Source organism: Macrotis lagotis, chromosome X, assembly GCF_037893015.1.
Source record: "Macrotis lagotis isolate mMagLag1 chromosome X, bilby.v1.9.chrom.fasta, whole genome shotgun sequence".
NCBI classification, from domain to species: Eukaryota; Metazoa; Chordata; class Mammalia; order Peramelemorphia; family Peramelidae; genus Macrotis; species Macrotis lagotis.
Window position 1 is genome coordinate 485,354,219 of NC_133666.1, and position 72,089 is coordinate 485,426,307.

The 72,089-nt window shown below is 35.0% G+C and overlaps 1 protein-coding gene and 2 pseudogenes across 1 annotated transcript in view; all 3 read right to left on the reverse strand.

The window, feature by feature from the left end:
- Window positions 1-15,870: 15,870 nt before the first annotated feature.
- LOC141502649 (very long chain fatty acid elongase 1 pseudogene) lies at window positions 15,871-16,432 on the reverse strand (annotated as a pseudogene).
- A 38,804-nt stretch (window positions 16,433-55,236) lies between these two features.
- On the reverse strand, window positions 55,237-55,991 carry LOC141500405 (ARL14 effector protein pseudogene; annotated as a pseudogene).
- A 9,532-nt stretch (window positions 55,992-65,523) lies between these two features.
- RTTN (rotatin) overlaps window positions 65,524-72,089 on the reverse strand; it is a 290,369-nt gene continuing 283,803 nt past the window's right edge. Inside the window, exons 58-59 of the mRNA XM_074202085.1 lie at window positions 66,911-66,980; window positions 65,524-65,944 (exon numbers count right to left, since the gene is read on the reverse strand). Coding sequence (XP_074058186.1) covers window positions 65,859-65,944; window positions 66,911-66,980 — 156 coding nt within the window. The 3' untranslated portion in view covers window positions 65,524-65,858. The remainder of the gene's footprint in view (window positions 65,945-66,910; window positions 66,981-72,089) is intronic.

The window sequence follows — 72,089 nt, forward strand, 5'->3', positions numbered from 1 at the left end:
TTTATACCAGGCACGCAGGGACAGTTCAACATTAGGGAAAGAATCAACATAATTAAACATAACAATAGTAAAGCTGTAAGAAACCATATGATTACCTCAATAGATGCTGAAAAAGCCTTTGGTAAAAAACATCCATTCCTATTAAAAACCACTAGAAAGTTTAGAGATAAATGGAGTTTTCCTTAAAATAATAAATAGTTTCTATCTAAAATCATCAACAAATATTATTTTTAATGGGAATAAATTCAGAGCATTTCCAGTAAATTCAGGGGTGAAACAAGGATGCCCATTCTCACCATTACTAATCATTATAGTATTGGAAATGCCAGCAGTAGCAATAAAAGAAGAAAAAGAAATTAAAGGAATCAGAATTGGCAATAAGGAAGCAAAACTTTCACTCTTTGCAGATGATATGATGGTGTACCTAGAGATCTCTAGAAAATCATCTAAAAACTCCTTGAAAAATTAACAAATTCAGCAAAGTAGCAGGATATTAAATAAACCCACATAAATCATTAGCATTTCTATATATGAACAATAAAGTCCAAGAACAAAATATAGGAAGAAAAATTCCATTTAAAATAATTGTAGACAACATTAAATACTTGGAAATCTACCTTCCCAAGACAAATGCAGAAATTGTAGGAATACGATTATAAAACTCTCCTCACCCAAATAAAGTGAGATCTAAATAATTGGAAAAATATTAAATGCTCATGATTAGGTTGAGCTAATATAATAAAAATGTCTGTTCTATCCAAATTAAATTACTTATTCAGTGCCATACCATTCAAACTACCAAATGACTACTTTATTGAAGTAGAAGAAATAGTAACAAAATTCATTATGGAGCAACAAAAGGGCAAGAATAGCAAGGGAGCTAATAAAAAAAATGTAAAAGAAAGTGGCCTAGCTCTACTATACTATAAAGCAGCAGTCATCAAAACTTCCTGGTACTGGTTAAGAAATAGAGTAATGGATCAATGGATTAGGATAGGTTGAAAAGAAACTGCAGTGAATGACTACAGCAATCTACTATTTGATAAACTCAAAGACATCAGCCTCTGGGATAAGAACTCACTATTTGACAAAAATTGTTGGGAAAACTGGAGAATAGTATGGAAAAAACTAGGCATAGATCCACATCTTACAATCTATACCAAAATAAGGTCAGAATGGGTACAGGATTTAGACCTAAAGAGCAATACCATAGATAAATTAATAGACCAAAAAATACTCTATCTATCTGATCTATGGAAAGGGGATAAATTCATGGCCAAACAAGAATTAAAAGAAAAGCAGAAAGTTGGGAAACAATCTTCACAACCAGAAGTTCTGATAAAGGTCTCATTTGTAAAAAATATAGAAAATTGCATCAAATTTATAATGTCAGAACTCATTTTCCTAATTGATAAATGGTCAAAGGATATGAACAGAGAGTTTTCACATGAAGAAATTAAAGCTATATATATGAAATTATATGAAAAAATGTTCCAAATTACTATTGATTTGAGAAATGACAATTAAAGTAATAAAGAGGTATTATCTCACACCTATTAGATTAGCCCAGATGAGAAAAAGGGAAGATCATCAATGTTGGAGAGGTTGTTGTGGGAGGATTAGGACATTGATGCATTACTGATAGAGTTATGAACAGATCGAACCTTTCTGGAAAACAATATGGAACTCTGCCCAAAGAGCAATAAAACTGTTCATACCCTTTGACTCAACAATTGCAATTCTAGAACAATATCCAGAAGAAAGTGCAAAAAATGGGAAAAGTTCTACATGTTCCAAAATATTCATAACAACTCTTTTTGTACTACTTTGCTGAATTTGTAGTTGGATTTGAACTCCTGACTCCAGAGCTAGTGCTCTATCCACTGTGCCACCTAGCTGCTCCAGCTTGAATTTTTTTCAAGTTAAATAGTTTACATCCAACATTGCTGCTGTTTCATCATTGTTGAAGATGTCTGACAACACCATGGTAAAATCATGTTAAAAGGTATGGAAGCAAGCAGAGTCCTACTTCACTCTACTGGTGAATGGGAAAGCACAAGGATATTAATCTGCATCCAGAATCCATGCAAACATAGTTGGAAATTAAGGGGATGCCCATCAATTGGGGAATGGCTAAACAAGTTATGGTACATGAATACTATGGAGTATGTTCTATAAGAAATCATAAATGTTGGACTCAAGAGAAGGATGGAATGACTTATGGGATCTGATGCTGAGCGAAGGGAATAGAGTCAAGAGAACAATGTACACATCAACATTATGAGATGAATAACCTTGATGGACACAACTCCTCTTGACAATCCAGAGAGCTTGGACAATTGTATTAGACTGGTTATGGACTATATTATTCCCAACTAGAAGAAACAAAACAAAACAAAACAAAACACACAGAAAAAAATAACACCCCTACCAAATCTGATTAACACCTTATAAAAAATATCTCTTATGTCACTCTTTCCCTTAATCCTTTAACAAAATATGTATGTAAAATGCTAATTTGACCATTCTCTACTGAGGGGGAGGGAGTGGGAAGGAAGGTTGAAGGAAAATTTTGTAACTTGGAAACATGCATGTACAAATGGATGAAAAGGGGAAAAAAAAGAAAAAAAAGAAAGAAAATTGTTAATTGCCCAAAATTCAGTTTGGCTTCAAAAAGGACCAAGAAATGGTCAAAATGGTGCTGCCCAACAACTCAAGAAGGAGTGCCAGGAGCAGAACTCTTAATACTGTCAATTTTGAGGGTTTGTGGAAGATCATGGTGAAATTTGGTTCCTTGGAGAATTTCATCAGTATTGTATCCCATTTTCATGTAGATACGTTTGCATGGATTCTGGGTGCAGATTAATATCCTTATGCTTTCCCATTCACCAGTAGAGTGAAGTAGGACTCTGCTTGCTTCCATACCTTTTAACATGATTTTACCATGGTGTTGTCAGACACCTTCAACAATGATTAAAAGCAACAATGTTGGATGTAAACTATTTAACTTGAAAATAATACAAGCTGGGGCAGCCAGGTGGCACAGTAGATAGAGCACCAACCTTGGAGTCATGAGGACCTAAGTTCAAATCCAACCTTAGACACATAATAATTACCAAGTTGTGTGATCTTGGGCAAATCACTTAACTCCATTGCCTTGCAAAAACAAAAACAAACAAACAAAAAAGATATAAGCCAAGGTGAAAAATAGAAAGAGCATTGATACATAACTTTTATTAGAGATCACTGTGGGGGCGGCTAGGTGGCACAGTGGATAGAGCATGGGCCCTGGAGTCAGGAGTCTATGAGTTCAAATCCAGCCTCAGACATTTAATAATTACCTAGATGTGTGGCCATGGGCAAGCCACTTAACCCCATTGCCTTGCAAAAAAAAAAACCTAAAAAAAAATAGATCACTGTGCATTCAAGCCTCTGAGACTGAGATGCAAGAAAATATGCATCAATTTACCTACTGCTTCTGCTAGTTTTTTCTGACAATCAACACCAAGAAAACAGAGGTCCTTCACCAACCAGCATTACACCACCATGGAACCATTGGCTACAGTAAATGAACAAAGTTTGAATGCTAAGTGAACTCATGCTTGGTAGTATAATTTCTAAGAATGTCCATGTACATAATAAGTTGATGTATGCATTGCCAGAATTAATACTAAAGGAAAAATGAGAGAAGAGGTATTAGACTGCATATCAAATTGTAAGTTTACAATGCTGTTGTGTTGACTTCACTTGTATACGCCTGGGAAATCTGGGCAATCTATAAGTGTGGGGTGGCTAGGTGGAATAGTGGAGAAAGCACCAACCTTGGAGTCATGAGGACCTGAGTTCAAATCAGACCTCAGACACTTAATAATTATCTAGCTGTGTGGCCTTGGGCAAGCCACTTAACCCCATCTGCCTTGCAAAAACAAACAAAAAAAATCTATAAGTGTGCCATATAAGAAAACTAAACTGCTTCAATTTGAATTGTCTTAGGCAGATTCTGAAGATTACCTAGGAAGATAAGGTTTTAGAAACTAAGGTCCTTTCTTAAACTGAACTGCTAAGCATTCAAACTCTACTGCAGAGAGCACAGCTCTGCTAGGCTGGACACTCAGTTCAAATGTAAAACCTACACTTACCAAAAAATAAAGCCCTATTTTACAAAGAATTCCCACAAGGCAAGAACTAACATGGGTGGTCAGAATAAGCAGTGCAACAATATACTCAAGTTCATTCTGGAGAATAGCATCAACTGTGAGACAGAGGAGATGCTGTCATAGAACTGCAAATTATGGCATGCCCACATCAAAGATGGTACTGTGCTCTATGAGCTAAATAGAGTTGCAATACCACAAAGGAAATGTGAGCTATGCAAATCCAAAGATACCTCCATCTGAATTGTTCTAATGGACTATTTGTGCCCAATCTGTGGTAGAACTTTTTTGTAGTTTTTGCAAGACAATAGGGTTAAGTGACTTGCCCAAGGCCACACAGCTAGGTAATTATTAAATGTCAGAGGCCAGATTTGAACTTTGGTACTCCTGACTCCAGGACTGGTGTTCTATCCACTGGGCCACCTAGCCACCCCTATACCTGTGGTGGAACTTTTTAAATTCATTTTAGACTGATCAGCCACAGTTAAATATGCATAAACCCAGCATCATGATGTTTTCTTCAAAAACAAAAGACAACTTCAATCATTGTATAAAATGTTCCCCTATTTCTGATCACGGAAATAAAAACAGATAGAAGGTTGTTTCAGTAAGATGCAGTTCCTCTCACCTTCATTTAGAAGCATGCTGGTTCAGGTGAGTGTACTGACTCTCAAAGCAATGAAAAAACTGAAGCCTGGGTAATACCAACCACTTCTGCCATTGGTTTTTAACACTTAGATGAAAAAAAAGATGCTAAAATTTTTTTAAGATACCACAAAATATCAACATAAAAATGATACCACTGAAATAATGGCCTACTTCTTCACCTCATAAGAGAATGACTATATACCAATTAAGAGCAGTGTGGCATAGAGAATTAAACAAGTGAATTTGAAATCAGGAAGTGCTTGGTTCAAATCTCATCTGTTACATTCACTGGTTTGTGTTACCTTGTGTGTTAGCTCATTTTTTGAGGTCCTATTTCTTCTGTTATAAAATGAGTATAATAGCACTTGAAGTGCCTATGTCACAGAATTGTTTTAAAGAGCAAGTAGTATATAGTTTGTTAGGGGATAGTTGCTGAACCTGTGATTTGATTGATATTGGGAACTCCCAGGGGAAGAAATTTTCCCTACCAAGGTTCTCTGCAACTTAGAACTGCTTAGAATATTGAACTATCAATACATGCCCAGTGTTTCACAACCAGTACATACAGAACCCTGCTCATTTCAACATTAGGATCTGTGCTTCCTGAAATTTTTCTTTGAGTATTTGAAAGTCTGATATAAGGAAGAAAGATTAGATTTATTTTATTTGGTCCCAGAGGATGAAAACAGAAATAATGGAAGATGAAAAGGGTAAAATTTAGGTTTATTATTGGAAAAATATATTCTAATCATTAGAGGTGTCCAAAAGTGGAATGAGCTGCTTTAAAAGATGGTCCATTCCCACTTCTGGGAAATCTTCAAGTCAAAGCTAGATGATGAACAAAATATTTAAGTTATAATGAAAATCACATTCACATACATATTGTAGTAAATGACACCCGAGATTTTTCTCAATTCTCAAATTCAGTGATTTTGTATATAAGGTACAAACTAAGTCAATTGTAAGTTTGGAAGAGCAACTGTAATGGTCTTTCATAAATCCCCCATAAAAGATAAACCCAATATACCGGAAGCCTTTCCTGGTCCTTTTGCCAGATTTAGACAACAACAACAACTTAATTACAACTATCTACTACTTGAAAGTTTGCAAAATGTTTTTCTTTATATTGATTCAGTGATACCCATTTTACAGTTGTGGAAATTGAGACATAAAGATGTTAAATGATTTTATATGTTTATATCCCTAGTTAGATTCTGAATAGGAACTGAACTCAAGTTTTCTGACTAAAAATCCCTAGTTTTTTCTACTGTGACAAACTCACTACCATCTGGTCTGTCTAGCCTTTGTCATTTGGAAAAGTAGGATCTTCCAATTACCATGCCATATTCACAGATCATTTGATATAATTTAAAAATTAAGCACTATATAAATGGAATAAAGAATCACAGAATATAGAACAGAAACTTTCCTCATCTCCCATTTCCATTAGGTTTACTTTGAAGCTCTCCAAGAAAGATTGGCAATAACCAAGGAAGACCAGATGTTAAATCAAAGGAAAGCTAGTCTAACTAAAAACCAGACAATATCCAGGCATATATCTTTATGACTGTTGTGTTTACTTGCTGTACTCTTAGTCGCAACCCCCAGCAGTGAAATTAACCATTTTTATCATTTGCCATTCTAGTAAGTAGGATGAAATACTTGGATTATTTTAGCGAGCATACTTCACTCACTAATACAATAGACTCAGATCCATATTATGTATACATTAACCTCTAAAGAAGGGATATATTATTTCTGTTCAGGAAGGAAAAATGAAGAAAGAGGGAGAACCATATTATGTATACATTAACCTCTGAAGAAGGGATATATTATTTCTGTTCAGGAAGGAAAAATGAAGAAAGAGGGAGAAATTTAGCATCAAATAGAATGGCATCTTAAGGAGTATTTTTCTTCAAAGAAGAAAGATAATGGAGGCAGGAAACAAAATCCATAACTTTGTAAAAAAACATGAAAAGTAGGAATAGGGTACCAAATGCACATAACTGCATTTAAAAAAATTAATTCTATAATCTCTAAAAACAAAATACATTTATTTTTTATTGAAAAAACGGACATACAAAAACAATTGTTATTTCTACCTGTTTCAAGTACCTCCCCTATCCAATTCACTTAGGAGAAAAAAAATCAGTGACTCAGAACAAGAAAGTGATCCTAAAAAATGAAAAATAAGTGAAGGCAGTAGTCTTAATCTTACTTTTAGTGAAGGTAGCATAAGAGAGAGCACTCCCAGTGTTGAAATCCCCAATGCTCTCATGGAAGGAGATTCTCCTTCCAAGCAATAACCCTTCTTCCTCTTCCCTCTCATCTCCCTTATGCCAGCTATGACTCTTGCCAAAGGTAAAGTGCAGGTTAATGTATTTTTGGTTTATATTGAATTAAACATTGCTATTGTATTTCAGGTACATTAGGGACAAAAAACTTACTTAAAATTATAAATAATCATATTATATGAATATTTTTGAGAATGTGATACTTGTCATCCTACTTTTACATTATTTCCTGTCAGAAAATTCTCTTTGCAATATAAACAAATCACATGATGAACAGAATCTTTAAATGAATTAAATTTGTAAACTGAGGTCCTACTTTTCACCTAAAGTCCACAGTTCTTTATGCCCATAAGTCATACCTACTATGGTTAAAAAATGAACCCCAAGCCTATAAAGGGGTCTGAAATGAAAGAGTCCAATTACTAATTGAATGCATTTATTCTGAGAAGAAGGTTTATGGGGAGAGAAGATCCTGTAAGTAAGCAGGGAGAGAAAGAGTTCTTCAGCTGCTAAAAAAAAAAAATGTGTAAGATAGTATAGTTTTTAGAGGTTTGGGGGCAGAGGGAAGAGGGAGAGGATATATATAGACAAAAGTCAGGTGGTAGGATATTTAGAAAGTAATGAGCAAGGTCTTGAGTCTGCAGCTTCTGTTCAAGGCTGCCCTTAGATTGATCAAGGCTAGTCTTGTGCTTTCTGACAGCTAAAGGCATTTCCAAATTGGGCAGTTTCACTCATCACTGGTATGTCAAGCAGCTTTGGGCTTGATTGTTGTGTAAATCCATTGTCCTGTTCCCCAGTGAAGAAGAGAAATTATTCATCATAGTATAGTCATTATAAAGAGACTATGTAAACATTACTTTTGCATTTTTTCTATATTTAATTCTAAGAAATGGAAAAGTGCCTGTTTTCTGACAAATGTTGATAAATACTATTTCAAAGAAACTTTTGTCAACAAACTCATGAAAACTCCTTTTCTTCCTAAAATGTTTTCATCTGAATAAAAACAATACCATTTTATCAGTATTCCATTAAACTTATAGAAAAATGAATAATGCTAGTGCCTTCCCTATGTATTTATCGACACTTTATTGAGAGAAATGATTATTAACTAACTGATAGTTAATATTGGAGAGATTCAATTTTTTTCCCATTCTCATTTAAAGATTAGATCTCTAAAAGGCAGGATAGATGATGTGATGAAATCTCAGGATAGATGATGCTATGAAATCTTGAAATTGTTACCCCACCCAGCTAGTTGGTAGACTTGTTCTTCATTCTCAAAGAGAATCAAAACATCACCATGCTAGTGTCCAATGATAGCTAATCAAACCAATGAAAGCTCTGAATGCTTTGCCACAGGTTGGGGACAAATGGTGAACATTTGGGTTATACTCTTTAAATCTGCATGTCTCAGATTTTCTTTGAACTACTTCAATTCTGCCTTTGCTTATAAGAACATAAAACTTTCTCTGATGAGGACACTCCAAGCTGAGCAGTCCTTTGCCAGTGTCTTCCATATCATACAATCAATTCCAGAGCTCTTAAAAGAGAATTTGAGAGTGTTCTTGCATTTTTTCCCTATCACCTTGTGAATGCTTGGAAGTAGGAGCTTAGGGTATGTGACAGGTGTATGTGCTCAACCCTTCACAAACAGAGATGAGGCTCTGTTCTGCCTCACCTATCACCCCTCACCGCAGGTTCCAGCTGCTTGCCTTGTGTGTGAGTTCTCTGCAAAATAGTCTTTTGGAAAGCCTTGGCATTCAAGTAATGTGGTTATTCCATCAGAGCTGTGCACTCTGCAATAAAGTTTGAATGCTTGAAATTTAGTTCCAGAAAGGTCTTCAATGTCTGGTGTCTTATCCTGTGAGGTGATCCACAGAATCTTCCTAAGACAATTCAAATGAAAGTGATTCAGTTTCATGGCATGATGCTGGTGTACTTACCAAGTTTTATAAACAATGAGGTCAGCATAATGGCTCTGTAGACCTTCAGTTTGGTTTTCAAATACCTCTTCTCTCTTTCACTTTCCTTCAGAGTCTTCCAAATATTGAGTTAGCTCTGGCAATATGTGTGTCAAATTCATTATCTATGTTTACATTCCTGGAAAATTATGCTGCCAAGACAAGTGAACTTAATCCATAATATTCAAAACTTCTCCATTTGCTGTAACTGGTGGTTCCACTGATGGTGTGGTGGTGTTAGCTAGTAGAGTAATTGTGTTTTCTTAGGGTTAACTGTTAGACCAAAATTAGCATAAGTAGCAGAAAATCAAACCATATTTTATTGTACCTCAGATTCAGAGTCTACATTGCCTGCACTATCATCTACAAATAAAAAAAATACATGCACCAATACTCTCTCCACTTTAGTCTTGGCTTGTAGCCTTTTCAAGTTGAATAATTTATCATCAGTATAGTATAGAACTTGATGTATATTAGTCCCTCATTGAAGACATTTGATAACGTAGTTGAAAACATGCCAAAAACCTCACCTAACTAGAGAAATTACAAAGAATTTAATCTAAGGTAAATTGTAGTCCATTGTGGTAGAACTTTGGTCTAGATTGTATAAAGGTTGGGGGAAGTTTGGGAGCAAGAATTATCAGTCACATCCCCCAACTGCTCATTAAAATAGGTTCACATCTTATTTTAATATTCATTCTTTTCACTATTAACCAATCAAAGCTAATTGCCATTCTTAGGAATATTCGCTCTTCCAAGGGCATATGAGCATTGAGTGGAGTCTTTGGCCTTTGAGAGTGCTGCTGACCCCTTTTATTAATTATTTTCTAGTATGATTAATAAAATGACTGAATTATCCAAAAACTATGGTTCTTGAACTTTTTATACATCACATTACTCTGTATATGTGGGTTTTTGTACATAATATGTTGTCTTCTTTACTGTATTGGGAGCTCCTTGAGACCAGAGATTTTTTTTCTGTCATTTATTTCATCAGTATTTAGCAAAGTGCTTCACATATAATAGGTGATTAATAAAAGCTTATTAACTAGACTTAGATAAAAACAAAAAAGATATTTTGAAGCCATAAAATAAAAATAGACCAAAAGCAATTATTTGGGAACAATTATCCATCAGTTGTTCTATTCAACTTTGACTCCAGGGAACAACATGCCCTCCCAACTGCCCCAAGCTCCCAGATAAACAGATAATGGAAAATTTCATCACTAAAAAAAAAAAAAGTTTTGATACCTTACTCTTATTTTTAAGTTTTTTTGCAAGGCAAATGGGGTTAAGTGGCTTGCCCAAGGCCACACAGCTAGGTAATTATTAAGTGTCTGAGACCAGATTTGAACCCAGGTATTCCTGATTCCAGGGCCGGTGCTTTATCCACTGTGCCACCTAGCTGCCCCGATGATTTACTCTTTCTCACCTTTACCTCAGTTGCCTCACCATTGTGATTGAAGGACTGGAGGATGAAATACTAAACTCCTCCCAGAACCTTTCTTTAAAGAGGTCTCACAATCTTTCTAGTTATACCATTTTCCATCACTTGCTCTGCTTGATTTCTGCTGCTAGAAACAAAATATCTATGTGGGTTCCCACTGGTAACCTCTCCCATACAATCTAACCCACACCCTTTTCAACTTCCTTTAGTACTTTGTCTTCCTCTTAGATTGCAAACTTCTTGAAGACAGTAATGACTTCTTTTTTGTTATTTATATCAACTTTTCTCAGCACATAAGTAGATGATAAATGTTTATTGAATTGAACTTAACCAACAATATAACAAAAAAAATCAGGTGTTAAACAAATGAACTACATGTGGCAGATTTGTTTCAGAAATGGAGGGATGAATGAGGGAAATTCATGTCTAGGCTACTGCCACCAAAAATCATAGAAAGATTAACCTTAATGACTCTCAATTTAGTGATATAGATTATGTAATAAAATCGGAGCAACAGTGTAATACATCATTAAAAAAATTAACATTTACTAAATATCTAGTAAGACATGATCCAGTGACAAAATTCATAATTCAGAGCCTCACTAATTTTTATGGACTTTTGTTCAATGGTTTGATATTTTTTCTCCAGTTCATTTTACAGATGAGGAATTGAGGTAAAGAGGGTTAAGTGATTGGCCCAGGATAATGTAGCTAGTAAATGTCTTAAGTTCAGATTTAAACTCAGCAATATGAGTCTTCCTGACTTTAGGCCTGGCACTCTATCCACTGTGCCACTTAACTGCCCTTTTATATATATTCACAGACAGTGAATTCAAATATTACAACATAGACCTCAAAATGTCCTATTGAATTCAGTTAAAAATATGGTGTCTAACCATTATCACAGTTTATATCTCTTGGATATAGTATTGATCCATAAAAACTGAAGAACCTAGTTTTTAGTCAATTGTACCATAATAAATGCTGATAATCTTCAAACTACATGGAACAAAAAGGTTTCAAAATGCTGTGACTCAGTTGAGGAATCAAAAGTACATTAGAACAGAACAAAAAAAAAGGTGAATATCATTCTATTTCTCTTTCATTGCTACTGGAATTATACCAAGAATGCTGAATGGAGCCTATAGATGATGAACTTCATTCTATTACTTTCAAAGAAGTTATTTTATCCATTTTACTTTTCCCAAAATCTAGAATAGTGCTTTGATCACAATAGAAAGTTTGTTAAAGTATTATAAAATATTTCAATCAATCAACATAAATTTAGTAAACACTCACTATAAGCCATGAACTGTTCTAGGTGATCTAGACACAAAAACAAAAATGAAATAATTTTTGCTTTCAAGGAGATTACATTCTATTGGGAGAATAACATGGGGATATAGGCAAATAGAGTTAAAGTAATAATCAGGGTCACACAACTAGTAAGTGAGGTCACTTTTGAATTCAGTTCCTCCTGACTCCAGGGCCAATACTCTATCCACTGTACCCCCTAATTGCACTTCACCCTCAACCAAAAATGAAAATAATAACAATTCATTTACCATGGGTTTCCTTCTTTTCCCTCCCTTCTTATCTCATATTGTTTTAATATTATTACCACTATCTTCTTCTTCACCTCAGTCTGTCATGATGAGGTAGTCATTCTGCTTGCCAAGGCCAACCTTTGATTGTATGTCTTCCCATGTTCTCCAACATCATCCCCATACTCTCTACTATTCAATTGTTCTTTCTCTGTTGCTAAGAAAAATATCCAAGTCTCCTTATACTTCAATATACACTCACTAGATACTACCATGAAGTTAACCACCATATTTTTCAATCCCCCTTCAGTTGAACTTGAAAAAAAATCTATCTATAATCCACTTCACTCTTTTCTAAACCCCTTAAAATATGATTTCTGACATCATCCAATAATATTCATCTTTACAATTACCAATAGTTTCTTAATTACTAAATCTAGTAATCATAGTCTTAGTCACTTCCTTCCTGACCTTTATCTTCAGCATTGGACACTGTTAACCAGCTTGTTTTCATAATATCTCCTCTACTGAGCTCTCAATTTTAGTCATTTTTCCTGGATTTTCATCCATCTACATCCATGGGTGTTTCTCAAGTCTGCTTCTCTTTCTTCTAAATACTTTCTTTCCATGGATTTATTACCTCTATACAAATGATTTTCAGAACTAGTTCTCATCTTTTCTGAGCAACAGTCATGCTAATTAGATGTCGAAAACTAGATGTTCTATAATCATCTCAAACTTATCATGCCCAAAACAGAATTCAATGCTTTTTTTAACCCCAAATCCTTTTCAAATCAAAACTTCCTTAATATTATGGTGTGGGCACTACCTTATTTTTAGATATTCAGGTTCACAACCTTGGTTCTGTTCTCAACTCCTCTCTCTCCCTTATCCCATACATCCAATTAGTTGTCTAATCTTGTAATATATCTCTCTACAAATCTCTTGCAAATGATCCCTTCTCTTCACTCACTTTACCATCACACTAATTGGGTCCTTTATCAAGTCTCATTTAGCCTATTTCAATAGCTTTCTGAATGATCTCCCTGCCTTTCCCTATTCCAATCAATTCTCCACATAATTGCCAAAATCTTCCTAAAAGGTAAGTCTAAGCCTGGCAATAGTTATAATAAAAATAATAGTAATAATTAATGTTTATATAATATATGCTATGTGCCATGCACTGTGCTAAATGTTTTGCAATTATTATCTCATTTGAGCTTTACAATAATCCTGCAAGTTATGTGTTTATTCTATTTATTCATTCATTTATTTTTATTTCATTTTTAATTTAATTTATTTATTCTTATAGTTTTATTTTATATTATTTATTTTATGCCTATTTAATAGAAGAAGGAATTGAAACAAATGAAGTTGCCCAGGGTCATACAGATAGTAAAAGCCTGAGGTTAGATTTGAATTCAAATATTCCTAACCACACACCCAGCACTCTTTCCACTATGTCACTTGGCAAGCTATGACATAGTACTAATCAATGAATTCCAATTTTTCCCTATTATTCCTCATATCAAATATGTAAACCTTATATGGCAGATAAAAATATTTACAATCTCTGATCTTTCCAATCTTCCATTCTTCTCTTTTCCATTCCTTCCATAATCTAGCTCTACTGGCCCACTTACTGTTCTTTGCATGTTAAACTTCATTTCCATGGTTTTTCATTCAACCTTCCCTATCCTTGAAATGCTCTGCCTCTTAAAATTCTTGGTTTCCTCTAAGACTTAGTTCAAGTACCAACACTTCAGTAGGCCATTTCTGGTCTCTCAAGCTACTACTTCCACTCCTTCTAAACTGATCTTCTATTTATACTATTTACTATATTTATTCTGATTTATATATGATATCTCTCTTTGTCTTCATGAAGCAAGGAACATTTTTGCTTTTTCTTTGTATCTCTAGTGCTTAGCAAATCCCTTCAAAATAGTAATAATAACTAAAAATAATAACAAAGTTCTGAGCACTTACAAATATTATTTCCTCTGATCCTCACAACAACCCAGGGAGATAGGTGTTATTATTGTTCCCATTTTACAGTTGAAGAAAATGAGGCATAGAAGTGACTTTCTCAGGATGATGAATCTACTAAGTATTTGAAGTTGGATTTGACCAGGATATTTTTCAAAAGAGATCATGGAAATGTCTTACTATGCTAACAGGACAATTTTGGGATTACGGTTAATTAATAACAGAATTTTGTAAAATGTAGCTAATTAAATTTTTTCCCTTACCAAAATCACAAACAAAAAAAAATCACTCTATTGCTTTTAGACATGCTATCACCTGATTATGGAATCATTTAGCCATCGTCCAAAAAAAGGATGATATCTGAAAGATACTAAGATGAGAAGTTAAAAAAGTTTACTAAGAAATATTGTTCCAAGTTCCAATTTAAAGTTAAGTGATTGTGCATGCAATGCAAAGTTAAACTTTGTTCATTTGACTTTTGGCAGATTTTTAAAGGCAAACCATCTCAATTAGTTTCTTTTTCTCTTAAATCTTCCCCAATATTTAAACCACATTTTACTTTGCTTTCCCTGCTCTTTAATTTATGTAGATTGATTTCTCTGGAGACCTTTTCAACTTCTCCTTTTTTATATTGTTTCTCTTTTTTAATTCTAAGCACCAGTATACTTTCTTATTCCTAACTTCCTCTCTGAGGGGCTATTCCACCAACTTCAGTGTCCTAAATAAAAAGCTGAGATGTCCTCAAAGTTCAGAGTTGCAACATGAGTATAATTTCCCTTACAGTGCAAGTATGTAATCACATACATTTTTTCCTTTATAAAGATTGGACTTCAGTCTGACATGAGAAATCTGCAAACTATTTTCTTCAATTCTCAAAATAATTTTTGGGGAGTTTTGTTTTATATTTTGATGGGAGGGAGATGAAGTCTAATATGGGGAACTTTTGATATAGAAACTCTTGATATCTAGATATATATATATATATATATTATATATATATGTATGTATACACACACACACACACACACACACACACACACACACTAAACACATACTAGACTTTTTTGGGCTTAATTCTTTATAGACTGAGCCCTTTCTTATTCATGAATGTTCAACTTTAGACTCTTACCACTAAAGTATATATAAATCAAATTCCCTTGCAACAAATATTACTATGACCTAAAATTTTCCAATCTTTGGTTGACCCAATGAAAGAATTTGGGTGTTACTTTGGAAATCATTATAATAAGGTGTGAAAGAATCTGATCTTGAAAATATGAGAGAACAAAACAATCAGTGAAAGTAAATCAATTCTAATAAAAACAATTTTATGTTTCCTGTCATTTTAATTAAGGCATGTGAGTGAGCAGCTTCTGTGGGTCATGTTCTCCTTGCCCCATGCCCCTCCAACAGCAGGATAGATATAGGGTGAGAACCAAGTTCCCAGTGGCTAGGGTAGGATTATTGCTTACCTCTTCAGTGTCAGAAAAGTTAAGAGGTTGCAGGCCTGTAGTTGGGGCCAGCCCTGAGTATTCCCATTTCCTAGACAGCCTGGTCCAGGGTGGGAGGGAAGGGGGCATGTCTTGCTCAAGTGCATCCTCATCTACAGGGCTGTGCTGTGGTAAAAGGTAAGACATGGGGGTTGGGTCTCTGTATACCAGCTTATAGAAAGAAGTGAAGAATTTGGTTCTCTCCCTCTGCTCTAGCCAGGTCCCGTGACCCAGCAGCAGAGACTGAGATGTGATCCACAGACCTTCATCCAAAAGTATGGGTGTCCTCAGTGAAGCTCTGAGGCACTTAGGTGGTGGGTGAGGGACAGGGTAAGGCCAGTCTGGCTCAGTTCACTTTGACTTTGGGGATCCCATTCTGCTTGGCAGCCCTCAGCAGCCATTTACCCTTCATATAGGATTGTACCAGAATTTGGAGAATAGCACACAGAAGATGGTGCCATACATCTAGATGAGGTGGATGATCACAAGGTACTGGAAGTCACAGCTAGGTAGGAAGCAATACTGAGAGATGTGCAATGAGACCAGCACAAACTGGATCAGCTGGATGGCTGTCATGTGTCCTTCCACCAGAGATAGCGCTGGGCCATTGATAGCCCATAATAAAGGTATATGATCACATGGACGGAGGAGTTCACCATTGCAGGGAAGGAACCCATTCCTCCTGGGGGCCACCCCAATGCCCTACCACCAGCTCCAGGGCAGCACAGAGTGATGGAAGATATGCAAGAAAGTCACCTGACCATCCTTCTTTCAAAGAATAAAGATTACCCTGTCCATCAACTCAATGAACTTTGAAAAGAGAAAGAGCCAAGCCACAGGAACCATCTGAAAGGCCTCAGGGTTCTGGAAATAGTCCACCATGTGTAGGTGCTCAGCCAACCAGACATCAGGAACTCATAGACTGTGAAAAGGCATAGTGGCTAGTGGTAGGCAGAGTGGCCGGGACCAAGGCCCAAAAAAATTAAATGCCATAAAGTAGACAGTGGAATCCAAGAGATACAGTAAATAGAACATTGAACCTGAAGTCAGGAAGACTCCATATCTAACTATATGAACCTGGAAAAATCATTTAACCTCTGTTATCTCAGTTTCCTCAACTGTAAAATGAGAATTATAAACTTATTTCCTGGGATGGTTGTGAGGATAAAATAAAATAATATTTGTAAAGTATTTTATAAACCTTAAAGTACTTCATAAATATTAATTATTATTATTAAAGACAAAGATGAAGAAGTCATGCCCTCAAGTATATTCTACTATAAAAAACTGGAATCTTTATTCCCCTTCCCAGCAATAGGTATATATTAGAATTGACTTTGTAACAGCTGAAAATTGTGATAATTTCCTTGCCAGGTGTTAGATCAAGAAGGAATTGATAACAACATTTCCAGAACTGTTGAAAGGTTAATAATATATTGGAGGTTGACAATGAAATTCCATTCACCTAAGTCAGAATGAAGTTAAAAAAAGGGAAGTCCCTTTATTTAATTCCCTATTAAGATTTCCCCAAGAAAAAAATATCTAAATTTTTAAAAACAGATTAAGTAGCACAATCTAACCAGTAATCATATATGAGAGTCTATGAATTGCCTATGGGAGGCAACCCACAACACTGGAATATCAGGGACTTGATTTCTTTGCTTCTTTCAGTGAAGTCTTCACAAATTTCACTGTGGGGAATAGAAAAGTAAATCACTGTTCTGATGATGAGTTGTTGCTTAGCTAAGTTGATTCATCACAAGAACAATATCTCCACTAAACAGGTGGCTAAGCTGGGTTCACTCTTCATCAATCATGGCATCTCAGATGGACAGATCAAGTCAAGAAGATCACTTGACTAATGAGATAGTTTCTCATAGCTAATGGAAAAAGCACTAAACCTGTAGTTGGGAAAGCTTGAATTGAAATCCAGTATCAGACACTTGCTAGTTATTTTACTCTGGCAAATCACTTAACCTCTCTGTTCTTTAGTTTTTACAATTGCAAAATGGAGATGGTAATAGCACTTTTCTCCCAAGGATGTTGTAAGGATCACATGAGATAATATTTGTAAAATTAGTACAGTGTGTGGCATAGAGTAGGTATTAAATAAATACCTGTTTCCTTCCATTTCTCACTAAGCTTGACTGCTACTAGTCTGGATCAGGAAAGTTACTCTAACACTGGTTTGCTTCTTCTAACATGGTTTAAGAAAACCAACCAGCTGCAAGATTCTTCACAGGCAATGTCATGTCTTCTAGACAGGTCAATCTATCAGACTCTCTGAGCCTGTCCTTCAATAAGCAATTGCATTCTTTAATCCCTTTCAGTGATTGACTCAGTTTTCTCTTTAATTAGACTGCTAATTGATAAAAGATAGAAATCTTCTTTGACTCCTGAGAGCAATGACCCTGAGTTTTGTCAATTCTAGGAAGGGAATAGGAGAGAAACTCTCCAGGTCTACAGTCTTTCCAGTTCTTGAGCAAGTACCCTCAATAAAGAACTCCTCCTTTGCTTAGAATGACAAGTCCCTTCCAACTAGTTGTTCTTCTTAAACTTCTATTAGAGCTTTCTGGTTTGAGTGACTATATAAAAAGACAAGAATTCAATCTGTTATAGAAAGGCAAATTCATTGTCTTATAGACTTCTTCATATACAATTCAACTGTTGTTCAACTCAGGTCCATTTCTAAGTTATCTAAATTCTAAGTTACCTCAAAATGGACTTTCCTTTCACATATTAACACCTACTTTATAGGAAAGTCAAAATAAATATTTACATGTGGATGTATTTATAATCTTCCAGTGAACTTAGCTGACAATTTCTTTGGATTGAAATAGACTAAAATGGCATAATGACTCTTAATATACTCTTCAGGTTAGAAGTTGAAGTTCTCATCAGAAGCTACTTTACTTTTAGTAGGACTTAGACATATTGTCCAGACAGATGCAGTCCTTGGGTATCCTGTCTCTAATGAGAGGAAACTGAGTTCCCTTTTTCATAGTCATTGGATCATTAAACCCTCACTTTGGAGTCCTGGGGACAGATTATTTAAAGCTTAAGTTTAGGTTCATATATTAAGTTACCCAAAAGGGAGGAATAAAAAGATATTTATATAAATAATTGGTCAGGTATGGTATGGGTATTTGGTATATGATATATACAAATGTATACAAAGACATATATGGTATATACATTTATGTATATGGTATACACAAAAGAAATAATAAACACAAGTACAGATCTGACCAACATAAATTTTGCATGGATTGAGTAATTAAATTATATCTCTTGCTACAATCTGTTCAGAAATTGACAGACTTCATAAGAAGATAAAAAATTTTGCAGGACTACTACTGAGGCATTTTATATTTCTCCTTGGCTCTGTACTATCCCAAACAATTCCTGGTACTTGTCTCCTACTAAAATAGTCAAACTCTGATCAATGTCTCTTTCTGTACTATCTCTGTCTTTCTGCTGCTCTCTGTCTTTGTCTCTCTTTCCTCACAAAGTTTTTCACTTTAACAAGAGCTTATAAGCTGAATCAGTGAACTAGACAAAGAATTTCAAAAACTTCTGGCAGGTCATCTGTAGAATGGATAAATCAGTTAACATGTATATTATCTTTTCTCACAAACCAAGAAAAGAAACATCAAAACTGGTGAACTTTCTTTAACTGCTTCAGAACAAAATTTTTACAAGCGTTGATTGAAAATAAATCCATTGTCAATTTACTTTTTGTCTATTTATCAAATTAACTGTGATCTTACTTAGTCTAAGTAGATTTGGGTAGGAGTTGTAGCAGATACCACAAAGAGAGCAAAAGATTATTGTCAACACAGGAAGTGGTTGTATTAGTGATTCAATAGTTAACACCCAGTTACCAAGTCAATTTGATTTTATAAGTCACTGTTGCATCCCCAACTATAAGAAACAATTTTTGAGAGGGAAGAAGTTTTGAAAGGTTAAGTTAAAACAAAAGAAAGTCAAATTTTCAATATATATTTATATTTTTGTCAAGAACTAACATCAAAAGTAAAGCACCATTCTGTAAAAAATATATTCATGCATATATATGTTAATAAATATTTACATGTGGATGCATTTATAATCTTCCAGTGAACTTAGCTGACAATTTCTTTGGATTGAAATAGACTAAAATGACATAATGACTCTTAATATACTCTTCAGGTTAGAAGTTGAAGTTCTCATCAGAAGCTACTTTACTTTTAGTAGACAAGGGTAATGTAAATTTTTAAAGTGTGTAATAGTGAATAGTTAGATGGAAAAGGCCTGATGGATTTTTGAGAATGCTATTTTTTTAAGCCTGGTTGGACAAAGAATGAGGCTAAGCAATGGGAAGATGCCATTATTAGAGAAAAAAATGACACCAAAAAGAGTGGTGTCTGCCCTCTGGCAGTAATCTCTACTAATCTCTAAAGAATGTGCAGAACATTTACAGAATGTATATGAATCAAAGTGAGAGATACCTATAGGCTGAAAAAGCTCAAAGAAGTGATAGAATTTAGTGACAGATTTAATAAAGGACAAAAGGAAAAATACCTAAAGTTAATGTTATGGTGACATGGCAAGAAAATAGTGTTTATGACCAGAAATGCCAAATATCACAGTACTCAACTATGTTTCAGGATTGAAAGGAGTCTCAGACACTATCTAGTTCATCTCATACCTAAAAAAGAATTTCTCTTATTTTTCGTGATAATATGCCATTCAACTTTTTCCTTAAGGTCTCTAATGAAAAGGAAAAATTACCTCAAGTGTAAATATGCCTCACTGCAACTCCTACATGACCCTAGACTACATTGCCTCAGTAAGATAAATGTTTGTTTTCTCACTTTTGTGCTATAGATTTGTAGATACATATATATAGTAAGAAGAAACAGGGCATCTAATCCTACTGAAGCTTTAAATTTCAATAATTCAAAATTGCTATTAGACTGGGGACTCATTGAATATATGGATAGAGCTTACTAATGAGGTATGAATAGCAAAGTAGATATGTATGTGTACATGTGTATATGTACATATAAACATAATCTTACATAGCTATACATAGCAGATATGGCACAAATATAATCTAGCATTTCTGACATTTACTAAGCACTTATATATAATACAATATATAACGCAAATAATTCAAACATGATAACTATCATTATCCATGTAAGTGATATATCACACAGTGTAATAAGTCATTTGCTACATATGGGTGTCATATAAAATGTGGTCCATTGTGGTATTCATATATATGTATGTATATATGAATATATAAATCTATATGAGAGAGAGAGAGAGAGAGAGAGAGAGAGGAGAGCAAAAAAGGAGAGATAACTGGCTTTGGAACCCTATTAAAATGAAGTCTTGTTGAAGAGTTCCTTATTCCATACTTTAATATTCCAGTCTTTCAATCAGAGGGATAAAAGTAAATAAGGATACTACTGAGGTATGAGTAGAAAATCTTATATATACATGCATCATATAGTCTCAAGAATATATGTGTAGGTGTCACATATATCTTACATGTTACAAATATATAGTGTATATATAGCTAATATGTTGTATTACTGAAATTTACAATGATAATATATTCATGTTATTTATATAATATATATTATATATCATATGTTTATATGTATATAAACTCATGTTTAATCATATATAATTCATATTTGATCATATGTAAAGATATAATAGACTAAATTATATAAGTATAATAAATGACACTACATATATGAAAAATTGCTGTCACATATCTAGTATAATATTAATTACACTTGCAATATATATCATATGATTAGTCCATGATATATGAAATGAAGATAGCTAGATAGCTAGCTAGCTAGCTAGCTAGATAGATAGATAGATAGATAGATAGATAGATAGATAGATAGATAGATAGAAAGACTGGATGGGCAGGTGAATGGGAAGATGGGCGGGTGAGTGGATGCATGGACAGACAGACAGATAGATGGGTAGATAGATGACTGCCATGGGAACTTGCTTTAAATGGATACATAGTAACACCTAATAAATGTTACCTGACTTGACTTCTGGGCTGATTCCTGCTAATAGTTTAAAGACTTTTTAATCTCTTGTTTATATGGCTCCTTTATTTTTTTCCAGACACCACAACAGGGTCAAACACTTTTACTGAGCTTCAATATATTCCAAAATTTGGCCCTACTCTACCCATCTAAACTTATTCCTTACTACCATCTCGTATAACTCTAGACAGATTATTCTCAATAAATAACAAATAACTTTACTCATTTTCTTCACTACTTCTATTTACCCAGAATGCCCTATTTTTCTCTTGACTCCTCAGCAATAGTCAAATACTGGAAAAAAATAACCTTGAACAAAAACTTGATAACAGGTAACAATCATTGGAAAATATATGCTATCATTCAGCTCTATCATTGAGTAGAGAATAGAGGGGAAATCAGCAGTGGGCACGTCAGAACCTGCTTTAATGAAATATATATTTGTTTAGTAATACAATAAATATACACTATTGAGTGTCACAAATATGAATCCGGTTAAGGTACAATTAATGTGCTAAGTGAGTTCTGATGTAGAAAAGGACACTGCTAATTGAGGGGATGAAGAGGGACCATGTACAAGGTCGATCAGTTAAGGATTTATGAACTAGATTTTATGGTGTGAAGAACAGTGCTAAGTGCTATGGATAAAAAGAAGTCAAACAAAAACAAAAACAAAACCCAGATCTTGAGCTGAAGGAGGTCACAGTCAAAAATTTACCAATAACCATGTACTTACAAAACAGGTAGGTAAACAAGGTAGGTAATCTCAGAAGGAAGACACTAGAAGTGTGTTTTGAAAGTGACAGACTTAGAAAAGCTCCTGCAGAAGTTGAGATCTGAAAGAAGCCAGAGAACCAAGAAAGTAGAAGTTAGGAGAGACCATTCCAAAGAAATGGCATGTTTACAGCCTTTGAAAAAACAATGCATCTGAGCTATGATTTGATTGGTAGGGAGTACAGATGAAGAGCTGCACAAGTTGTGACAAATAAGTCAGAGGACCTTAGTTTCAGTCTAAGCTTTGTTATTTCCAATAAATATACCCTATGTAAATCATTTCAGTTCTTCAGGCTCCAATTGAAAGATAAAGGAGGAGGGCAAAAGGATCTTTAAGTCTCTTAAAGCTCTAAATAATATGGTAAGTTTAAAGAGAAGGGTCCTTTTTTATTCATCTTCTAATACCTGATCTTCCTTCCATCTTCTGTTCATATGTTGTTAGAATCCAATTTGTCTAGCAAACTTAGACTGATTACTTTCAATGATGTCTTTATTCTTCCTCATTTTAATTATTTTTCTTTTATTAAAACTTTTATTGATGCTTTTGTCTTTATTCACAGTTTTGTGGGGCTTGGGTTTTTTTTTTTGGATTTTGTGTGTGAATGTGTATGTGTTTATGTGTATCTCTAATGCAAAAATCACTTAATAAATACTTGTTGACTGACTGACCAGTTCTTCCAAGACTAAACCAAATTGTGATAATGAAAAAATAACTGAGCAAAAGCATTGAAGGTCAAAGCCCTGACAATATATATACAATATTCTGCCTTAATAATTCCTAACCTCAGTTGCCCTAGGGTAGAAGTATATCTTGTTAATTTTCCTTTTGCCTTCAGAGATTTTTTTCAATTACTCAGTTTATTTAACTTCCTTTTAGTGATTATTTCATCTCCTGTTTGTAGTCTTTCTATATTGTTCTCTTGATTCTATTCATTTTCTGTATCAGTACATACAAATCTTCCTGTGTTTCTCGGAATTCCTCATCTTTAGCACTTAATACTAGACAATAATATTCCATTACATTCGTATAATGTAAATTTTCAACAATTTTCAAGTAAACAGGCATCCACTTTGTTTCCACATCTTTGCAACCACAAAGAGCATTGCTATGTATATTTCAGTGTAAACTGAGTCAAAGGGTATGGATAGTTCAGCGACTTCTCATACATAATTCCAATTTGAATGCTAGAATATTAGGACCATTTCACAACTCTATCAATATTGCATTAGGCTGCTTCTCTTCTCAGTCTCTCACAGTCCTGTTCCCACCTTTATTTCCATATTTGAAATTTTTCATGGAGTAGCATAAAAGTTGATTTATTTTAATTTATATCTTACTATTTATAATTTGTTTTAAGTTAGTATGCACTAACGTGTTTTATAATTTTTAAATAAAAATCATGCATATTCTTTGATCATTTGTTTATTGAGGAATTGTTCTTAATGTTATATATTTATGTTGGCTTCCATATTTTTAATATCAATTTTTATTGGTAATATTCAATGTAAATATTTTTATTTTACTGTTTCTCTTCTATTCTGTCTTTATTTTCTCATTGCAAAAGTTTTCAAATTTCATTTAAAATGATCTAATTTGCTTTTATGACCTCCTCTATTCTTTATTTGATTACAAATTCTTCCTCATTTTAACCGTCCTTTGAAAGATGCTTAATCCTGTTCTCTTCTAATTTTTTAAGGATAAGACCTGTTTTAATTAGGTATTTTATTATCTCTTTTTGCATTATTTTGGTATATAGTGTAAGATGTTGTTCTAATCCTAATTGCCAAAGTGCTTTCCAGTTCACCCAATAGCTTTTAGAAATTTATGTTCTTGGCTTTGTAAAACATTGAACTACTGTTTCACTTGCTTTTGTTTCATGCTCATTTATTTAGTTCATGCTACTATTCTGTTTTTCTGGTTTTTTTTAAATCCAAATAGTTTTAATGTGTATTACTTCATAACAGTTATAGGTTTGACAATTGCTCCTACTTTTGCTACAACTACATATATTGAAGACCCAGAAAATAAAGTTCTTCTCATCAATGTCCTTGAAACTCTCACATGGTTCAACTTCAGAAAGTGATGTGATTTTACAAGTGGAAAGAATATTAAATATTACTCACTTTCTCCTGCTCTGCAGACTAATGATCATGGGCCTTTCCATCTCACTTGCAGCTGAACCTTCCATTTGTGTTGACTCCATTAAAATGTGAGATCTGAAAATTTTTCTATTTGTATCCTTCCATACTTAGTCCAGTACTTTGCACACAGTAAATGCTTAACAAATGTTCATTCATTCATTTATTTGTTCATATAGTTTAAAGACCGGTAATTGTTCCTATTTGTGTCTTCAGAAGTTAATACTTAGAACTTCTTATCCTTGGAATGTTTTTACTTCTCCAGTAGTATTTTAGTCCTTGGATTTTTAATTAGCCTTATTCTAAACTCTATGGAAACTGGGCTTCTTACTATTTCCCAAACTCACTACTTCATCTTCTGACTTAAGGCTGCTCTCCATGTCTGGAATATTTCTTTTAAGGTACAACTTTCTTTCTAGTTTTCTTCAATAATCAGCTCAGATGTCATCATTTTTGAGAAGCTTTTTCTGAGTCCCTAAGTTGACACTGCTTTCTCCCTTTTTAAATATTATATATCCTCCCTCAAAAATGTAAATTCTTTGAGGATAGGCATAGTCTTGTTTTTTGTTCCTATATCCACAAAACCTAGCACATAAATGTTTAGCTAATGAAATTGGTTTTGAAGTTCATTAACTTCTATAATTTAGAATACTAGAAATATATATTAAATGCCTACTATATGAAGGACACTGTTAGGAACAAAAGTTGGAAACAAAAGAAAGATAAACAGAATCTGCTTTCAAGCAGCAAACACTTTATTTTGAGGAAGTGAATATAAATCACTACAGAAATAACTACAATAAAAGGGATATTATGATGAGTGTAAAAAGAACTTAAAGCCATATTTAAAATCTACAATCTGTAAAAAGCTGGAAACAAAGAATACTCCCATAGATTAGAAAATGTTTGACTAAATTGCTATATTTAAATAAAATGGAATATTTTGCCATAAAGGATGATAATATGAAGAATTTAGAGAAATGTGGGAAAGTGCATTTGAACTTATATAGAGAAAACAAACCTGGAGAGCAATATGCACTGCTACAATAATTTAAGTGAAGACAACACTCAAAGATAAAATTCAAAGCAAATGCCATGGATGACCAGTATTGGCTCTTGATAAATGATAATGTAATATATTATATTTCCTTCCTTTCTCTTGTGTGATAGTGATCTTCAGTTGAAGAATCTGATATACTCAGTTGTGACTATTATTGATCAGTTTTGCTTAAATTGATTTTATTTCCTCTGGAGGAAGATACCACATGCTATGGTTATTGGAATGTGATGGCTGTGAAAAACAAAGAAACAAATATATATCATCGTCAAACAACTTTTTTTTTAAATAAAGCAAACCTGATAACTCTCAAATCTACTTATTCAACCCTAACCTATTTTCTGACCTTCAGTCTCACATCTCCAAGTGACTATTAAGCATGGTGATTAATCATAACCCTTCAATTTTATTTTTTGTTAAAGATTAAAAAATATCAAAGGGTTTGGGGAATTAGGATTTGTCAATTGAAGAGGATTTTATTTCTGATAGTTAAGAAGTGCTCCTCAAATAAAAGTTTCCTTTTAAAAATGAAGCAATAGGAAGTCATCAGAAGCTCCATGGGGGTGATGCTAAGCCTTGAAGTCTAGAATGTGCACATGGCTAAGCCAGGAGTCTGAGAATTCCGACATTTGGCAGTCAAGCTCCTCAGCAACACTCAGTATGATTCTATTACAGATTTTTCTCAACAGTAGTCAAAATTTTTAAATGTTAGTTGATCTGACCTTTAAGAAACCTAAATTAGGAGAGTATGCTTCTCCCAGTGTTTTAAAGATTTTTCTCAAAAGAACCATACAGTTCCAATTATGTTAATAAATATCCCAGGAGATGATTTTTATATGAAAGCCCTGAGAAAATGAAATTGAGATTCAGAAGCGAAAAAAAAAAGTTTGTTACCCTCTTTTAGGGAAATATGTGTAATTGTGTGTGATTTTTGGTCCACAGGACTTTATATTTTTAGAAATATATGCATTTTGTTATGCTTTATATATATATATATATATATATATATATATATATATATATATATATCTGTAATACTGTCAAATATGATCCTATTTTAATAATGTTAATACCGTACCTTTGGATACCAACTAATAGTGGGTAAAGTTCTTTCACTCTCATCATCTCCCTTGAGCCATACAATCACCCTATGAAACAGACAAGGAAGGTATTGCCAAATCTATTTTTACCAACTGTTTCTTAGTAATGGGGAATAAATTGGCAAAGTACAGCCCCTTCAGATATTTTATTAAGATAATCTTGTTTTGGAACATAAACTGAGTAGTTTTAATACAGGAAGAGGGTAGACTATAAAATGTTAAGATGTTACTTTTAATTGCTTTCTGACCCTACTCATGAAGAGTAAATTGCAAGGAAACATTTTTATGTGTGAAATTCCAGGTTTTAAATTAGTTAAAAGATTTATGAGTTTCTTAAAGAGAAAAATGGATGATTTAATTAGATGGAAGCATATTTTTCTTCCTTAGGAAAAAAAGTGATGGATTTTATATGCTTTAGTCTCTCACCCTGCCATTTGTACATTAGTAGTAATAGAAACAAGATGGTAAAATAAGCATTAACTACATGTTTAATTCCATCAATCTGAAGTCTCAAACTAGAAGGATCCATAAGTTTCAGTACACAGGATATCTTCATAAAATAGCCTATCACCATTAGGTCCACCCATTATAGAACATTCACCATGAAATAATCCTCTTCAAGTCTGTCCTTCCCCTTTTGTTGAGTTTCTCTTGGCACTTTCATTTTGTGGTGGACCCAGGCCCATTAGCCTTTATTCTCTTCCTGCCCCTGTTCCTAACTCCCTCTGGATTTCAAAAAACTATACTTCTGCATAGGTTACCTTAACAGATTACCTGCCACTTTTCGGCTCCTTTTTTCTGTATTGCCTTTCCCCATTTGAAACTAAACTCTTTGAGAGCAGGGATTGTCTGACTTTCTTTTGAAAGACAGAGTCTGGAATGTATTAAATGCTTAATAAATGCCTATTCACTTCCTTCCTTATTTTCTTCTTTCCTTCCTTCTTCTCTCTTCCTTCTTTCCTTCCCTCTTTTCCTTGACATTTTTCTCCCTAGGTTTTTAAAACACTACTTCTTATGGATTTTCCTCCTAATTTTCTGATTTCTTCTTCTTAACCTCCATCCCTGGGTATTTATCCAGGTCATACTCACTATAATGACAGGTATAAGACAAAACTATATCCTAGGCTCTTTCCTTCTTCACCTATACTATTTCACTTGATGATCTCATCATCTATTATGAATTCAGTTATCATCTCTATGCTGATAACTCTCAGATCTACTTATTCAGCCCTAACCTATCTTCTAACCTTCAGTCTCACATCTCCAACTGACTATTAAGCATCTTGAACTAGATGTTCAGTAAACATCTTAAACTCAAATATCCAAAATGGATCACCTTTAGTCTTCAAATTCTATCCCTTAACAAACTTCCTATTAATTTTAAGAGCACCACCACCATATTCCTAATCCTCCAGACTTACAGCCTAGTTATTATCTTCAATTGTCTCTCACCCCATATCCAAACTGTTGACAAAGCCTCTTGATTTCACCTTTACATCTCTTAAATATGCCCCCTTCTCTCCTCTGAAGCTGCCACCAAACTGGTGGAAGTCCTGAGTTCCATATAAATGTACATTTGCAATAGCAATAACCTCCTGATGGACCTGCCTACCACAAGTCTCTCTACAATTCAATAAACCCTCCACTCAGTTGTCAAAGTGATTTTCCTAAAATTTAGGTCTGCTATGTTAGTTTTCCTATTCAATAAATTTCAGTGGCTTCTTATCACCCCCAGGATCAAATATAAAGTCCTTGGAATGTATTCAAAAACCTTCATCATCTGACCTTCAACCTTTCTAATTTTCTTCTATTCTTAATTGTCTATTAACTCTTTGATCCATTGGCCATCTTATTGTTTCTCAGACAAGTCACTTAAACTCAGACATCTTCACTGGATGTCCCCAATGCCTGGAATACTCTGACTCCTCATCTCCATCTTCTGCCTTCCTGACTTCCTTCAAGTTCCTGCTTAAATCCCACCTTCTAATAGAAAGCCTTTCTCAATCTCTTCTTAATGCTAGTGCCTTCCATATTTTATTTTATTTCCTATTTATACTGCATACAGTTTTGTATATAGATTGTGAACTTCTTAAGGGCAGGAACTGACTTACAATCTAGCACATATTATAAATACATACTGCCTTATTGATTTTCTCCCTTCCTTCCTTATTCCTTTCTTCCTTCCAAATCTCATCTAGTAGCAACTGTCCAATCTAGCACTGCCTTTTTTAATTCTTGATTTCAGTTTTATTCTTCATTCACTCATTTAGCCAATATTTATCAGTCATATTTTGTTTGGGTGAAAGGATAAATAAAAGATAGGAACCCTAACTATAAGGAATTAACTATCTCTTTGAGAAGGTAAGATACAAATGTAGAAAACCTTCATAGAATTAACATGAAAGGCAGCTTGAAACAGTGGTTAGAGTATTGACTTTAGAATTAAGAAAATATTTTAACTTCACCTCAGATACTTACCAGCTTGGTGAAAGTCTCTTCTAGCCTTAGTTTCTCATCTTTAAAATGGTAATGATATCACCCATGTTTTATGGATTTTGTGAGGATTAAATGAGATATATATATATATATATATATATATACATAAATTATATATATAGCATTTTGTAAATCTTAAAGTCATATATATATATATATATATATATTAGCTATTATTAATTTTTACTTTAGACAATGGACCACAGATTTTAATCCCAGCTCTGCTACTTATTTGAAGCATGACTTTAGTGACTTTTGATGTTCAGAGAGGCCTCAGTTTAGTATTCAATTTAAAGACATTTTGGGCTACCGTTATTCTAATTCTGCTGCATGTAAGTCACAAGATGGAGGCATGCCCATTTTCTTTGATGTTCACAAGCTCTCAAACCTCTCTAAAACAGAAATCGTGCACAAGGGATAAAGCAATTTCAACTGTCTTGATGGTTTGAAAAGCCAAGAAACCCAATGAAGGAATAATAACTCAATGAAATAACAGCAGAGAAGGAAAATTCCTAATCACTAACATGCTCACTCATCATTCCCTCCTCTAACATCACTACACAGTCTTGGCAGAGATGTACAAACAGAACTATGGGCTTAAAATAAAATTCAGTTCTTCCACTTTTACTTTAATAATTCAAAAGCCAGAAACTTGCACTGGCTGAGACAATAATATTCAATATAGATTGGCATCTGGTTATGACCAGTTAGCTTTTTTTACCACAAAAGTCACTTAAGGAAGAAACCAAGGCTGGTAAAATGGGAATTTCAAAGCATGGGAGGAATCTGAGACAGCATTGAGGTTGGAGAAACTGCCATCAGAAAGTGAATTTTTAAAAAAAAATGAATGGAAAAGATTGAAAACACCAAAGATCTCAGGAGTGAGTAAACTTAGCAAAAGGCCTTGAGCATGAACAGACAAGCCATCACGGAAATAACTAAAATAAGAGAATATGGCCTCCAGATCATCTTTAAAAGTCCAGGCATCTATGAATAAAAGTTGCAAGAAAAGGGAAAATATATCATCACTTGATGAGGCAGAGGAGCTGTGGATTTCCAAGACTGCATAAAACAACAGCAGGATATTGCCAAACAGTTTAAGAGAAAATAAGAATTGTTGTGAACAAGATATATGATCTGTGCTGTAGAAATAATTGGCAGATTAGAAAAATGTTATTATATTGTGTCAAATCTCACTAAAGGAAAAAAATAGAACAAGTGATTGGAAATGGAAATCCATAGAAATGAAAGCCAAGCTGGAAGAATGGAAGTAAAAAAGAACAATGTTAAAAGGAAACACCATCTTAATACAATTCAAATCTTGAAGACATGGTGCACAGAAATTAAGCTGCCCATAAGAATAGGTAAAAAACATTAACACCATAATATAAGAAATAATACAGAAACATTGTTTAGAACTTAGGAACACAGAAAATAAAGTGATAAAGAACTTAAACTGCCTTTAAGAAAAAAACATCAATCAGTATACTCATTAATACATAGAAGAGTTAAATGTAATAATTTTTTTTAGTTTTTGCAAGGCAATGGGGTTGTGGCTTGCCCAAGGCCACATGGCTAGGTAATTATTAAGTGTCTGAGGCCAGATTTGAACTCAGGTACTCCTGACTCCAAGGCCAGTGCTCTATCCACTGCACCACCTAGCCGCCCAAATGTAATAATTTCAATGAGGGATAAGCTGTCTTCTATAAGTGAAGAAAGATCTTAAAATACCAACAAAATGTGGGCAGTTAGGTACACAATGGATAGAACACCCTCCCTGGAGTCAGGAGAACCTGAGTTCAAATCCAGCCTCAGACTTAATAATTTACCTACCTGTGTGACATTGGCAAGTCACTAAACCCATTGCCTTGCACAAACAAAAAAAAATAAAAATAATAAAATAAACAAAAATGAATTTGAATAAGAGGTGAGTGTTCTGAACCAACCAGAAATAAAGGAGGGAATGAAACAATGGGTTGTAAAAAAGCAAAGGAAATTAAGATAAATCTGAAGTGATAAATCCATCATATCTTCTAATCATTAATGAAAAAGATAGTTTCAATAAAAAAGAAGCATTTGAAACATTCCTACAAAGAAAACCATACTCATTTCATTTGCTTTGCAAATACCCATACAAAAGAAGTGAAAGAAAAGGCAATCATGGAAGGAACAGGTAAAGAAATAAAGTACTCCAGGAAAAAAAACTGGGAAAATACAGAGAGAAGATATTTTTAGGGTTAACACCATTTCTATACCACAATAAAATAATGGAAAAATCTTTAAGATTTCTTTCTCAAAGGAGACAATAGTGAAAGTGGAAGGAAGTCAAATAAAAGCCCCTTCTATTTAGGATTTCTATGTGGTTTCTACTTTCCCTAAACTTCACAAAAACCCACCTACAGGTATAGTGAAGGAATGAGCCTAAAACATCATGTACCAAATCTCACACCAACCCATTTACAGGTGAATCAAAAATTTTTGGTAGGATTATAATGAGAGAGCATATAGAAGGGGAGAGGGGAATATAAGATGTACTCTAATTAAATCAAAGATTAACTGTGCAAAAGAAATAATTCTTCTCTTAAGAATAAAGGCCTCTAGGAGAATGAACAAAACAGCAAAAGAAGGGATTAAAACAAGGGGAAAGAAAGGAGAGGATCCTTATTTTAGTGAAGAAAGGGCATCTTGCTGAAAATCTATCCCATGGGAGAGGAGATTCATTGTGTAATGAGTATTTCAATGGGAAATATTCTCTAGGGACTTAGTACTTAGAAAGACCACTCATCCTGTCTCAGGAAAAGGAGGATCCATAGTTTCTAGGGATAACTGATATCTAGATAATTGGAAGGGCATGGATAGAGTACAGGCAGATATGCAAATAGGGAAAAGCAACCATGAACTACACAATCAAGAACATAAGGAAAATATTTTTTTTAAGGGACAAGAAAGTTTATTCAGGTATTACTGTGGTTTGCAAGAACGGGTAATTGGGACATTTGGAAATCACCGATCCACTAAGGAGATAGCAGCAGTAATAGGAGATAGGCACATGAGAAATTTTTTTGGGGGGAGGGGGAATCAAAAGATTGGGCTGGCTTCCCAAGGGAAAATGTGTCATCAGGGTGTTAGCAGTAAGGGGGGGGGGGTGTAGGGGTGGTAAAGTTTATTTGGGGAAGTAGACTAGCTTCCCAAAGGAAAACAAACCCATAAGGAAAATTTCTAATATGTAATACTTCTACCTTCTCTATCACCTATAGGAATTACTGCATCTAATAGCAGGACACAAAAGGCCAAGGTCAATAAGGTATTAGCATAGAAATGTTTAGAAGAGGGATCTCAAGGTAGGTACCTTAGATGCTTTAATTTCATTAGGAATAAAGAGGAATGAAGAACAAATAACTAAGTGTAAGGGATATAAATCAAAGAATAAAATTCTATAAGAGAAATAATAGAGAGAACAAGGGAAAGAAAATCTTTCTAGAAAAAAGTATAGAAATTAAAAATTTAAAAATACCAAACAAAATAAATTGAGAGATAGGAAGGGGGCTTTTATTTGAATACTTAACTGACAGAAAAATGGGGAAAAAAACCAAAAGGATTTGTTAGGTAAAACTCCAAAACCACGAAAAGTAATAATGAATGAAAGAAAGTTTTGAGGGTGAATGGAACATTGCTAGTGGACATAAGTTTGTGTTAAAGTTGATTAAACTAAAGTAAATAAAAAGAAGTAGTTTTCATAGAGGAAAGGGAAGGGATCCATATTTGAAAGAAAACCAATATTAGAGATAAGTGAAGAAAAATTTAATCTTATGTCATCTAAAAACAATTATAAATGTTGTCTGTTTTTCTCTCTCTAATAGCAAATATAAATCTACCCATTGTATCAAAAGTCATTGGAAGGCTCTGACATCCTGGAGGGGAAAAGTTCAAGTGCTTTTATGGAGGTCTTTAGTATAACTCATAAAGCACAAAGCTGGGAGAGGGCTCTCTTCCTAATATAATGGAATTCCTGATTGTGAACTCTTCCGCACTAGGAACATGAAGTATATCCTAGGCTGAAGACCATTACCCTGATGGATAAATTCAGAAGCAGCTTTTCAGATCTTGCCTTCTGATTGGGTAATTATATAAACATCATTTCCCAAATCCCACAGTGGGTCCAGTTTTTTAACCAAGCCCCTGCATGTGTTGCACAAACTTAGAGAATCTAATAAATGTGTATATTATCCTAATTCTATTTGTTCTTTCTTAAAACCAAACTCTGGGGACTAACACATGTTAGCCTAATTCCATTTATTACTTACAAGGACAAACACTGAAGATTAACATATATTAGTTTAATTCTATATTAAAGCCAAACTCGTGAAGGTCAACAAAACTTCACTCACAATTTTAAATGTGAATTGATTAAACAGTTCACTCTAATTATGCTTTTATTAAGAGATCATCAAATGATGTAGGAACATTAGCAATCAAGGATATATGATTAAAGTTGACATGACCCTCCATTCCTACCTATTTTCCACATGGTGGCATATCCTTGATCCTGATGGCCACAACTTATGAAAAAAATGAAGGTCTTGCAAGGCAGAAAGGTTCTGACCCCACTCTTTACAATTTCTTTTACATCTCCTCAATATCTGTGCCCTACATTAACCTTGAAATTACTCAGAAAATTGTTCAGAGGGGAGTCTCATGGACAGTTGTTTAAATTTAGGTATAAAAGCAAACATAGGGTTTATGTCACAAGCATCTTTCTAGCCTTGTAATGTTCTAAGATGTTGTTACCTTCTTATCATTTTCATGACCTTCTTTCCTATGATAGTGTGAGTACTGAATGATGCCAAGTTTGACCACTAATTGATTCATCTATGTTCTAGGAAATTCCTATGTATCCAATAGCAGTTTAATCAGCTTCATTTAAGAAAGGAATGCAAAATTCTGATTAAAATCTCTTTGCAAACTTCATTTAATCCAGGTATAAAAGGTTAGCAAATTTTCCGAATCTCAATGCTTTTTTCATTGATAAGGAGAAGTTTCAGTCCACACCACTTGCTGATTGTCCCTTAATTCTAAGGGGTCTTGATTGGCTTATGAATCCCACAGCAAGTCAGAGCCATGTGTACAAATGTGGAGTTTGGGAACCACATCGCACTTCTATTCCTCTGTACCTCTGTACCCACAATCTCCTCACATATATTTATACTTCTATACCATTGCCTTTGTAATGTTTTCCATCTCTGCATCCAGTGTTTGGGAAGCTTTTTTTTTGTTTTTTTTTTTTTTGTTTTAGATTTTTTGCAAGGCAAACGGGGTTAAGTGGCTTGCCCAAGGCCACATAGCTAGGTAATTATTAAGTGTCTGAGACCAGATTTGAACCCAGGTACTCAAGAGCCAATGCTTTATTCACTACACCACCTAGCTGCCCCGTTTGGGAAGCTTTTAATGCCAATCTAGCTTCCCACTATATGTTGTCTTTGCTCTTTAACATATATTTGCTCTTTGATGTTATCTTTGATAACATATATTTGCCTAAGGGCAGCTAAGTGATGCAGAGCATAGAGTATTGGTCTTGCAGTCAAGAGGCCTGAGTTCAAATCCGGCCTCTGACACCACTTACTAGCTGTGTGCCCTTGGGCAAGTCACTTAACCCCAAATTGTCTCACATCCAGGGCCTGATCTCCAGTCATCCTGATTCATATCTGGCCACTGGACCCACATGGCTCCAGAAGAGAAAGTGAGACCGGTGACCTAGAATAGCAACCCCTCACTCAAATTCAATTCATGTGCTTGTCATGGCATCTGTCAGGGTCTTCTTCAAGAATGAAGGATGAATTGGGGTAGCTAGGTGGCACAGTGGATAAAGTACAGGCTCTGGAGTCAGGAGTACCTGAGTCCAAATCCAATATCAGACACTTAATAACTACCTAGCTGTGTGGCCTTGGGCAAGCCACTTAACCCCATTTGCTTTGCAAAAAAAAACAAAACAAAAAAAAAAGGAATGAAGGACAAATAGACATCAGATCTGCCTCATTTGTTTCTAAGTGTAATCCTCTGCAAATAATAAGTTCTTAATAAGTGTTTTTTTCATTCATTCATTCCTTTCTTGTTCTGATCAGGCAATACTTTATGCAATTCTAATTTCAGTTTTTATTCTTTTACTTCTCTTACTTCTAAGGAAGAAAGAACTTGTCTCATTTGTCAAACTAAATTCCATTCTTACTTTAAAGTTGAGTTCACAAGTCACTTTTTCCAAAAACTCTCTCTTAACTACATCCCTCACTAATCTTTTCCTTTCATGAATTTTTCTAGTACAGTCACATTATCTCTCCTGTTTAAAAATTGTTTTCTTTTGCATCCAAACTTGGCTTAACTTCCCAACTTAATTTGCAAATGCCAAAGGGAAGAAACTAAGTTTCTTACTTTATTAGTTATTTTACACAAAGTCAAGTAGTATTGGGAAAATAACAAATATTTAATAAATATTTAGTGGCTGAATGAATAAATATGGCTGACAGATTCTAACTAGTCTTTCTAGAGTAGGTACTACAAAACAATGAAAAATCGTGTTCTTTATCATGACTAGCAAAATAATCAAGATCTTTCCTCCATATTTTTTCCTATCAGTATTTCTGTATTGTACTTATCAAACACAACTACATTTGCTGTAATCTCTAAGTTCAAGTAACTCCTAAGGAAGCTTGGATGATCCATGAAGTGCACCAGGTTCCTGAGGCTACTCTACGGCATATTGACTTGGATGAGATGAAGATTTTTGGTTTGATGTAGCCTCCCTTGTTAGTGGTGGAGGTCAGAGCTCTAACAGATAAGATTTTATGCAATTCTGCTGAGGGATGCAATAATTAGTAGATTGGAAAGACTACTGGATTTGGAATTGGAGAACCTGAGTTCAAATTTTGTTCCTGTTTATTATCTGTTTGATATTTGAGGAGCTCTCTGGGTCTGTTTCCTCAAATGAGGAGCTTCGGAACTAATTGATACTTAAAATCTCTTCTAGGTCTGAGTCTGAATCTATGATCCAATAAACTTAAGATTGAGACCTAGGTAAACCAGAGGACCAAGAATCTCCAGTATGGTATTAATGCACAATATTTACATTCAATGTGACAAGAATTTATTAAATTCCTACTGTTTATATAGCACTCTGCTAAGTTCTGAAAATACACAGACAGTTATAGTGATGACTGCACAAAGAGCTGAGCATGCATCAGGTTTCCTCCTGGTAAGACATGCATTCTGGCCCCTTGCTAAGTAACGTGTGTGACCAGGGGCTTCTGGCTTTTTGCTTGGTTCCTGTGATTGGGGGGAGGGGAAGGTTGGAGAGATACAGTAGCCAAACAAGATACACTGGTCATACATGTTCTTTAATAAAGAACCAGAGCACATATTTCATGAAAAACGTCTGAAGTTATGACCATTTTCATGGAAAGACTACAGTCAAACCCTACCCCCTCACTTCCACGTCCCACACTATCCAAGTATGGTCAGTTGAGTGTTCAAGTAACTGGTGGCTATTGTACTGAAGTGGGACAAAAGTGAGCAGAGTAGGCAAGGACAGGCAAAAAATGAACAAAACTGTATAGGAACTTTGAAGCACAATTTTAAATGTAATTAGCAATCTGAATTGCTGAGAAACAAACAAATGCACAAAGTAGCCAGTTAGCAACAAAAAGTAGCTTTCTGAGATGAAAAACTGAAAAGAGCAGTTTAAAAGACTGACTCATAAACAATGACTTCATGAATATTCTACTTAAATATGTACAATACAGAGCACACTATTAGTTATATGTTAACATTCTTGAAAGCTTGGACAGAAATCACCATCAGTACTGTCGTCAGCACAAAAGAGAGCAAAGAGCTCTAAATCTGACTCAGAAGTCTATTAATTTGAGCATGTCAAAATATCCCAAACTTTCAAGTATTGTTTTTTCTAACTCCTAGAAATGATAAATGATAGTCCTTCAATTACAGTCCCTAATGTCCTGCTCTGCCCCACAAAAAGCTTCAGAACACTAGATTTTACTGCTTTAATTTATCTTAAGGGAACAGGAGAAAAAGCCTTCCACCCTCTTACCTATATTGGAATGTAATTAGCACTGACAAACAGGAAAGTAAATCTAGCCTCTTAGGATCCAATCTTAAATTTTCTTCTGGGATGTTTCTTTTTGGGGGCTATCAGTTTTTTTTTTTTAAATGGAAGAGCATATTTTGCAAATTAGACAGGCTGTACCTCCAGCAGTGTGAAAGTAAAGCCTGTTTGTATCACCCATGCTGTGGAAAGCTGAAACTCAACAGATAAACTGTCAGCTTCCTTCCTTCCTCTTAGCTCTTCGTTTGGAGCTCTTTGGCGGAGGATAGCATGCCACCCCAAGACTTTATCAAGCTTCTGCAGAAATAAAGTGGAGTGCTTCTCTCCCAGGACAGGTGGAGTGGGAGGGAAAGAAATGAGAGGTAAGAGCTGAAAGGTAACTTTTTAATAGATTAGTTTAATGCAAGATGGTGGAAATGCTGATTCTACTGGAACCACTGCAAACGAATAGCAGGCTATAGGGAATTGAGTCTTAATTGTATCACTTTAAATATTTCATGTCCATTTCTCATTAGTGGTTGACAACAAATAGCTCCATCTGCAAGAAGCAGGGCATGTTTGTTGGTTGCTCAGGATTAAAGTTTTAATCCAGACAGAAAACTACCATGCAGTGTTCAGGGTCTTCCAGAAGGCTAATGGGTAAACAACCTTGTTGCAGAACTCTCTTTGGTTATGTGTTTATTAGAAGTGTGGATGTGGTTAGGAATAGAGGATATAATGGGTTGATGCTGATCCTATCAACTTCCTCTGTGTTGTGAGGTTTTGTTAATGGGTCCCAATGTGGAGTACTTACATGAAAATTTCCAGAAAGGTAATAATACCACTGATCAATTAATTAATCAAAAATATTTATTAAATCCTATTATGTGCCTGATATTATGCCAAGCACTAAGCATACAAAGATTAAGGATGGCAAGATGTAAACATGTGCTATATACATATATAAATATATATTTATGTATATGAAATCAATACAAAGTAATTTTAAGGGGTGGCCCTGGCTCTGAGAAGATCTGAAAAGGCCTATGTGAGATGTAGCATGTGAGTGGAGTTTTGAAGGAAACCATGGATTCTAAATAGAGGTGATGAGAGTGGATGTTCCAAGCATAGGGATGCCTTTTGCAGATGCTCTGAGACAGGATATCAAACACTGTGAGGGACTCTAAGCAGGCCAGTTTGGCTGGACCCTTAGACTGGGAACACCTTGAGGCAAGTACTTTTACCTTTCTTTGTATCCCCAGTAGTTAGGACAGTCCTGGCACAGTGTAGGTACTTAATAAATGTTAAGTTGTCTGATAAAAGAGTATATGAAAGAGATTAGTGTATAATAAGCCTGGAATCAAAATATATAGGGTTTTTTTTAAACTAGACTTGCAATTTAATGTGTACAAGAAGCTGCAAGAGAGGAAAATCTCTCTACCAATGCCTATCTCAATTATATCTCATCTCTTAGCTGGTTTCACTACTTTCGTACTTCTCTGAGTTCTCCACCATACTCTAGGAAGTTCACTGGGATAACCTCTTCATCCTGTGTGGGATAAAAATCCACTTTAAAAAACATAGAGATTCCTCTAAGCAAAAAAAGAAAGTTCATTTTGGATTTTCTCGAGCAAAGGCCATACTCCAAGTCTCACAAAGGAAGTGAAGATCAAGGAGCTGCCCTGAGATGACAGTCGAGCAAAATTATATGGCCTAGTGAGATTTCCCCCCCAACCCCCTATCTTCCAACCTGATTGGTTAAGGTTTTCAGACTTACAATCTTTACATGAAAAAATCTTCCCAGTAACAAAGAAAAGAATGAAATGTTTTCATAGAATATTACCTCACCATCCAGATAGTGAGGATATCAGAAGAAGATTTCTAATGACCTTTTGTTGCTTATCTAAATGAATTAATGTCTGAGTATGCAAGGTCTTCTCAGTACTTATCATCAAACAAGAGAAGGCAGTTCTCCCAGTCTATCATCAAATAGGTGGCTAACTAAGACTGCAAGGTCTCTTCTCTGGAACTATTCCACTATTTCCCTCCCTAACAGAATCAGGAGGGTGTCTGACTGAGAATGCAAGGTCTTTCTGGAAATAGTCCACTGTTTCCCTCCCTAACAGAATCGGGAGGGTGTCTGACTGTGAATGCAAGGCCTCTCTCCCTCTTTCTTCTAAGAATAGTCTAAGAGTAATAGTCTGTCTTTGTTTTAATGATTTTTTTTAACTCTGAGAGGACTTCACTAGGAATATTAACTATTAAAAGGGAATATTCCACTCAGTCCTAAAAATCTTGAAAAATCTCTCCAGGATCATGAGCTCCAAACCTCCATTTAAGGAGATCCCAACTCAGAGATCTCATTTCTCACCTTGTTTTCCTACGTTTTGACTTTTCTAACTTACTTTCCACCACTTCCCAAACTGCTTTTTAGCTTTCTTTTGTGTTTGGTCTTTCTCCATTAGATTGCAACTCAATGAAGGCAGAGGCTGTCTTTTTTTCCACATTTGCATCCCCATTGCTTAGCATAATGCCTGGCTGTAGTAGGTATTTAATAAATGTGTATTGGTTATTGTTGATATCAGCAAATGTTTTTCTATCAGATGAATGGAAGCACTACCAGGTAAAGGGTCTTCGGTCACAGAGTCAGATACCATAGGGGTGTCAGAGACAGGACTTGAACTCAGTTCATTCTAACACCAAGATCTGCATTCTATTCACTAAATAGTATTAACTTGCTATATATTTGGCATAAGTTATAATAGCAAGACCTCTTTTAATGCCTCAATATGACATGATGCTGAGTTACATGAGACTTTGCCAATAAGATACAAGCTCTTGAAGGCTCCAGGCAAGAAAGATTGCAAATCTGAGCCTAATGTGAGAGTAGATGTCAGTCTTGTTCCTAACCTTCTTGTGTATCATAGGTTCATTTAGTAGTTTGGTGAATCCCATGGACCCTTTCTTGCCATGGTTTTATGTGCACAAAATAAAATACACAAGTTGACAAAGGAATCCAATTATACTGAAATATGGTTACCAAAACATGTTGTACATGTACAATTATATCAGATTACTTGCTGCCATGGGGAGAGAGTAAGGAAGGGAGGGTAGTAGAAAAATGTAGAGCTCAAATGCTTGCAAAAGGATGAATGCTGAAAACTATCTTTACATAAATTAGAAAAATTTTAAAAATGCATCCATGGGAATGGGGGGAATAAAGAAACCATAGACAACACATATACTCCCCCCCCAAACCTAAAAAAAATAAAGAAAAGAAATATGGTTACAAAAAAACCCCAATTTTAAATATCCATAGAATGCTAAGAACCTTAATTAAAAACCCTGGCTAGAGGTTTAATATTTAAAGGGTTGTCTAGTAGAGTAAAAACTTTTTTTTCCATTCATGGCAACTCACAGGGATAATTTACTAAAGGTAGGCAGGGGGTTGCAATCTGAAATGTTGTACAGCTACAACATTACAGATGCTTGAAATATTTCAACAATAATAATAACAACAAAACAACTCACATATATATTTAGTCTATTTCTATACTTAAGGAAACAATCTTTGATATAGAAAACTGTTCACTTTGATCATGAATATAATGAAGTTACAGAGAAAGTAAAGATGAATTGATAGCAAAATATGGGTTACAAAGAACAATGGATCAAGCAGGACCTAGGAGCACAGTGAAAGCTAGTATTGCCACAGGAACTAACAGGCACTAAAAGCAATGCCTATTTGTCAATACCAAGTCAATCCGGGGTTTATAGGAATACAGAGTACACCAGTAGATGAGCTCAACAAGATAGCTATCCAACTGGTACCCTGACTTGAGTTTAGGAGAGAGATCAAGGAAAGTGACAAGTTTGTATTACATGAAAACCTTGTCATAAATTTGCTATGGAGATTAATATGCAATATCATCAACTAGAGGTTGAATATTCCTGATAGTAACTATCTATGGATTTCCATAATAATTTATATATATTTACATAATGTGTGTGTGTGAGGTGAGGCTCTGAAGAAAAGTGTGGGAGAGAAGAGGTATTAATTAGACTAAAGAATAAATGTCTGTGAAATGTGGACAGTATACCAGTGCCATGTCAGGAAAGAATTGCTTCATTTTAATCATTTTAGGAAGATTCTGAAGATAAGGCACAAGACATTGAAGGTGCTCTCTCAAGCTGAACTGCCAAGAATTTGAATCCTACTGCAGAGAGCACAACTCTGATGAACTCATCACCTTTTCCAAATGCCAAACATATATTTTCCTAAAAGACAAGGGATGGGAAGCTAGGTGGTGCAGTGGATAGAATACTGGCCTTGGAGTCAAGAGGACCAGAGTTTGAATCCATTCTCAGACAATTCACACTTACTATGTAACCTTGGGCAAGTCACTTAACCCTGATTGCATCATATTCAGGGTCATCTCCAGTTGTCCTGATCCATATCTGGCCACTGAACCCAGATAGCTCTGGAGGAGAAAGTGAGGCTGGTGATTTAGAACAGTATCTCCCTCACACAGATCCATTGGTCTTCTTCAAGAATTAAAGACAAACATTACATAAAGGAAGCACTCACTCAGAGGTCAGAAGAAGTAATACAAAGACACTCTCAAGGTCTAAAGAGCTTTGGAATGAATTGTGAGACATGAGAGACAGTTGTACAACTGTCCAGCAGGGTGTGCCTGCATCAATGAAGGTTAGGTGAACACAAGTTTTACTGCACCTTTCCTTGTCCCTTTGTCATGCCAGGAGGTGAGTAGTGCAGTCCTCAAAAAAAGCCTGCACAGAAATCTGGGGGCTGTTGAATTCCACTGTTAATTCAAAGTACATTGAGAAGACTATACTATTCCCTTAGGCCACCTGTGTGCAAGGATGTGACTTCAGTTCTCAACTTATCTGCACCTGCTGCATTTTCACTTGTCCATTGTCCCAGGACTTTGAGGTATGTAAAATGGTAAAAATGGCATGGGTGAGATCTTTTGACTTATGCATAAATCAGATTGAAGTGAGGCAGAGTTGATCAAAGTTGTTGGCCTCTCTCTTCCAGTCATCGGATTCCAGTGGCAAAACAAACATCAAGAAGACTAACAAAGGCTAAAGATGCAGTGGACAAGATTCAAAGAAGTTTTCCATTGTAGACATTGTGGAGTATCTTCAGTGAAGGTCTGTCTCTTAGTGGGAAAGGAGGAAGTAAAGTCTAGGAGGTGAGAGAGTAGGAAAGCCAGCAGGAGGCTTTTAGCCACAGTACAGTCAATATATGCTATGACAACAGCATAGGTTCTAATAGCAAACTAGCAGGGAGGGTCCCAAAACCAAAGTGGGAACAGTGGGGAAAAAACAGAACTGGGTTGGGAACAAACCACTGCAAAGGCAGAACCTAAAAATAAAGGAGGAAAACCTCTGAAAAGGCAAGGCCTGGATTCCACAGGTAACATCTTTTTTTCCCAGTTCATTTTCTTATGATTTATTTATTTTTACATTATTACAATAATCTTGTTATAAGAGTAAACACAAAACCCCCATCTCCCAAAGAAGATGAGAAACCTCAATAATAGTGAGAGAGAAAAAAATGTATTTCAGTCTGTGTTCAGATTCCAATATCTCTGTCTCTGGGATGAGTTGCCTTCTTTATTATAAGTCCACCAAAGAAGTTGCTTCAATATTTTTTCCCAGTTGCTATTACTAGCTGTATTTCCCTCCACTCTATTCCTCCTCACTCTCCTTTATTTTATTCTCTCTCTCCTTTCATCCTGTCCCTGTCCAAAAGTGTGTTGTATCTGAGTCCCCTCTCCCATGATCTTCCCTCTCTTCCATCACCTATTACCCCCTTTCCGACCCCCCCATTATCCCTTATCCCATCCCTTTCTTCTCATCTTTCTTTCTATACCCTATTAAGTGTGTATGTTATTTCCTCTCTGAGCCATTTCTGATGAGAATGAAAGCTCACTCATTCCCCCTTGCCTTACCCCATTCCATTCGATTGAAAAAAGCTTTTCCTTGTCTCTTAGCCCCTTCTTCCTCTCCTTTCTCTTTCTCCCAGTACTTTCCTTTATCACCCATATGAGAAAATTCATGAATCATCAGTATCTTCTTTTCATGTAGGAATACAAACAGTTCAGCATCATTAAGTTCCTCGTAGTTAGTCCTTCTCATCCACACCCTCTATAATTCACCAGAGTCCTATACTTGGAGATCAAACTTTCTGTTCAGGTTGTTTCGATAGGAAAGTTTGAAAGTCCCACTACATTGAAAGTCCATCTTTTTCCCTGAAAGAGGACATTCAGTTTTGCTGGGGAGTTGATTCTCAGTTGTAAATCAAGATCTTTTGCCTTCCAGAATATCATATTCCAAGCCCTGTGAGCCCTTAATTTAACTGTTGCCAGATCCTGTGTAATCCTGACTATAGAGCCAAAGCAGTTGAATTGCTTGTTTCTGGCAGCTTTTAGTATTTTCTCTTTGACTTAGGAGTTTTGGAATTTGGCTATGATCCAGGAAGTTTTTCTTTTCGAATCTCAGGAGGTGATCAGTGAATTCCCTCAATTTCTATTTTATCTTCTGCTTCTAGGATCTCAGGGTAATTTTGCTGTATGGTTTCTTGAAAAATGAAGTCTAGGCTCTTTTCCTGGTCATGACTTTCAGGTAGCTCAATAATTTTTAAATTATTTCTCCTGGATCTGTTTTTGAAGTTGGTTGTTTTTCCAATGAGATAATGCACATTTTCTTCTAATTTTTGGCTTTTTTGGAACAGTTTGATTTCTTCTTGATTTCTCACAAAGTCATCAACTTCCTTTAGTTCCATTCTGCATTTGTCTCAGAGAGCTTTTTTTTTAATCTCTTTTTCCAGCTGGCCAATTCTGCTTTTTAAGACATTTTTTTCCCTCATTTGTGTTTTGTTTTGCTTTTTATCCATTTGGTCTAAACTGGTTTTTAACATATTATTTTCTTCAGTAATTTTTTGTATTTCTTTCATCAAGCTGCTGATTTGGTTTTCATGATTTATCTGTATTGCTTTCATTTCTCCTCCCAATTTTTCCTCTACCTCCTTTAACTGCCTTTCAAAGTCTTTTTTTTTGAGATCATCCATAGCCTGAGCCCATTTTCTATTTTACTTACAGGTTTTACATACAGAAGCTTCAAATATGTCATCTTCTGAATTTTTCATGGGACCAAACCAATTTTCTATAGTCAGTCTTCTTTGTCTTTTGTTTGCTCATTTCCTTGGCCTAAGACTAATTTACTGCACTTCCAAGGCTTTGGGGTTTTTTGGTGACACTCTACTGAGACTTTTATTCCTCCAAGGTCTTATTCTCTCTTACTTGTGCTTTTATATGTAGATGACCACAGGTGCTCCCCTTTGCCATAGAGCTGAGGAGGTCCTTGCTCAGCTATCTTAGTATGGAAGCCCAAACTGCAACCTGGATCTGAGTGTGAGCAAACAGCAGAGTTCTGCCCCAGGGAGAGCAGAGAGATTCTTGTAGTCTCCCCCAGTGCCCGTATAGTCTGTGGGCTGTGTTCTGGAGGTGCAGGCTGGCTTCCCTGATTCCTGCTGCAAATTCTCAATAAAGAGCTATTCTGAGGCCAGTGCTCCTCACTCTGCAATGATTCTGGTGCAACAGAGTTCTCTCACCACCCCTTCAAGCTGTTCCCTGTGGTCCTTGGGCTGCGCTGTGGCCGTGGCTTTCTCCCAAACCCTAGGGCTAGTGAAACACACCTTTCCCATGGAACTTCTAAGTTATCTTGGACTGATAAATTGTATCACCCAGTCTTTCTGTGGCTTCTTCCCCTCTAAATTTTTTCTAGAGTCATAATTTGATGGCTTTTGGAGTTTTGGGGGGAAAGAGTTTCCAAGAAATGCTGCCTTCATGCTGCCATCTTGACCCCACTCTCCCCCCCCCAATATCTTTTCCAACAAATGATCAAGCCACAGCCCCAGCATAAAAAGCTTATATCTATACTCTCTGTATGTGGAAACCCGTGATATCTGATCTAGGCTCTGCAAGGATCTCTGAGGTAAGTTCCAGGTTTTACCTATTCTGTGTCCTGAGGCAAGGATCTCTGAGGCCAGCTCCAGATTTTACCTATGATGCGGCTGTACAGGATGTTGGAATAACCACATGCCCTGAAAAACAACAGGCACAGATCTTGAAAAACACCTATGATATATGTACCCTGACATTGTGGAAAAATAGTTTAAAGATAAGAGTAACAACTATTGTAAGAATCAACTGGAGTGGAAAATTGTTTATAGCTGTAGTTATATTATAAATATCTTGGTCCTCTGATCAATAAATGAAGTTATCTATGACTATCTGCCTGGCCTAGTTATTTCTCACATCTCCAGAAACACACACCTGGGGAAGCTGGCATCACCTATACCCCAGGATTAGAGCTCAGACATTTCAAGATGAGCAAAGGAACTAAAAGAGCTCTTGCTATAGAAAGCTACTATGCAAGATAAAGATGATAACAATGCCACCTTGGAAGAAGAAAACAGAGTAACTTTCCAGAGGGGAAGTCTCAAAAGAGTCTATGAATTGAACTCAGATCCAAAAATCAATAAAAGAGCTTAAAAAAGAATTTAAAAACCCAAAGAAGAGAGGAAGAAAAAGGGGGGGGGGTGGATGAGTCATAAAGGAAAATTATGAAAAATTGAACCAAGAAATAAACTCCTTTAAAAGTAAAAATAGTCAACTAGAAAAAAAATGTAACTCCTCAAAAAGTAAAATTGACCAACTGGAAAAGGAATGCAATTCAGCAAAGAGTAAAATTAACCAATTGTAAAAGGAAAAAAAAAGATAACTGAAGAAAATAAAATCCTAAAAATTATAATTGTACAAATAGAAACCAACAAATTTACGAGACTACAAGATTCCATCAAACAAAGTAAAAAGGCTGAAAAAATTGAAGAAAATGTAAAGTATCTTTTAAGAAAAACAAACAACCTGGAAAATAGATCCAGGAGAGATAATTTACAAATTACTAGACTATTAAAAAACCTAGATTAAAAAAAAAAGAATCTGGAAAACATCTTGCAGGAAATTATCAGGGAAAACTATCCAAATATGCTAGATCAAGAAGACAAAATTCAAGAAAGAATTCACAGAAGTCCTCCAAAAAAATATCCTAAGATATAAACTCCCAGGGCTATTATAGCCAAATCCCAGAATTTTCAAATAAAGGAGAAAATATTGGAAACAGAAAAAAAAGAAGCAATTTAAATACAAAGGATACACAATCAGACTTACACAGGACTTATCAGCTTTAAGGAAGGACCAGAGGACCTGGAATACAATATATCTGAGAGCACCCCTGAAAATTTATTGGGGAACATCTGGATATTCAGTGAAATAGAAGTTTTTCCAAAATTTCCTGATTAAAAGACTAACGATGAACAAAGAATTCAATCTTCAAATGCAAGACTCAAGAGATGCATAAAACAGGTAAATGAAAAGGGGAAGAAAAAAATAAAACAAAACAAATGTTAATCAAGAACCTTAAATTGTATACAACTCTATAAGGAAAGATTTAACACTTGTATCTCTTGAGAATTGTATTTCTCTTAGGATAGTTAAAAGGTTGGATTTAGAGAATATGGGTATGGTTAGTTCTTGTCTTTCCCCTGAAGCAGGCTAAGATGACATCACTACATTTGAGACAAAACACCCAGATGAAAAGCAGGAGTGTTTACTCTAAACTTATCTCTCTTGGTTTTCTTTGACCTATTTTACTTCTACTTTGCTCATAAAATTTAGTCCTATCACTGATGAGGGTATCTGAGACTGGGTGGTCCAGAGCCAGTGTCTCCAATATCTTACAATCAATTGTAAAGTTCTTAAGAGAGATTCTAAATGACCCAGTACTTAGAGCACTTAGAGACTCTATAGCTTATTAAATCAGAAGTGACTTTAAGGGCAAAGGGTGGGAACCTACTTAGAAAGGTTGAACATAATTCATACTTCAGGTATCAAAGGTTTAAGTACCTGGTTGGAGAGATAAAGGGAAAGTGTATGGGAGAGATTATGCTTGGGGGGAGAGTTCAAATAGTTCATTAAATGATTTGGCTTTGGATGATACTTTGGCTCATAAGGATTATATGACCTTGGAGGGTGCTTGAAAAGGGGTTAAAGTAAAAAATGATTATAATTTAATGTGATTCATGACTTTTGATTAGTGTATTTCTAATGAAATAGAAGAGGGGATAGTACTTGATGACTATGAGGCAATGCTGCCTATCAAAAAATCAAGCAATCAGTGAAGCAATCTGTGGTTGTACTTTGATCGATAGTACTTTGAGCTTAACAAGTAATCAAGCAATCTATTAATCAAATTTTGATTGATGGTACTTTGATTGATGATACTTGATTGATAGTATTTGACTGATAACACTTCTATCGATAAATAATTCCAAAGATCTGGTATGATAGAGGGAAGAAGGGAGAGTGTGAACACTGAATAAATTCTATTCAATAGATCTGGCTGCAAGTGGGAATAGGATATATTTCTACTCAGGTTTAGGAATCTAACCTACTCTACAGGGAAGTGGGGGGGAGAGGAAAGGAAAGAAAAGGGAAGAAGGGTCAGTTAAAAGGGAAAGCAAAGATTTAAATGAAAGTAAACTGAAAGTTAATTTTTAAGAGAAAAGTTATCAGGTAAAGGGAGTAAACTGGTGAGGAGGAATAAGAACAAAGGAAATAGAAAAAATATAAATGGGAAAGATAGCATGGAGGGAAATACAGAATTAGTAATCAGAATGGGATGAATTCTCCCATAAAACTGAAGAGGATAGCAGAATGAATTACCATATTTCTCCATGTATAAGATGCACCTTAATTTTGGGACCTAAAATTTGAAAAAAAGCATTTAACATAGAGTTATTGAATTCATTTTATTCATCATAAAATTCATAAAATTCTTCAACACTGTCAAAATTCCCATCCATTAGCTTGTCCTCATATATGTTTGATGAGGAATCATTGTCTGAGGAGAGTCTCTGACTGCTCTCCTGCCTGTGCTCTGATCTATGGTTGACCACAAGCACTCACAGGACAAGTTGAGTACATGGCCACACACACTTAGTCCATTCCTTCTCATGAACCTGAAGCACCAATTGTGTCCTCCTTTGAAATCAGTAACTTCTTTTTCACCAGCAGTTCTTCTTGACTCATGCTGAACCATCTTTGTAGACACAGGAATTACAATGGCCCTTTGCTCTTCAATCCATCTCTTCCATTCCCTCTCTAACTCAAGTCATTTGACTAACTTGCCTCTCATGGCCTTTTTCTGCAGTGGAATTTTCAGTAGGGTTTCTTCTTCCCATAGCCAGTCAGAGGAGGATCAAAAACTTACATTAAGCAGCATGATTTTCATTCAGTTTTGCAAACTGGATCACTTTTAACTTGAATTCAGCACGGTATGAAAAACTTTTCAGAACTACTTCTGGGCACAATGTGGCAGAACGTAACCTAACATACCATTAACAAATGCGAAACAGTGAGCACAAAGACAATAAGCATGAAAAAGCAGAAAATGCAAGTAAAAACATATTTACAACCACTGTATAAGAAACTCCCAGTTTTTAGAGTTCAATTTTTTTGAAAAAGGGTGTCATATATGGGGAAGTATGGCAAAAACCAGAATCCTACAATATGTTGTTCATAAGAAACACATCTGAAGCACAGATATACATATATATATATATATATATATATATATATATATATATATATATGTATGTATGTATATGTATATGTGTATATATATGCCTGGTAAAGAGCTGAAACAAAATATATGCTTCAGCTGAAGTAAAAAAATCAGGGATAGCAATCTTGATCTCAGATAAAGTAAAAATAAAAATAGATATCATTAAAAGGGATAAGGAAGGAAACTGTATCTAAAAGTCACCATAGGTAATGAAGCTGTATCATTATTAAACATGTATGTACTGAGTATTAAAACACCCAAATTCCTAGAGAAAAAGCTGAGTGACTTATAAGGAGACATAGACAGTAAAACTTTAAATAATGGGGGACCTCAACTTCTCTCTCTCAGAACTAAATAAATCTAACCACAAAATAAGCAGGAAGTTAAGAGGGTAAATAAATTCTTAGAAAACTTAGATATGATAGAACTCTGGAGAAAACTTAATGGGGATAGAAAAGAATATACCTTTTTCTTGGAAATACATGGCACCTATACTAAAATTGACCATATACTACAGAATAAAAATATTATAATCAAATGCAGAAAGGCAGAAATAATAAAAGCATATTTTATAGATCATGATGCAATAAAAATTATATATAATAGTCATAGAAACATAAACCAAAAATTATATGGAAACTGAATAACTTAACTTCAAATAATGAGTGGATCAAACAACAAATTATAGAAATAATCAATAATTACACCCAATAAAATGAAAACAATGAGACATCATATCAAAATTTACAGGATGCAGCAAAGGCAATTTTAGGGGAAATTTTATATCTCTAAAAGAGTATATGAATAAAATGGAGAAAGAAGAGATCAATGAATTGGGTATGCAACTAAAGAAGCAAGAAAAAGAACAAATTAAAGATTCACAATTAAATACCAAATTAGAAATTCTGAAAATCAAGGGAGCAATTAGTAAAATTGAAAGCAAGAAAACCATCAATCTAATAATTAAAACTAAGAGTTAGTTTTATGAAAAAAACAATAAAATAGATAAGGTTAATCTGATTTTAAAAAAGATAACCATATTACAGTATCAAAAATGAAAATTCCACCAATGAGGAGGAAATTCAGAGCTACTTTACCAAACTGTATGCCAATGAATTTGACAACCTGAGTGAAATGGATAACTATTTCCAAAAATACAAACTGCCCAGATTAACAGAGGAAGAAAAATACTTAAATAACTCCATGTCAGAAAAAGAAATTGAAGAAACCATCAACAAATTCCCTAAGAAACAGTCTCCAGGTCCAGAGGATTTACAAGTGAATTCTACCAAACATTTAAGGAACAATTAATTCCTAATCTACATAAGCTATTCTAAAAAAATAGGAGTTCTGCATGATACCAATATGGTTCTGATACCTAATCCAGGAAGAACCAAAACAGACAAATTATAAAACAATCCCCCTAATGAACAAAGATGCAAAAATCACAAATAAAATTTTAGCAAAGAGATGACAGCAAGTTGTTACTAGGATAATAAACCATGATAGGTTTATTTAGATAGGACTTATACCAGGTAAGCAGGGATGGTTCAATATTAGGAAAACAACATAATCGAACATATCAATAGTGAAACCAACAGAAATCATGTGATTTTTCTCAACAGATACTGAAAAAGTCTTTGATAAAATACAGCATCCATTCCTTTTGAAAACACTAGGAATAAATGGAGTTTTCCTTAAAATAATAAATAGTAAAGAAAACTGGCCTAGTTCTACCAGATCTAAAACTATACTACAAAGCAGTAGTCATCAAAACTACCCAGTACTGATTAAGAAATAGAATAAAGGATCAGTGGATTAGGATAGGTTCAAAGAAACTAGCAAATGTCTACAGTAACCTACTGTTTGACAAACCCAAAGACATCAGCTTCTGAGATAAGAACTCACTATTTGATAAAAATTGTTGGCAAAAGTAGAAAATAGGATGGCGATGAAGGGATCGAGTCTTAGGAGCTCTCTGATAAAAACTCATAAACTAAGGACTCTAACTAAACTTTCGAGAGACAGAACCCACAAAGGGACCCAGTGAGGCAGTTCTCCTACTCAAGGTAACCTGGAAAAGAGCAGAAAGGCTCTGCACCCCGGGGTCGGAGGGGCGGCTCGCCAGAGGGGTGGCCCACCAGAGTGAAAGAACTTCAGCATCCTGGAGGCAGCCCCAGGGTGCTGGGAGCCGTGGGTCACAGCAGTGGGGGAGTCTCCTGAGCTGCACCCCGAGGAGCACAGGCACAAAATGGGGGAACAGCAGGGGACCTCTGCCAGAGTGAGCACTTGGAGCCCAGCCCTCAGGGCACACAGCTAGCAGCTTGGTCTTTCAGCAGTCTAGACCCAGAAACAGAAGCAGGCCGTAAACAGGAGCCCCCAGGGCATGAGTCCATTGAGCTGAGGGAGGGGAGTGAAGAGAGAGAGACTGCCCAGCTCTGTCCTCTGCCCCTGGAACAGGACTCTGGTGCTCTGACCACATTCAGATCCTAATCCCAGTCTAGGCCCCCCCATAGAAAAACAGAGCCCCCCACCTCGGCCCCGTGGCAGAGGGGGGTGCTTACATTCATTCACAGACCAGAAGGGAGGACAGAACCTCACACACTGAGACCCTTGTGGGAGTGTCCCAAAAGCTCAGGAAGCACCCCAAAAAACAGGCTTAGGCTGGGAAAATGAACAAGCAAAGAAACAAGAGGAAGACCATTGAGAAATATTTTGCAAATGAGCCCAAGAAGGATCAAAATACTCAGTCTGAAGATGAGGAAACACAAGCTCCTGCATCTAAAGACTCCAAGAAAAACAAATTTGGCTCAGGCTATGATAGGGCTCAAAAAAGACTTTGAAAATCAAATGGAGTTGGAAGAAAAACTGGGAAAAGAAAGGAGAGAGATGCAGGAAAAACATGAAAATGAAGTCAGCAGCTTAGTCAAGGAAATCCAAAAAAATGCTGAAGAAAATAGCATGCTAAAAACCAGCTTAGGTAAAATGGATAAAACAGTTCAAAAAGTTATTAAGGAGAAGAATGCTTTAAAAAGCAAAATTGGCCAGATGGAAAAAGAGATAAGAAAACTCTCTGAGGAGAACAAATCCTTCAGACAAAGAATAGAATTCAGGGAGATTGATGAATTTACCAGAAATCAGGAATCAATACTTCAAAACCAAAAAAATGAAAAATTAGAAGAAAATTTGAAATATCTCATTGAAAAAACAACTGATATGGAAAACAGACTTAGGAAAGATAATTTGAAAATTATTGGAATACCTGAAAGTCATGATCAGGAAAAGAGCCTTGACATCATTTTCAAAGAATTACTACAGGAAAATTCCCCTGATATTCTAGAGGCAGAGGGCAAGTTAGAAATGGAGAGAATCCACTGAACCCCCGAGAAAGAGATCCCAAAAAACCAACCCCCAGGAATGTTATAGCCAAGTTCCAGAACTCCCAAGTCAAAGAGAAAATATTACAAGCAGCCAGAAAGACACAATTCAAATATCGTTGGAGCTGCAGTCAGGATCACACAGGACTTAGCAGCAACTACATTGGAAGCTCAGAGGGCTTGGAATACAATATACCGGAAGGCAAAAGAGCTTAGAATGCAGCCAAGAATGAACTACCCAGCAAGGCTGAATGTCCTCTTCCAGGGGAAAAAGATGGACTTTCAATGAACCAGGGGAATTTCAAAGGTTCCTTTTGGAATGGCCAGAGCTGAACAGAAGGTTTGATCTTCAGATACAGGACTCAGGTGAAGCATGGAGATTGGAGGAGAGGGGGGAAATATGAGGGACTTAATGAGGATGAACTGCATGTATAGAAAAATGATACTGATAATATTCATATGAACCTTCTCTTTAATAGAGCAGGTAGAAGGAGCTTTTATAGTTGAAGCACAGGAGAAAGCTGAATTCGAAGATAAAATATGGTGTAAAAATGGAGTCAATAGGAAAAAAAGGGAAATGGAATGAGAGAAAGAAAAAGGAGAGGGGGAATAGTTCAAGATATTTCACATAATAAGATTTTTTTTCTTTTTTTTTGATGAGAAGTTTGGTTTATTTCTTTCAATTCCAGTAGTTCAGCAAAAAACAAATTACAAACAAACTTTAACAGAACAAAATGCCTTTAGCAAAGTAACTATAAAAGGAAACCAGAATTGCTCTAATAGTTCAGTGGTATTCTGTCATCAAAAACTTAGAAAATTCAAATAAAGCCAAAATATTACAATATAATCAAAATTAAGCTACTTTTACATAAAGTAAAAATGTAGGTAAAAGAAAACTACAAAGGGACAAGGGCACTGTATTGGGCCCCAAAAATGTTTTACATATCTTAAAGTAGCCTCACAAAGAAAATACTGCTCCTACTGTATTTATGCCTTAGTGTTAATGGTATAGTTTAGACACTATGTGGAAGAGACAAAGTGCACAAAGATAGAATGTGTAGAATCTATATAATGGATAAAGTACCCACACAAATGAGATAATGAAGATAATTTTCAATTAGTTCTTCCTGAACAATAGCTGTACCCACCAAAGTAATTCTTTTCTCTGCAAATCATCATAACTACTTCCAGTTTCTCTTCACTACACTGACAAATCTTCTGCAGCCTTCACCTAGGAAGAACTCAACACCTCCCTCCTGAAGTATACAGCAATCTTAAAATATTTTAACATTTAATATACTCCTAACAAAATACAATACCTATGTGTATAGTACTTATTTTACTCATATAAACACTATGCTCAGCAGAATAGAAATTAGAAAGTGAGGACTTGTACACAAATGCTAAAAAGGATAGTCTCAACAAAACTGAACATGCCCACATCAACAGAACAAAATTAGGATGGACTGTGGGCCCTAATATGCAAAGTCTCATGAAGGACTTGGGGATTACAACTAGATTCTCTAATACTAGATTCTACTAATATATTAACTGGCGAAGTACAGCTATTAATTAACATTAAAACCGAAGAAGTCAAATAAAACTACAAAACCAGTCTTTCAATTTAAGGATGCAAAAGTGCAAATGAACTTGCGATGTCAAAACCACAAAAATCTCGATGTTACATTTCTATTTCAACTTTTGAGCATGTTAACACTGACTTCTCTATCACAATCATATAGAACGGAATTAAGCATGAGCATCTGCTTTATAGCTAGGTCTCTTGAAAAGGCTAGCAGCAACATAAAAAGGACCTGAAAGTTCCATTAGTACTCCTACTTTAAACAAAGAACAGGAAATGGACTTATGGATTCACCCTTTAAAAATGCACCAAATCTCAACAGGCTTGCAAATTTTGTAACATTGTAAAGAATTACATTTCTTATAGAACTCTTTAAGAGTCCTTTGGTAGGCAGGCTCTTAAAAGCTCAATCTGTAGAAGAAACCAATGAAAGTAAGATAGTGAGATAATAAAACTGTTTTTTGTATAAATGTTTGAAATGCAATGCTAATTATGAAGGCAATTTATGACTTGAGATTTCAGATATACTATTCCGAGAAAAATATCTCTTCTAAAAAAATCTAATTTTTGTCTATACCTAAGGAATTTACTGCTGTAACTTTGAAAGATTACAGGAACACAAATCTTAAGTATCAACAGGCACAATTCTTGATAGGACAGGAAATCTGGATTCTGTTCGGTGAAGAGACTTATTTGGTTTGAATTGGAAAAGGACTGGGAGTGGGAGGTGGGGAGGAGAGAGAGGTTGTGCAAATAATTGAATGTACATCACAGAGTATTATTGTAGCTCAAAGTAGGTCAGGCCAGGTGCTTAAAATTAAGTGGGCTACATTGGTTTAGAATTTAGTGCACTACTATTTAAATTTTAAAATATTAAGACTCTAATTTGACCAAAAACTGGATAGATAGAAAGGAGCAAGAATTCTTAGGGTAGTCTTTAAAAAAAAATTCTATTTTCCTATTTTCTTTTGTTTCTTTACTCAAAGGGAATGTAATCTGATAAAGTGCTTTCAAGATTTTGCCCCTAATTTAGTGACTGATGCCAAAATGGTTTCTAGTTGTACAAAAAGACTGATTCTCCTTGTATGGTGTCAAGCACTGTTCCCAAGTACTGTACTTGCTTATTTATCCACAATAAACCAAAGCTTTTTTTAAAAGTCCATCTAAAATGTATACAAAACAATGAATTCTGAAACATCTAACACAAAACACGTAATACCATTTTTTTTCAAATTTTTTATCATGCGTGAATCCTGACTATATCTACAGTAGAATTTTAGAGTTTATAAGGAAATAAGAGTAGCTCATTCACCCTTTCAAATCACCCAGCATGCTTATGATGAATAATCTCCCCTCCTTCGATTTCAATCTTCTCATAAAGCCATTTTCTGTCACAGCAGCACTCGGCTCCACACTTGTTAGAGCCACAATTGGGACATGCGTAGAAACAGCCCAGGCAATCTTCATCAAGGCAGTCGCAGAGATCCATTCCACTCAGTATCAGGAGGCCCTGACTGTCATAGACTTTGCTCTTTGGTGGAATCACTTGCCTGTCTGAATTGGTTGCCTTGGTTTGCCGCCTTTTTTCTCTCTTACCAGTTTCTGGAGTAAATTCAGTTTGCTTTCCTGGATTTGCAAACTGCAAGGGCCGCAGGGCTTTTGCAGTCCTTCGGTCTGAATCAGCTTTCCTTTTTTCGCGGTCTTCGGATTCAACATCCACACTTCCATTGATTATCTGTGTGCATTTTGGACAAAGCTTCCAGCCAGGTACAAGCTGTCTTCCAAATTTGGCACTTGGGAAAGTGGCATCATCTAAGTCAATCGCATGCAAATTTTTCTTTGCAAGTTTTTTGTGTAAGACTTTTGCAAGTCTTCAAATCGATCAATGTAAATTTTTGCATGATGGAAGCAAATTTTATTGTTTCCAGAGAGGGTCATTCCGGTTCTAAGCTGAAGTAAAAGCGCATCATTTGATGACAATTCTTGCAAAGTCTTGAAGCCAGTACGTCGAGTATAGTATGTCTTATGACATTCATTGGTAGTACGAAGCTGAACTCCAACTGAACAGGGATCCATCTTATTTCCCTAGAACAACCTAATTCACCAGGTTTTTTTTTTTTTTTATTATGCCTAGGTTTTTTTCCTGTAGCCTCTAGTAGGTTCTGTTGAGGATCACCCTTGCCCAGGGCGCGCCCCGGCTCCTGCCGCGCCTCCGCCCCAGGGCCCGAGGATGCCATGGACGCCCCGCAGCTCCGCCCGCAGCCGCCCGCTCTGCCCGCCGCCTCCGAGTCCCAGATTTTTTTTTATTACAATGAGCTATTGCAATGATATGGAAGGGGGGAGGCAGGGGGGAATGAGGGAATCTTTGCTCTCATCAGAGATGGCTAGGAGAGAAAACAGGAAATATACTCAATGGGGTATAGACATCTGGAGTAAGAAGGAGGGGGGAGCAGGGGGAAGGGGTGGGGATGTGAATAAAGGAGGAGAGGATGGACCATGGGGGAACAGTGGTCAGATAGAACACATTTTCTTTTTTACTTCTTGCAAGGGGCTGGGATTGGAAGGCTTGTCCAGGACCATGGGGCCAGGCAGATTCTGGGCCTAAGGGGTGGTATGGGGGCCAGGGCTTCTTGGCCCCAGGACCAGGGATCTGTCTGCTGCGCCACTCAGCGACCCTACAGCAGAGTCAGAGTGAAAGGAGAGAGAAAATATAGTACACGGTAGTGGAGAAATAAGAAAGGAGGGAGTTGTGATCAGCAATGGCAACGTTGGGAAAATATGGAAATAACTTTTGTGATGGACTTATCATAAAGAATGTGATCCACCCACGACAGAGTTGATGGTGTTGGAACAAAGACTGAAGCACATTTTTTGTTATTATTATTGTTTGGGGGAGGGTGCAGGGTAAGTGGGGCTGGGTGGCCTGCCTGGGGCCACATAGCAGGGTGATCTTTGGGTGTCTGGGGCTGGATTCAGACCCAGGTGCTCCTGGCTCAAGGGCCAATGCTCTGTCTGCCACCCAGCCACCCCTACTATTATATTTTATTTTGGGTCCTTTTTTTCCCCCTTCTTTTTGATTTTTGCAGGGCAGTGGGGATCGGGTGGCTTGCATGCCACACGGCTGGGTGATTATTGGGTTTACGAGGCTGGATATGGACTCGGGTGCTCGTGGCTCCAGGGCCAGTGCTTCGTCCATTGCGCCACCTGGCCATACCTACAATTATTACTATTATTTTTTTTAATTTTAATTTTTTTCTCTCCCCTTTACTTTTTCGTCCAAGCAAGTCTATCTATATTCATGGGGGAGGGGTAAACAAGTATATTTTATTAATGTAAAAAAAAACATTTGTACAAAATGCGAATAAAAAATAAATTGAAAAAAAAGTAAAAAGAAAAAAAGGAAATAGGATGTCAAAAAGTAGGTATAGACCCACATCTCACACCACATACCAAATAAAATCAAAATGGATGCAGGATTTTAAAAAATAAAGTACAATATCATAGATCAAATAACAAACCAAGAAATACTCTGTAAGATATATGGAAAGGAGAGAAATTTATGAACAAGTAAGAAATAGAGAACATTATAAATTGCAAAATGGTTGATTTTGACCATATTTAATTAAAAGGATTTTGCACTAATAAAAACCAATGCTGACAAAATTAGAAGGAAAACAGAAAACAGAAAACTAGAAAACAATTATCAAAGCTAGGGGTTTTGATAAAGGTCTAATTTCTAAAATAAAGAGAATTGCATCAAATTCATAAGGTTACAAATCATTCCCCAACTGATAAATGGTTAAAGGACATGAAGTCAGTTTTCAAATGAAGAAATTAAAGCTATATATAATCATATGAAAAAATGCTCCAAATAATTACTGATGAACAAAAAACAAATTAAAACAACTATGAGGTACCACCTCACATCTAGCAGATTGACTAGAATGACCAAAAGGGAAAACGATCAACATTGGAGAGGTTATAAGAGGTTTGGGACATTAATCTATTGCTGGTAGAGATGTGAAGTGATCCAACCATTCCAGAGAGCAATATGAAACTATGCCCAAAGAGAACAAAACTGATCATACCCTTTGACCCAGCAATTCCAATACTAGGTCAATCACCAGAAGAAATCATCAAAAATGGGAAAAGTCCCATATGTTCCAAAATATTCATAGCAGTTGTTTTTGTAGTGGCAAAGAATTGGAATTGAGGGGATGCCTACCAATTGGAAAATGGTTGAACAAGTTATGGTATATGAATGCTATGGAAAACTATTATTCTGTAAGAAACCATGAATGGTCAAACTCTAGAGAAGCATGGAATGAATTATAGAAACTGAGGCTAAGCAAAGAGAACAGAACCAAGAGAACACCATACATATCAACAACATTGTGAGTTGATCAACCTTGATGGAAACAGCTCCTCTCAGCAGTTCAGAGAGCAAGGACAACCCTAGGAGACTGGCTATGGATAATGTTATCCCCATCCAGAGAAAGAAAGACAAAACAAAATTCTTCAGAATCTGAATAAACACCATATTTAGTTTTTAAAACTTTTATGTATTTCTTTCCTAGCTCATGGTTTTCTTTCTTTTCCATTAATCCTAATTCCTCATACTGAAAATGACTAAACCGTAAACATGCCAATTACAATTGTATTTGTACAATATTCATTTGACTGTTCACTGCCAAGGGGAAGGGAGTGGGAAGGGGCGGTAGAAGGAAATTATGTGCCTTAAAATATGCATATGCATATGAATGAATGCTGAAAAATTTCTTAATATGTAATTAGAAAAATAAAATATCATTTTAAAATATTTGTGGCAGAAGTGTTCTTTCTGGACAACTAGAGAAGATTAAGTGTTCTTTCTGAGATAAGTGGAGATCTGAATTATGATGCTGGATCAGCATCTCCAGGCTAATTCTCTGAACCAGTAAGAGATGAAATCTAGGGGCAGCCAGGAACCTGATTGGGGGAAGACAAGGAACCTCTGCATGCCAGGGCAACCTTTGCAGATGAGATACAATTCTGGACAAGAAACAAGCACAAGCCTGATGGGTGCAGTGGTACAAGGACACTTCTGGTTATTGAGATTTACAAGAGACCCTAGTTTTTGGTCTTGTTTCCGGGTGAGAGGGAGAATTGAAGGTTGTAGACACTGGAGAGTTCTCAGGGAATGCAATCACTTGCCACACAGTGTCAGTTTTAGGAAGGTTGTGATATAAAATAAATTCACACATCAAAATTTATATTTAGTATGATAAATAATACAGTAAAAAGAGACAGAAAGAGAAATTCCATTTAAAATAACAAAGTAGTTTAAATTATTTGTGAGTTTACTTGCCAGGTCACACATAAGAACTTTATAAACACAATCATAAAATATTCAACATATAATTACAGATTTAAATAATTAAAGGAATATTAATCACTTGTGAGTGGGCAGAGCTATATAAAAATGACAATAATATCTAAATAGTTTTTAAATATCATATAATCAAATTACCAAACATACAAGACAAGAGTAGACATTTTCTGGTTTCTATAGAAAAAAAACAAACCAAAATTTGTATGGAATAACAAAAGATCAAAATTATCAATGGAATTGATAAAAAAAAATGGATTGGAAGGGGCCTAGCAATAAAAGATCTCAAGCTATACTACAAAGCTGTGATCATCAAAAAATTTGGTACTGATAAGAAATAGAATGATCAGTGAAACAGATTAGGAACATAATATTCAGAAACAAATGAACACAACCTATTGTTTAATAAACCCCCAAATGCAACCTCTTGGGGTAAAAACTTGGTATTTGATAAAAAATTACTGGGAAAATTGGTAAGTAGTATGTCAGAAACTGAGTATGACCAACATCTCACACCATGTTAAAAGCTCAAAATAGGTACATGATTTTGATATTTTAAAAAAGTGATATAAGTAAATTAGGGAGCAGGGAAGAAACTGCCTGTCAGATTGACTGACAGAAGAGTTCATGACCAGAAGCTCTTTTTGTAGTGGCAAAGAAATGGAAATTGAGGGGATGCCCATCAACTGGGGAATGGTTAAACAAGTTATGGTACATGTGGAATACTACTGGTCTATAAAAACCATAAATGGTCAGATTATAGAGAAGCATGAAATGACAGGATCTGATTCTAAGCCAAGGGAGAAGAACCAAGAGAACTTTGTATACATTAACAAGAGCATTGTGAGATGATCAGTCCTGATGGATACAACTGCTCTCAACTAGGGCAACCCTAGGAGATTGGCTATGGACAATGCTATCTCCATCCCAGGGAAGAAAAACCAAATAATCAAACAAAAAAAAAAAATCCTTTAGAATCTGAGGAACACTGCATTCACTTTTTAAGAAAAAAATATCTCTTATGTATTTCTTTCCTTTAAATCCTAATTCCTCATACCAAAAATGGCTAACCTGTAAACATACTTAACACAAATGTGTACATACAATATTAACCTGACAATTTGCTGCTGAGGGGTAGGAAAGGAGGGTGAAGGAAATTTTGTAACTTAGAAATATACAGTCATATTGTTGAATGTTAAAAAAATTTCATTACATATATTTGGAATAAAAAAATTTTAAAAGGGGGGATAAAGAGGTTCACAGAATGTAAAAAAAAAGCTTATTTTGATTATATAAAATTGATTTTGCACAAACAAAAACAATGCAATGAAAAAAGAAAAATCAGGAAACTGGGGAAAAATCTTTGCAAGCTTCTCTGATAAAGATTTCATGTCTCATATAGAGAATTAAGTCAAATTTATAAAAATAAGAGCTATTTTCCAACTGTTAAATAATCAAGTAATATGAACAAGTCACTTTCAAACAATCAAAGCTATCACTAATCATATGAAAAACTTGCTCTACATCATTTAGTTATGCAAATTAAAAATGAAGTAACACTCAGACAAGCCAAGTTGCTAGAAAAGGAAAATGATAAACACTGGAGGGTATATGGGCAAAAGAATATACTAATTCACTGATGGTGAATTAGTATAACCATTCTAGGAAGCAATTTGGAACTATTCTCAAGAAGTTATGAAATCATTCATACCCCTTTGGCACAGCAATACTGCCACTAGATCAATATCCTAGAAATAAAAGAAAAAAGAGAAAGGATCCATATCTATAAAATATTTATAGCAGCCCTTTCTTGAGGGTTGGCAAAGAATTGGAAACTGAGAGGATGTCAATCAACTGAACAAGTTAAAGTATATGAATGTGATGAAATATTATTGGAACACTAATAATGAGCAAAATGGTTACAGAAAAACCTGGCAACACTTATATGAGCTGATGTAAAGTGAAGTTGAGTGGAATCAAGAGAACATACAGAAAAAGCAGTGTACAGAAAATCAAGTATTTAAGATTGATCAACTCATACAGTTCTAAAAGATTCCTGATTAAAAAAAAATGCTATCTGCCTCCAGATAGGAATCTGATAAACAGAATATGGATTGTAATGTTTTTTTTCCCTTGGAACATTATTAAAGTTGAAATGTTTTGCATGACTTCTAATTTGCCTTCTTGATGCATGAAATGGATGTGGAATAGAAGGGTGAATGGAACTGAAAAGAAATTGAATTTGAAAGGGAGGGAAGGAATCTTTTTTTGTCAAACACATTTTTTTTAAGGTTTTTGCAAGGCAAATGGGGTTGAGTGGCTTGCCCAAGGCCACACAGCTAGGTAATTATTAAGTGTCTGAGACCAGATTTGAACCCAGGTACTCCTGACTCCAAGGCCGGTGCTTTATCCACTATGCCACCTAGCCACCCCCAAACACATTCTTTGTGTTAAATCTTGTGAGCTAGTTTGTCATTTTCAGTAACTTTATTTTTCTATAGTGTTTTTGCTACAATTATGTTTCTTAACATAACCATTTTCATTTGTGTACTAGATAGCTTTGAGGTAGACAGTCTTATTGTATTTAGGCCTTATTGCTTATTATGTTTAATGACTTGTCTTGTATGACAATAGTCTTATTCATCTCTTATTAGCTCCCTATTGCTCCTGGGATGAGAAAGATTTGTGTTCTCAAAAGATGGATGTTATCAGCTGTGTCACTGTCATAGGGAGATTTTGAGAAGGCATTGTAGCCAGATATACTACTTATTTTTTTCTGTACCATATGTCTTCTTGGCTCCTCCAACTACATAGCAACCAACTTTGTTTTTGTTCTACTCCCTGAGATTGGTTGGGTTGTTTGGACCTAGCCTACTGAGGGATAGGTAAGGGACCAGTCAAGATATATGGGAATAATTTGAAGTTTGATCTCTTCCTTTGAGTTCTAGCATTGAGCCTTGGGAGCTGTGATCATTCAGAGTTATCAGTTTGACTTAGGGTGAGGCTTTCCAAAATGCAGATGACTAAAATCTACAACCATCATAAGGGATAGAAATCACCCTGAGCCAATGCAGTTGAGTGAAAGAGGTACAATTATGTAGTGAAGTGAACAGAGGGTCTGCTATTTTTCCCCCAAGAATTACCTTTTAGTGATTTTTTGTTTCTTTTCTGTCTGGCATATTTTTCAGTTGCATTGTTGGGCACCTTTATTGATTTTGGGGGCAGAGCAAGGAAAAGTTGAGACTGCCCTTAGTCCCTTATCTTCTCAGGATGTTCTCCAAAATCTTTTGGAGACCATTGTCACTGACTCTAAAGTCAATTCTGCTACTCCATAAACATATACATATAAAAACATCACTTGTACAAAAATATTCATAGGAGCTCTGTTTGTGGTGGCAAAGATTTTGGAAATTGAGTGAATGTCCATCAATTGGGGAATGGCTGAAAAAAATTGTAGTATATATACATTATGGAACACTGTTGTTTTATTAGAAACCAGGAGGAATGGAAATTCAGAGAAGCCTGGAAGGATTTGCATGAACTGATGTTGAGTAAGATGAGCAGAACCAGAAGAACATTGTACATCATAACAGCAACATGGGATTGATGATCAGTCTTAATGGACTTGCTCATTCCATCAGTGTAACAATCAGGAAGAATTTTGGGGTATCTACGATGGAGAATACCATCTGTATCTAGAGAAAGAATTGTGGAGTTTGAACAAAGGCCAAAGATTATTACCTTTAATTTTAAAAAGAAAATCCAGTATCTTATTACATAATTTTGCTCTTTTATTTTTTTCCTTAAGAATAGGATTTCTCTCTCAACACAATCAATTTAGATCAATATACATAATATGGAAACAATGTAAAATCTCTCAGATTGCCTTCTGGGGGGGGGGAAGCAAGATTAGAGGAAAAATTATAAAATCTCCAAATCAACCAACAAACAACCAAATAAATAAATAAATGATCCCTCATTTCTTTCAAAGCTCATATCAAACATCACTTTTTTTAGGTTTTTGCAAGGCAAATGGGGTTAAATGGCTTGCCCAAGGCCACACAGCTAGGTAATTATTAAGTGTCTGAGACCAGATTTGAACCCAGGTACTCCTGACTCCAGGGCTGGTGCTTTATCTACTGTGCCACCTAGCTGCCCCTAAACATCACTTCTTAAAGCAAATTTTTCTTAATTCCTCACCTCCCAGGTGCTAGAACCCCTTATTGCTACTCAGAGATCTCTCTCCATCCTAAACCTTCATTCCCCAAACTACTTTGTTTTTATTTTATATGAGTGTGTATTGTTAGATAAGTAGATGTGTTTGGGTATTATATCTCTTCTGATAGGAATAAACCTCTTTTAAAGTAAAGACTATTGTATTTTTGTGTTTATATTTCTTGAAATGAGCAGAGTTCCTGGATCACATGAGGCACTTAAAAAATGTGATTGACTGATTCAATCTTTTAGTACTTTGAAATGTAGTTTTGAAATCTGGAATGTGGTTCTGTTGATTTAAATTTGAGAACAGTCAGGAATATGAGGGGTTTAATTTCCCTTTTAATTACTGTCATTCTTTTCTTCTCAATCTGAGTTTACTCTTTCTTTGGCAAATAAATATAGCATTCAAAAAATTCACTCCTGTTTCCCTTCTTAGTCCAGTTTCTGTAAAGTTCTAGAATGAGTAGCTTAGAAATATGGTCTCTACTTTGTTATTAGTTCTGTGGCCCTTCAACTTTTTGCAAACTAGATTCTGTCTCCACCACTGTACCAAAACTCCCTATAAGAGCACCACTAATAAATTCATGTTGTTTTTTTTTTAAAAGAACCCTCACTGTTTATGTCAATGCTTAACATAGTGTCTTAACACACAGAAGGCTCTGAATCAAGACTTAATTACTTGACTTGTTTGGCAATGGTTTTATTCATCTCTCATTGGCCCCCTATTGCACTTTCCAATGTGACTATTTCAATCTTCAATATTTTCAGACGCCCGATGCTACCACTACCACTTTCTGATTTTACTTAGAAGACAGAGGCCAACCAACATAAGTTCCTTCAACTCTTGTTTTCAACAGCTTTTCTGTATTTTTTACATCTTGACTTTCTGCTCTGGCATTAGAGAAACAAACTATTATCTTTTTTTTGCCTAATTCCCCAATATATGTCATTGGTCCTATTCCTTGCAAGTCCTCATGATCATGCTCTCCTTCTCACATCTTTAATCTCTTTCTCCATTTTTTTTCTTCCATCACAAGTAAATAGGAACAGGTATACCCTGATTTAAAATAAATTTCAACTACTCTTGCCACTCCCTTGAGCTAATTTCTTCTCTTTCATTTCAGTACCAAACTTCTGGAATAGCTTTTGCAACACATACACACACACACACACACACACACACAGAGCTTCTACTTCCTCTGTGTTCTTTAACTGTTGAACATAAATTCTGGGCCAACTGTACTAAAACTACTTGGACCATTTCTGAAATATCAATTTGCACAACACCAGATAAACAAATCACATTCTCCTCACAAACTGATTATCGAACTCTCTGTCACTGGCATTTTCATTTGTGGAATCATTCATTACTGGATGAAACCTCAGTCATCTACTCCTTTCAATTACTATTGTTATAATTCTAATTCAGACCTTCCTTACCACTCTCATTAGCTAGATGAAACTATCTAAAGTACTTTTTATGATTTTCTATTTCCAAGCCTTGGTCCATAGAATTTGTTTTACCTTAAAAACTCTGCTTCCCACCATAATTTTTTCCCCTTGAAATTCTATCTATCCTCAATGTTCAACTCAAATGCTAACTTTTCCATAAAGTTTTCCCTAAAGTACTCATTCAGCAGATTTATTCCTTCACTGAACTCTTATGCATTTTGGTTTTTACCTTTCATATTAAATAAACATGTGTGTATTATAGTATTCCACTTATATTGCCATGATACATATCCCTGCATGTATATAGGTATATAAGTATATTTAATTTCCACCACTAGATTATACATTCCTAATGAATAGGGACAACCTAGTCCCTCAATACCTAGCTCAGTCACTTAGGTACTCCATAAATTTTTGATGAATAAAAAGATAATTATTACGTTAAGTCCAGGTATACTAAGTTGTCACGGATAAAACACATATAAAATGTTTACCTTGGATCACAAAATTACATTTACAAGTGAGAAATCTAATAAAAGTTTGAGACAAGTACATTAATACTTCCATCAATTCAGAGATTCCCAAACATTTTATTTTGATAAATAGGTAATAAATATGATTTTCATACAAAAATTTTATATAAAAAAGTAAAAAAATTCTAGTTTCTCCATGTCTTTATTTTCAATCATCTTGTCAGATGCTATTTGTGGACTCATCATATTATAGTAGAGTTTTGATCATTATCAGTTCTGTTTCCTGTTTGGCCTCAAGGCACTTGTACCTTCCAAAAGAATTTGCATGTTTTGGGTAAAATGTATACATGGACATGAAAGTGCACAGTATCTTTGAACCAAGATTTTCTAACCATGTAAGTATTAGAATCAAAATGGAGAAATACAGGAGATTCATGTGTAGAGAAGGAGGTGCACCAGATTCTCCAGACATTTTAAATAATAGATATTTAATGAGTTTGCATCGGAGTCTGAGATACCTATAAGAGACAAATATGAGAAAACAAATCTGATCAAATTAATATTACATGTGAAACTTTAAAGCATCACTTAACATCTATTTACCTAGGAATACTATAATGTATATTCATACATATATTCCTTAATTTTATTTCTCTGAAAGGAAGATTTGATAAAGGTTTTTTGTACACCTTGCTTACTTAGGAAAATAGAACAAAACAACTAACTATCCCTCTTGAAGAACCAAACAAAATATAATCTCAAATGCATACCATTCCTTCAAAAACACTCTCTTCAGTACTCATGTACTGTATCTTTTTAATAAACTGTGTAAGTTATGCTCACAGTTTGTATGAATGATGTTTTCAGTTCATCTATGAAGAAACAAATAAATGGTCAGAAAAGTCCTTAGGTCCATGGAAAAGTTAAATTCAGGACCCATGACTTAGCATAGAAATTTGAGCTAATGATTGTTCAGAAAGAATTTACAGTTCAAGAAAAAAAATTTTTACAAAGACAAAATCATGGAAATCATAGCATGTGATCATACCATGATCAGTGACAAAATGACATATTAGATACAGAAGTAATGGTCTTTTCTTGTATTACAATTTAACAAACTGATGTCAGACCAGAGTTTACTGTTCAAGGTCAATCTTGATTGGAAAGTAGTTCTTATTATACAAAAACATCTCTTTTGCACACTGGCAAAAGAAGTAAGAGTAAGGAAAAGCAGACAGAAAAGAATTATAGCCAAATGTTAAGAAATGATGACATTGTAAACATTTGCCAGCAGATTTTATTGCTAAAGGCTTAATTTTTTAAAAGGATAGACAACCAATAAATATCTGCACATTTGCAAAACATCATTTTAACAAATTGACATTTTGCTGTGCCCTGCACAAAGGCCTATTTATTTAGAAGTCAGCATAGATGGTTACTGTCTTTCAAGCTACAGTTAGAAATTTTCCAAGAAAGAAACTTACTTTCTTTTGCTGAAGCATAAGCTTTATCCACTTTTCTTATTATTGATGGAGTTTTCAAAGTTGCTTTTGCCTGTAAATAAAAAGAATACTTCAATAACTACATTCAGTCTCACATTATAAAGTTCAAAATGTCATTGGATTCCTTCTGTCAATTATGAATTAGGTTATCAAATGAGAAACAGATTATAATAATGCAAATGGAGATTTATACATTATTATATATCATGCTATCATATTCCTTTACCTACTCTTCACTCCTCTCTCTACAACATCTCATTCTTATGTTTCAAACCTAACATACAATAGTCATTTAATAAATACTTGTTCCCTTCACTCTTCCTCTTTCCCCAGCTTCAATTTCTTTCAGATGTTATCACCACCACCACCACCACCATCATCATCATCATCATCATCATCATCATCATCATCATCATCATCATCATCATCATTTTATCAGAAGATCTTAAGAAGCTTTCCAACTAGTTGTCTAGGCAATTGCTATTTAAATTAAGTGATGTTACTAATACATGCAGAAAACATGAGAAATTAGGATGGAGTCAATGAAATGCAAAGCTTCAGTACTGCTTTCATAAAACATGGTGAAAATACGTCCAGTGATCTCAGAAAAGTTGGAGCAAAAATCACCAAGAAGGTATATAATAATCATTCTACTTCATAATCAATCCATTTAAAATTGCTTTGTTATAAAACATGTATATATGTGTGAGTATGTATGTATATTTGTCTCACACAAACACATGTGCAGATCACAAAATAATCCAAGCTTGCATTTTATAGTATCTAAGGAGAATATATGAAAATCTATAAATAGGATCATGCAATAGGAAAATCTAGACACAGAATCAAAAGGGATTGGGGCCGTGGCTTAAATAATATCAGTCAAGGCAAGGTTATAGAGGTACAAGGCTGTTAGTCAAAACAATATATAATCTACCCCATGCCATGATGAAATATTACAAAGATAATTTAAATTCAGTGAGATTCTACCTCTTGGACAACCTTTGGCTGAATGAATTAGCATTAAGGTAGATCATGATCACTCGCCACTTGTGAGGGAAGAAGAGAGTTTTAAGTGACTCACAAAAGTGAAAAGTCTGTGATCATATCGTTTTAGAGTTTGTGATATATAAAGAGAGGAAAGAGGGTCTAGGAAAATAGTCTGAAGTACACCCTAGATTTTTTGAGTGGAATTCAAAGAACTGAAATTCCTATAGGTTAAAATTTAGGGGGGTAAATTAATTGAGGAAAAATAAGATGCTACCAATTGCGAAATTTTTATGACAAAAATTATTCAGATAAAGAATTTCTCAAGAGAATGATATGCCTCTAAAACTAATTAACTGTCCAACAAAACATGTAGAAGATGGACATGAAGGAAGATAACTGAGGAAGAATACAAAGAGGAATACATTGAGATGTAAGAATTATGTCAGAAAAGCTAAAAAACAAAATGAGCAAATGTCTGCTAAAAAGATAGACAAAAAGGGCTGGCTATTTAGTTTATTTAAAGTTATGCATGGGAGAAGAATATTAAAAAAGAGGAAAAGATTATGGTCTAGGCAGAACTAGTGAATGTGATAAGATGCTAAGGCACTGGGGGAGATATCTTAAAGTTGAGAGGATTCCAGCACTAGAGACAAGCAAATGCAAACCTAATTTAAGAAAAATAAAGATCATTTATTGAAAATCTCAGTTTGTTTGGACAAAATACCAGTGTTTTATTAAAGAACAATTTAAAAACATTTAAAAAAGAGAAGCAATGATTGTGAAGAACTTAGATGCATTCATCAAGAAGAAGTCATGCAAACTAATTTATTTTTATTTCTGACTACATAAATTAACAGTCTGGTAAGGGGAATGATATAGCAAACATGAATTTCTATTTAGTAAAGCCTTTTTGGATACCTTTTATGGGGATATCTAAGAGAAGTGAAAATGCAATAGCCTTAAAGAAGGGTCATCAATGATAACCTCAAAGGAAGACTTTATTAGAATACTTCAAAGAAATACCTGCCCCCTAGTCATGTTTTCTTCAGTATCTCATGAAAAATTTGAATGAAGTCATATATGGCATGTTTATGAAGTTAAAGGATTAAGAAAAGAAAAATAATATGTTGAAGGAAATGTGGAAAAATTGTGATAATGCATTGTTGATGGAGTTATGAAATGATTCAACCAGTCTGGAGAACAATTTGAACCTATTCCCCAAAAACCAAAAAACTCTGTAAAAAAAACTTGTTCCAGCAAAACCACTACCAGGTCTGTATCCCAAGGAGATCAAAGGAAAAAGAAAAAGAGCTATATGTACAAAAATATTTATAGCATCTCTTTTTGTGGTGGCAAAGAATTGGAAATTAGGGGATTATTGGTTGAACAAGTCGTGGTTTATGATTGTGATAGAATTCTACTGTGCTATAAGAAATAACAAAATTTTGGTTTCAGAAAAACTGGAAGACTTATATAAACTGATGTAAATTAAAGTGAGCCAAACCAGGAGAACACTGTGCCATAGTAATAGTAATATTGTAAGGACTGTCAGCTTTAAATGATTTAACTATTCTGTGCATACAATGATCCAAGACAGCTCTGAAAGACTTATGATGAAAAATGCTACCAACCTGCGTAAAAAGAACTAATGAACTCTGAATGTAGATTGAAGCATACTTTTTAAACCTTCTTTATTTTTTATTAGTTTTTAAATTTTTTAAATGTTTTCTTCCCTACATGACTAATATGGAAATAAGTTTTGCATGCCTTCACATGAATAATATATATTAATTTGCTTGCCTCCTCAAGTGAGGTGGGGAAAGACAGGGAAGGGGAGAATTTGGAACTCAAAATTTTCAAAAATGAATGTTAAATTTTTTAATTGAGAAAATATGTTATTGAGAAAATAAAATATAAAAATTTAAGAGTTGCATGAAACTTTAGAGGAATAACTAACATGATGAATAATGGAATCAGGATCCAAGAAAATAAAAAAATAGCTAGTATAATAAACAATGTATGAAGTAGGATTGAAAAAGAATAAATATAAAATCCTACACTTGGCTTTCTAAAAATCAATTATACTAGTACATGAAGACACAAAAAAGAACAAGTCACCAGTTGATGTTGGGCAGTTGGGATACAAAGGATGAAGTTTAAGGCTTTAAGTTAAAGCCTTGGACACGAGTTATGTAATCCTAGACAAGTCACATAATCTATGTGCCTCAGTCTCCCTAACTAAGATGAGGATAATATTGGTATCCTCCCAGGGTTGTAAAATTCTAGTGAGATGATATATGCAAAAGAAGGGTTTAGCACATAGAAAGAGCTCTATAAATGATCAGAAAAGACACGGCTAATTTAGTAGACTGAAAGTGCAATGAGTTAAGGATGTGACAATGCAGTCAAAGGTTAATGTGATTTTGGGCTGCAATACAGAAACATACTTCCATTATAAAAGAGGTTATAATTTTCTCTTGTATTTGACACCGATAAGACCACATCTGTAGTGTTCTGCTAACTTTACAATGTCACATTTTATGAGGGAATAGTGACAAGAGGAGGGTAAGGTAGGCTAAGGAAATTTGAAATGTTTAGTTCATAGGAAAAGACTTAGTGGGAATAGGATCTTTAAGGATCTGAAGGGCTACTATATGTAAGAATGATATTTAGTCACAGAGGGCAGCAGGAGGGTAGAATATATACAGAGCCAACTTTTGGATAACAGAAAAAGTTAAGAAACCATTAAGAAACCAAAAGTAGAAAATGACTATTTGAGAAGGAACTAAGTTCCAAATTCTGTTTAAAGCTTTCCAGGGGTGGGGAATGACCATTTTTCAGGGATATTAGAGAGGAGAACACTGACTAGGACATCCCATCTTTGAACTCCAGGCATTTTAATTGGCCATCCCCCAATTGATGGAATGCTCTCCCTCCTCAAATCTGTCTCCCAGATAAAATCTCAAATACTTTAAGGAAGATTTTCTCAATTCTCTTTAAATCTAGTCTTGCCTCTACTCATCTTCTATTTATCATATATATATATATGTATGTATATATTGTTTTTATACAGTTGTTTTCATATGTGAAATTCCTCGAAGTAGGGATTGTCTTTTACTTTTCTTTGTATCCCCAGCATGCATCACAGTGTCTGGCACACAGTAGACATTTAAAATGTCTGGTGTTTGGAGACAAAATGTAATTATATCAGTCCAGGTGAGATAATAACAGAATAATATGGATAATAATAATAGCAACCTTAATAAATGTTTATTGATGAATCTCATTTAAATGTAAAATTCAATAATTCTACAAAAATACTAAATGATTCTCTATTTTATCTGCCAAGTTACTTTAAATAGAATTTTTAACTTTCTTTAATAATTCCCAAATTTTTACCCTCCTTATGATTCTCTTATTATCTCACCTGGCCTGCATAAATATATTTTACCTTCCAATTCCAGTATCTATCAGTACTGGCTATCTACCAGTACTTGGGATACTTTCTCTCCTTATCTCTGCCTTCTAGCTTCCTTGGCTTCATTCAAAGATCAACTAAAATCTCATCTTCTCTAGAAAGTCTTGCCCCATCTTTAATAATTCTAGTGCCTTCATTCTGTAATTACTCTGTAGTAAGTTCATAGTTTGCTTTGTATATATCTGTTTGCATGTTGTCTCTCCATTAGATTATAAGGTTCCTTGAGGACTGGGTCATCTTTTAAATTCTTTTTGGATCCCTCCAGAGCTTAACACAGTGCCTGCCACATAGTAAGTGATTAATAAATGTTTGTTGATTGACTACAGAGAAAGACTAAATGTTGAGGAAAGAATGAGAAGTGCTCACTCATTTGTTCACCCAATGCCTTAAAAATAGAAAATTGGAATCCTTATTTCCTCAAACTAGGTCAATGTCTACTAAATATCCTATGTTACATTCTCAAGTAGCTTTGAGAAAAATGAATGTGGTCTTTGCAAATAGTTGTCACTTAAATGTTTGTTGAATAGTTTTGTAACAATATTGTCCATAATTTATACTATGTAAGCAAGCTAATTTAACTAATAATTAAGTTTTATTCTAGAATAAAAAAACTTATTTGATGATTGAATGTTATTGGTTTCATTTGATATTCTTGTGGTTAATTGTATGAATGCACACAAATGATATGATTGA